Consider the following 60,948-nt stretch of genomic DNA (forward strand, 5'->3'; position numbering starts at 1 on the left):
GAAAAAATATATATAACATTTTTGGACACATACTTAGCTCGTTTTTTTGTTGTTAGCACAAAACTACTTCCATTCATTTTTTAAAACCGGTACGGGGTTACCTTCAGACTAGTCCAGTGACACTTGTGGGGGTCGTAGAGCAAAACGGAGAACACCAATGTATAACGCCATAACAAAACCACAATAACAGTGCCATTACAGTTGTGATCACTAATATTGGCACACTTGCATGATTCAATATTTGTTTTAATTGAGTTGAAATTGAAAAAACGTTGTGTTCACATGTATTTGTTTGACTTACAACTGTACAGGACCAAGAAAAAAATATTCTGAATTAATTAGTTTACAACTTAAACATGCAGAACTAGTTCATCATCGTTCCATTGGATAACAATGGACATGTGGAAACATGCGGAACTAGTTCATCATCGTTCCATTGGATAATAATGGACATGTGGAAACATGCGGAACTAGTTCATCATCGTTCCATTGGATAATAATGGACATGTGTGTCACGTTCCTGACCTGTTTTCTGTTGTTTTTGTATGTGTTTAGTCGGTCAGGGCGTGAGTTGGGGTGGCATTCTATGTTATGTGTATCTATGTTGGTTTATGGGTTACCTGATATGGTTCTCAATTAGAGGCAGGAGGTTTTCATTTCCTCTGATTGAGAACCATATTAAGGTAGGATGTTCTCACTGTTTGTTTGTGGGTGATTGTCTCCTGTGTTTGTATGTTGGTACCACATGGGACTGTATCGTTCGTTCGTTTTGTAGTCTGTACCTGTTCGTGCGTTCTTCGTTGTATGTAAGTTCTAAAGTCCAGGTCTGTCTACGTCGTTTGTTGTTTTGTAGTTTATTTAAGAGTTTTTTCGTCTTCGTCTGTTTTTTGTAATAAATTCATTATGTCAATTTACCACGCTGCATTTTGGTCATCTGATCCTTCTCGCCTCTCCTCGTCTGAGGAGGAGGACGAAGTAGACGTTCGTTACAATGTGGTAACATGCAGAACTAGTTCATCATCGTTCCATTGGATAATAATGGACATGTGGTAACATGCAGAACTAGTTCATCATCGTTCCATTGGATAATAATGGACATGTGGTAACATGCAGAACTAGTTCATCATCGTTCCATTGGATAATAATGGACATGTGGTAACATGCAGAACTAGTTCATCATCGTTCCATTGCATAATAATGGACATGTGGTAACATACAGAACTAGTTCATCATCGTTCTATTGGATAATAATGGACATGTGGTAACATGCAGAACAAGTTCATCATTGTTCCATTGGATAATAATGGACATGTGGTGACATGCAGAACTAGTTCATCATCGTTCCATTGGATAATAATGGACATGAGGTAACATGCAGAACTAGTTCATCATCGTTCCATTGGATAATAATGGACATGTGGTAACATGCAGAACTAGTTCATCATCGTTCCATTGGATAATAATGGACATGTGGTAACATGCAGAACTAGTTCATCATCGTTCCATTGGATAATAATGGACATGTGGAAACATGCAGAACTAGTTCATCATTGTTCCATTGGATAATAATGGTCATGTGGTAAAAGATAAGACAGGTATCTAAAGAGACATCGGCACATGTAGGAGGCGTCACAAATGGCACCATGTTCCCTTAATAGTGAACTACTTTAACCAGGACCCTAGTACACTACTTTAACCAGGACCCTAGTGCACAACTTTTCTTCACGCAAATGTTGGGGATTTGGGCCTGTTCTCGAGAAGGCAGTATATCCTTTACGTCGGACTCGTTAAATAAAAAACCTTCATCCAGTTTGAGGTGAGTAATCGCTGTTCTATTATCCAAAACCTCTTTTCGGTCATAAGAGACGGTAGCAGCAACATTATTAACAAAACAAGTAAAACATTTTTGAAACAACGCTAAAAAAGTAACAAAATTTCACAGTTGGTTAGGAGCCCGTAAAACAGCAGCCATCCCAGTTGGTTAGGAGCCCGTAAAACAGCAGCCATCCCAGTTGGTTAGGAGCCCATAAAACAGCAGCCATCCCAGTTGGTTAGGAGCCCGTAAAACAGCAGCCATCCCAGTTGGTTAGGAGCCCGTAAAACAGCAGTCATCCCAGTTGGTTAGGAGCCCGTAAAACAGCAGCCATCCCAGTTGGTTAGGAGCCCGTAAAACAGCAGCCATCCCAGTTGGTTAGGAGCCCATAAAACAGCAGCCATCCCAGTTGGTTAGGAGCCCGTAAAACAGCAGCCATCCCAGTTGGTTAGGAGTCCGTAAAACAGCAGCCATCCCAGTTGGTTAGGAGCCCGTAAAACAGCAGCCATCCCAGTTGGTTAGGAGCCCGTAAAACAGCAGCCATCCCAGTTGGTTAGGAGCCCATAAAACAGCAGCCATCCCAGTTGGTTAGGAGCCCGTAAAACAGCAGCCATCCCAGTTGGTTAGGAGCCCATAAAACGGCAGCCATCCCAGTTGGTTAGGAGTCCGTAAAACAGCAGCCATCCCAGTTGGTTAGGAGCCCGTAAAACAGCAGCCATCCCAGTTGGTTAGGAGCCCATAAAACAGCAGCCATCCCAGTTGGTTAGGAGCCCGTAAAACAGCAGCCATCCCAGTTGGTTAGGAGTCCGTAAAACAGCAGCCATCCCAGTTGGTTAGGAGCCCGTAAAACAGCAGCCATCCCAGTTGGTTAGGAGCCCGTAAAACAGCAGCCATCCCAGTTGGTTAGGAGCCCGTAAAACAGCAGCCATCCCAGTTGGTTAGGAGCCCGTAAAACAGCAGCCATCCCAGTTGGTTAGGAGCCCGTAAAACAGCAGCCATCCCAGTTGGTTAGGAGCCCGTAAAACAGCAGCCATCCCAGTTGGTTAGGAGCCCGTAAAGCAGCAGCCATCACAGTTGGTTAGGAGCCCGTAAAACAGCAGCCATACCAGTTGGTTAGGAGCCCGTAAAACAGCAGCCATCCCAGTTGGTTAGGTGCCCGTAAACGGCAGCCATCCCAGTTGGTTAGGAGCCCGTAAAACAGCAGCCATCCCAGTTGGTTAGGAGCCCGTAAAGCAGCAGCCATCACAGTTGGTTAGGAGCCCGTAAAACAGCAGCCATACCAGTTGGTTAGGAGCCCGTAAAACAGCAGCCATCCCAGTTGGTTAGGTGCCCGTAAACGGCAGCCATCCCAGTTGGTTAGGAGCCCGTAAAACAGCTGCCATCCCAGTTGGTTAGGAGCCCGTAAAACAGCAGCCATCCCAGTTGGTTAGGAGCCCGTAAAACAGCAGCCATCCCAGTTGGTTAAGAGCCCGTAAAATAGCAGCCATCCCAGTTGGTTAGGAGCCCGTAAAACAGCCGCCATCCCAGTTGGTTAGGAGCCCGTAAAACAGCAGCCATCCCAGTTGGTTAGGAGCCCGTAAAACAGCAGCCATCCCAGTTGGTTAGGAGCCCGTAAAACAGCAGCCATCCCAGTTGGTTAGGAGCCCGTAAAACAGCAGCCATCCCCTCCAGCACCAGAAGTAAACTAACTCACTCTGGATCAGACTGTCTGCTAAATGACATAAAATGTAAAAACATTTTTTAAATATTTGAGGTTCTAGACAGCACTTTTTTTTCTTTTAACTGAGCAGGACAGTTATTACTAAAACAATTACATTAGAAGACCTAGGCAACTATGAGCCTAAGTGCCAGTCTGTTTGTGGTATCATTAAATCTCCTTCTCACTCATCGTCATGGCTTGATAGTGATCAATGGAGTTGGAAAGAGAGCAAACTGATCTGGGACCAGGCTAGACAACTACATAATTACATTTTAACTTGTCTTTGTCCAACACATTTCATTTTACCCAGAGATGTGGCTAATCCAAGGTTGAGTTGTCAGAGGAGGTTGATAATAGTGACACCCAATCAGAATTCAGCCTCTGCCTGTCCTGAGGTGAATTCTTTCTCTCATTGGCTAGAAATGACTAGTTACAGGTGAAACGAAACTTAACTCGGACTATAAGGTGCAGCACATAGCTTCAGCTCTCACAGTTACAACAATTAACAGATACGTGCAACTACACTAAAAGTGAGTATACAACTACCTTACTAATTAAATGTACAACAATGTATTGTAATAACTGTAGCACAATATTGAGTAAACATTTTATTTATACCAGGTTTGTTGACATTGATGCATACATAATGAAACGATGACATCACTAGACATGTCAAGACAATAATTAATTATTAATTAATATTGTATAACAATGAAAGGAGAATTATGTTTTTCACTTTTACCTGAAACATTTATCTTGTTTTATTGAATAGAAACCAGAGGGTCTAGGACAAGGTAGTGCAGCACAGGTCCAGGTCTATGATATTTACCTAAGAGAGTTCAAGGGTTAAGTAGCCTATATGGCAGGGATCATCAGCTAGATTCAGCCACGGTCTGATAGTTTTTTTCTGGAGGGGATGGTCGGGGGGCCGGAACATAATTACAAATCATTTGTAGGCTGCAAATTGACTGCAAGAAGCCCAAACAGATGTTTGACTAAAACATAATAATTTCAAAACTTGCTTACATTTGTGTACGATCACGTCTCTCTATTATGCGTGGGAATATTTAGGAAAAGATTTCTTAAATAAAAATGTATTGGAGCCGATTTCCTTGTGTTGTTTCAGTCTTAATGTTTTGCTCATAAAAATTGGTGGGCCAAATTAAACCACCTGCGGGCCAAATTCAGCCTGTGGGCCGCGAGTTGGGTAACCCTGCTATATATCTTATTGAAGTGGGCAAACCTTGAGTCAACACACCTTATAGCAGGTTGTTGCTGTGAGGGACTGAGCTGCAGGTTTCTTGGTACTGAGGGACTGACCTGCAGGTTTCTTGGTACTAAGCATCTCCATTCATCTGGGGTCTGTTTGATTACTTTGAGTGCATTCCTGACTGACTACATTGATGATGTATGACAGATATTACAACACCTGGATAGGTATTTTACATACCAGCCAGAGGAGGCTGGTGGGAGGAGCCATAGGAGGGATGGCTTATTGTAATGGCTGGAATGGAATATATTTAATGGTACCTACAAATCAAACACATGGAAACAACGTGTTTGACACCGTTACAGCCATTAAAATGAGACTCTCCTCCTATATATTATCCCACCAGCCTCCACTGATATCAGATATCCACATCATATGCTGTAGCAATCTGGTGCCCGACAGCACAGTTGATGATGTGGCATGCAACCCTTGGTTGATGCAATGACACTCCTGAGCAGGGAACCACGATCATACTTTAGCCCCAGCTAACACACCTGACTCAAATAATCAACTAATGATGGTCTTCAGGTTAGAATGTAATTAGTTGAATCAGGTGTTTTAGCTGTAGGGCTGGGGGAAAAGTGTGACACCAATCAGGCCCCAGAGAATTGGAGTTGCCCATCCCTGGTGTACAGGAACTGGTCCATCTGGTCCCAACACACTGCAGAATGTCAACTGTAGAATGATAACCATGTTTAGAATGTAATTTGACACCCCCTATATGAGTACATTATGTTCACCTGATGCTGGTTACGTTGTTAGGGAATGTACTTTGTTTTACAACAGTTACACCACATAGCATCACTCTTCTTATAGTTCACATTGTTTTAAAGTGAAATAGCTGAGAAGAAATTCCAATTAATTTTATGTGGACTTAGTTTTTCTAATGAGGTCATTGTCTGTTTCTGATTGTTTTCGATTGGCCGACTGTAGAAGCGATGGAACGAGGAAGAGGAGGGACTCTGAAGATTCTGTTCCTGTTGACACTCTGTCTGCTAACCTTCACTTGTCACTGTGAAGGTACAGAACACACACCCACGTACACACATGCGTGCACGTACACACACCAGGGCCATGCACAGACCTTTCAGGGGCAGGTGCTCAAAATAAAAAATAAAACCAAATGCCTCTGTAGTGTACATTTTAATCATAGGCCTATTTATTTCTGCAACAACACACTCAGTTCAGTGCCTCCTAAAGACATGATTGACATGGGGAAAAGAGGGCGGGCTATCAGCTGATCATTGATGTTGATGATTGATGTTCATCTGCTGGTTAGCTTTATTTATTTTACTGATTGTAATTTACCTCTGTCTTTTCTTCCTCTCTCTCTCTGCTCCTATCAGCCAATGAGACAGGTCTTTTCTTCCTCTCTCTCTGCTCCTATCAGCCAATCAGACTGAAGTATTGTCTTCCTCTCTCTCTCTCTCTCTGCTCCTTTCAGCCAATCAAACTGAAAAAGGATGATGATGTAGTCTAAATCAAATGTTAAATATATGTTATGCTGCTGTAGCAGTACTGTTGATATTTAAACTAGGTAGCTAGCTACACACACTCCATCGGTGACCACATCTCTCAAGCCATTCATGTTTGGATACTGGCCGTGTGCCAACTCCTTACAGGGCAGACTGGGAAACAAGCGTAACCAACAAACAGGGTGGGGAGTGGTGAACTTGACGACAACTTGCGAGCAGTGGGTTCTGAACAAGTACAAAAAATATATTTTTGGGTAAATTATACCACCACCCAAAAGGGTGATTTAGAGACTGGAAGGACAAAGGGGCATGTGCTCTGCACGGTTAGAATCTGACACACACACACATTTCATTAGGTTTTCATCAAGACAATCACTATCAACTCAAGCACTTCTTGTCTGTTTTCACAGATTCAGGGCAGCCCTCTGATCTGAGGATAGTTTTAGTAGGGAAGACTGGAGCAGGGAAGAGTGCAACAGGAAACACCATCCTGGGGAGAAAGGTGTTTAGAGATGCCTTCTCCCCTGAGTCTGTGACTGTTCATTGTAAGAAACAGAGTGGAATGGTGGATGGGAGGAAGATTGATGTCATCGACACCCCGGGGCTCTATGACACAACACTGTCTGAAGAAGAGATGAAAAGTGAAATAGAAAATGCCATCTACATGTCAGTTCCAGGACCCCACGCCTTCCTGCTGGTGATCAGACTGGGGAGGTTCACAGAGGAGGAGAGGAACACTGTGAAGTGGATCCAGGAGAACTTTGGAGAAGAAGCCTCAAAGTACACCATCATTCTGTTCACTCATGGAGACCAGCTGGAGGACATATCATTGGTGGACTTTCTAATGGATAGTGAGGAGCTTATGAAACTCGTCAAGGTCTTTAAGGGCAGACATCATGTCTTCAATAATAAAAATAAGAATGACAACAATCAGGTCCCAAAGCTGCTGAAGAAGATAGATGAGATGGTGATGAAGAATGGAGGACAACACTACACCAACAAGATGTACCAGGAGGTTCAGAGGAAGATCGAAAAGGAGGAGGAGAGGAAGAAACAGGAGAAGAAGGAGAGAGAACAGGAGGAGAGGGAGAAACAGGAAGAGAAGGGGAGAGAGGAGGAGAGGAAGAAACGGGAGGAGATGAGGAAGAATAAATCAAAGGACCTACCGGGAAAAGTTGTGGGATTGGTAGCAACTGTTGTCACAGCAATGGTAGCAGGACCAGCAGCAATTCCAGTCGGAATTGCTGTACTTGCAAAAGAGGTGGTTGAAGATGTAGTTGAACATTATCAAGATTCTCAGTAAGTAAAGATGAGGAAGAGGAGGCAGTGTGAAGTACCACTCTCTTCCTCATCTTAATGTCAAGTAGTAGCAGTAGATTAATACTGTACAATGACAACCATCAGGGATTGTTCAACACTTTCTAATATGGTCAGTTAATTACCATGTTTACCATTCAAAGGCTCAGGGATAGTAACATACGAGGCTGTTCAGAAAAAATGTGTTCTCCCTCTACCCTCCCTCCCTGGTCTGTGTTCTCCCTCCCTGGTGTGTGTACTCCCTCCCTGGTCTGTGTTCTCCCTCTACCCTCCCTCCCTGGTCTGTGTTCTCCCTTCCTGGTCTGTGTTCTCCCTCTCTGGTCTGTGTTCTCCCTCCCTGGTCTGTGTTCTCCCTCCCTGGTCGGTGTTCTCCCTCTATACTCCCTCCCTGGTCTGTGTTCTCCCTCCCTGGTCTGTGTACTCCCTCTATCCTCCCTCCCTGGTCTGTGTTCTCCCTCTATCCTCCCTCCCTGGTCTGTGTACTCCCTCTATCCTCCCTCCCTGGTCTGTGTTCTCCCTCTACTCTCCCTCCCTGGTCTGTGTTCTCCCTCTATCCTCCCTCCCTGGTCTGTGTTCTCCCTCTACCCTCCCTCCCTGGTCTGTGTTCTCCCTCTATCCTCCCTCTCTGGTCTGTGTTCTCCCTCTAGCCTCTCTACCCTCCCTCTACCCTCCCTCCCTGGTCCGTGTTCTCCCTCTAGCCTCCCTCTACCCTCCCTCCCTGGTCTGTGTTCTCCCTCTACCCTTCCTCCCTGGTCTGTGTTCTCTCTCTATCCTCCCTCCCTGGTCTGTGTTCTCCCTATACCCTCCCTCCCTGGTCTGTGTTCTCCCTCTACCTTCCCTCCCTGGTCTGTGTTCTCCCTCTACCCTCCCTCTACCCTCCCTCCCTGGTCTGTGTTCTCCCTCTACCCTCCCTCCCTGGTCTATGTGCTCCCTCTGTTCTTCCTCCCTGGTCTGTGTTCTCCCTCTAGTGTCAGACTTAGGGTAAAACACCATATGATTAACACAGTGAGTAATGTTGTAATATACTGTACTGTACCTCATTACTGTATTTCTACTGTACGCCATTACTGTATTTCTATTGTACTTCATTCCTGTAATTCTACTGTACCTCATTACTGTATTTCCACTGTACCTCATTACTGTATTTCTACTGTACTTCCTAATCCAGGGGAAGGGACTTTCAGACAATTTTTACTGAAACACTTACAATAGAGGAGCTAACAGAGGGATTTTATTGTATAATTACATTTATGTATGTTTATTCCACTCATGGGTATTTGAAAATTTGTCTCAGCAGTTTGTGCATTAAATTGAAAGATAATCGATAATAGTAAAAGATAATAGTCTGCTGCCTCAGTTTGTATGATGGCTATTTGTGTAACGGCATTCGTCTTCCTCCTCGTCTGAGGAGGAGAAGTTTGAAGGATCGGAGGACCAATGCGCAGCGTGGTAATTGTTCATCTTATTTAATGGAAGTGAGATATTTGTACAAATACAAAATAACAAAGTGAAAACCGAAACAGTTCTATCTGGTGCAGACACACAAAGACAGAAAACAACCACCCACCCAAAACACAATAGAACACAGGCTACCTAAATATGGTTCCCAATCAGAGACTAACACCTGCCTCTGATTGAGAACCATATCAGGCCAAACGAGAAACCCCACATAGAAACAGAAAACATAGATCATACCCACCCAGCTCACGCCCTGACCACACTAAAACAAAGAAAATACAAAAGAACTATGGTCAGAACGTGACAATTTGCATATACTCCAGAATGTTATGAAGAGGGATCAGATGAATTGCAATTAATTGCAAAGTCCTTCTTTCCATGCAAATGAACTGAATCCCCAAAAAACATTTCCACTGCATTTCAGCCCTGCCACAAAAGGACCAGCTGACATCATGTCAGTGATTCTCTCGTTAACACAGGTGTGAGTGTTGACGAGGACAAGGCTGGAGATCACTCTGTCATGCTGATTGAATTCGAATAACAGACTGGAAGCTTCAAAAGGAGGGTGGTGCTTGGAATCATTGTTCTTCCTCTGTCACCCATGGTTACCTGCAAGGAAACACGTGCCGTCATCATTGCGTTGCACAAGAAGGGCCTCACAGGCAAGTATATTGCTGCCAGTAAGATTGCACCTAAATCAACCATTTATTGGATCATCAAGAACTTCAAGGAGAGCGGTTCAATTGTTGTGAAGAAGGCTTCAGGGCGCCCAAGAAAGTCCAGCAAGCGCCAGGATCGTCTCCTAAAGTTGATTCAGCTGCGGGATCGGGGCACCACCAGTACAGAGCTTGCTCAGGAATGGCAGCAGGCAGGTGTGAGTTCATCTGCACACAGTGAGGCGAAGACTTTTGGAGGATGGCCTGGTGTCAAGAAGGGCAGCAAAGAAGCCACTTCTCCTCAGGAAAAACATCAGGGACAGACTGATATTCTGACAAAGGTACAGGGATTGGACTGCTGAGGACTGGGGTAAAGTCATTTTCTCTGATGAATCCCCTTTCCGATTGTTTGGGGCATTTGGAAAAAAGCTTGTCCGGAGAAGACAAGGTGAGCGCTACCATCAGTCCTGTGTCATGCCAACAGTAAAGCATCCTGAGACCATTGCTTCTCAGCCAAGGGAGTGGGCTCACAATTTTGCCTAAGAACACAGCCATGAATAAAGAATGGTACCAACACATCCTCCAAGAGCAACTTCTCCCAACCATCCAGGAACAGTTTGGTGACGAACAATGTCTTTTCCAGCATGATGGAGCACCTTGCCATAAGGCAAAATAACTAAGTGGCTCGGTGAACAAAACATCAATATTTTGGGTCCATGGCCAGGAAACTCCCCAGACCTTAATCCCATTGTGAACTTGTGGTCAATCCTCAAGAGGCGGTTGGACAAACAAAAACCCAAATTCTGACAAACTACAAGCATTGATTATGCAAGAATGGGCTGCCATCAGTCAGGATGTGGCCCAGAAGTTAATTGACAGCATGCCAGGGCGGATTACAGAGGTCTTGAAAAGAAGGGTCAACACTGCAAATATTGATTCTTTGCATCAACTTCATGTAAATGTAAATAAAAGCCTTTAACACTTATGAAATGCTTGTAATTATACTTCAGTATTCCGTAGTAACATCTGACAAAAATATCTAAAGACACTGAAGCAGCAGACTTTGTGAAAATTTATATTTGTGTCAATCTCAAAATTTTTGGCCACGACTGTACAGTGCCTTGCAAAAGTATTCATACCCCCTTGGATTTCTTTAAATTTTATTGTGTTACAAATAATACATATATATATACATATCAATATATATATGTCAACAATCTACAAAATAATACTCTAATGTCAAAGTGGTAGATTTTTTTTTAACCTTTTTTAACCTGTTTTGGCTGCAGGGGCAGTATTGAGTAGCTCTGATAAAAGGTGCCCATTTCAAACGGCCTCGTACTCAATTCTTGCTCGTACAATATGCATATTATTATTACTATTGGATAGAAAACACTCTCTAGTTTCTAAAACCGTTTGAATTATATCTGTAAGTAAAACAGAACTCATTTGGCACAAACTTCCTGACCAGGAAGTGGAAAGTCTGAAATCGAGGCTCTCTTCTAAGTCCTGCCTATAAATGGGCATGATACCTATTAGTATACATGCATGTCATACACCTTTCCCTGGTTGTCAAGAGGCAGTGAGAGAAGAAATGGGGTGTTTATCATGGTCTGAGATGGAATACGTCTTCTTGGAATGACGTGTCACCGATTTCCTGTTTTCAGGAAGGCGCGAGGAGGACAGTGGGATTGCCTTTTGAAAAGCTGTCGTTATAGACGACTACTATCTCCGGCTTTGATTTTATTTGATACATGTGACAATATCATCGTAAAGTATGTTTTTTCAATATAGTTTAATCAGATTATTGAAATTTTTTCGGGAGTTTTGCCGTGTTCCGTTCTCTGAGTTTGTTGACATGGAGAGATTTGTGCCACTTGGCTAGTGTGCTTGCTAAATCGAGAGGGAAAGTGGCCGTTCTAAATCCAAACAACGATTGTTCCCAACAAAGGACCCCTTGTACAACATTCTGATGGAAGATCAGCAAAAGTAGGAAACATTTTATGATGCTATTTCATATATCTGTCGTACATGTGAACTAGTCGTCGGCGCCCAGCTTTTGGGTACTCTAGCTATACCGAAGCTGTATGTCGAAATGAAGTTATTTTTAGAATTCTAACACGGCGATTGCATTAAGAACTAGTGGATCTATCATTTCCTATACAACATGTATTTTTTAGTTATGTTTATGAATAGCTATTTGGTCAGAATATGTGTGTCAGAAAAAGTGTCAGAAAAAAATCAGGACGTTGTGGGAAAAAGTAGCTAAGTTAGCACAATGTATAACCATTGATTTCAGCTCTAAATATGCACAATTTCGAACAAAACATAAGTGTATGTATAACCTGATGTTATAGGACTGTCATCTGATGAAGAATATCAAGGTTAGTCAAAAATTATATATCTTTTACTGGTTTGTTACGATCGCTAACTTTTACTGCTGGGAAATGGCTTGTGTTTCTGGCTATTGTGGTAAGCTAATATAACGCTATATTGTGTTTTCGCTGTAAAACACTTAATAAATCGGAAATATTGTCTGGAATCACAAGATGCCTGTCTTTCATTTGCTGTACACTATGTATTTTTCAGAAATGTTTTATGATGAGTATTTAGTTATTTGGCGTTGGTGTCTGTAATTATTCTGTCTGCTTTCGGTGCAATTTCTGATTGTAGCTGCAATGTAAACTATGATTTATACCTGAAATATGCATATTTTTCAAACAAAACATAGATTTATTGAATAACATGTTATAAGACTGTCATCTGATGAAGTTGTTTGTTGGTTAGTTTGGTTGGTTGGTTCTTGGTTAGTTAGGTTGGCTTTGTGCATGCTACCTGTGCTGTGAAAAATGTCTGTCCTTTTTTGTATTTGGTGGTGAGCTAACATAAATATACGTGCTGTTTTCGCTGTAAAACATTTTAAAAATCGGACATGTTGGCTGGATTCACAAGATGTGTACCTTTCATTTGCTGTATTGGACTTGTTAACCTTTTGTCAATAGGGGGAGCAGTTAGCATTTATTTTTTCTGGGTGTTGCCAAATTAAACTGCCTCGTACTCAATTCTTGCTCGTACAATATGCATATTATTAATTCTATTGGATAGAAAACACTCTCTAGTTTCATATACCGTTGGAATTATGTCTGTGGGTGACCCAGAACTCTTTCTACAGCGAAATCCATGACAGGTACTGCGAAGGTCTGAGAGCGAAGCTCTGGTCTCAGATCAGTTTTAAAGGTCTGTGTGTATCCTATGGAACGACATGAACTGCACCCGCCTTCCCCTGGATGTCAGTAACCAATGAGAAGTGGAATGGGCCTTCTACGTAGCTCTCAGAGTTTATAAAAGGCCAAGGAGTGAGGTGCGCCTTCCTTTCGACGCTGACTATTGCGCAGAGAAGGACCTCAGGATGCCATTTTCAAACGCTCAGTTATCAACCTTAGATGTATCCGTCTGTAATTTAATTCGATATAGGTGTTAGAAACATCATAACGAAGCTATTTTAAACCGAGTTATATCAGATTATGCGAGTATATTGCTATTTTTCGGAATTTCCTCAGTATTGCGTCTTGAGGATTTGGACACGTTGGGGCAAAATAGCTATTGTTAGCTATTGCTGCTATATCAGAAGTTGAATGCAACGTTTTACAACCAAGCAACGATTCTTTTGGACAAAGGACCACTTGGCCAAGATTCTGATGGAAGCTCGTCGAAAAGTAAGAGCTATTTATGATGTTATTCCGTTTTTATGTGGAAAAATGTAAACTCAATAATGGCGATTAGTGACGCCATTATTGCGGCACTAGTCTGGCTGTAACGCACACTGTATGTCTAGTAACGTTAATTTTAAAAATCTAACTCAGCGGTTGCATTAATAACTAATGCATCTTTCATTTCATGTCCAACCTGTATTTTTTTAGTCAAGTTTATGTATAGTTTTCGATAAAAATAGTTGTATTTTAAAGATGGCGCCGGGCAGATTGCTTGAGTAGTTTGACACTATTTCCATTGTGTAAGCACGATTTGTGCCGCTAAATATGCACATTTTCGATCAAACTCTATATGGATTGTGTAATATGATGTTACAGGAGTGTCATCGGAAGAATTCTGAGAAGGTTAGTGAAAAAATTAATGTATTTTGGTGATGATAACGCTATAGCTCATTTTGCCTTGAATCGATGCTCGGGTAACGTTTGCAAATGTGGTATGCTAATATAACGATTTATTGTGTTTTCGCTGTAAGACACTTTGAAAATCTGAAATATTGTCTGAATTCACAAGATCTGTGTCTTTCCATTGCTGTGAGCTGTGTATTTTTAAGAAATGTTTTATGATGAGTAAATTGGTAATACACGTTGCTCTCTGTAGTAATTCTAGTCGCTTTGGGGAGATTTGTGATGGTGGCTGCAATTGCAAACTATGATTTCTACCTGAAATATGCACATTTTTCTAACAAAACCTATGCTATACAATAAATATGCTATCAGACTGTCATCTGATGAGGTAGTAAAAAAAATGGTGTCTTTTGCTAACGTGGTTAGCTACTAGATTTACAGATTGTGTCTTCCCTGTAAAACATTTTAAAAATCAGAAATGGTGGCTAGATTCACAAGAAGTGTATCTTTCATCTGGTGTCTTGGACTTGTGATTTAATGATATTTAGAAGCTACAATTTACTTGTGACGCTATGCTGGCTATGCTAGTCAGTGGGGGGGTGGTGGGGGGTGCTCCCGGATCCGGGTTTCAGAGGCAGTAAAAGGTAATGTGTGAAAGTTAAATATTTCTAAAAAATATATTTTGAATTTCGCGCCCTGCACTTGAAGTGGCTGTTGTCATATTGTGGGCGGCCTCGGGCTTGCAGCCAGAAGAAGTTTTAAAGATGAATACAAATTAAATAACACAAATATAAATTAATAATAATATTATATATATTTCTCACAAATATAGTCATGACATGTCACACCCTGGCCATAGAGAGGCATTGATTCTCTATGTTGGTTAGGTGTGACTAGGGTGGGCATTCTAGTTTCTTTATTTCTATGTTTTCTGTTTCTATGTTTTGGCCGGGTATGGTTCTCAATCAGGAACAGCTGTCTATCGTTGTCTCTGATTGGGAATCATACTTAGGCAGCCTGTTTTTTCACCTTAGTTGTGTGTAGTTGTCTGTGTTAGTGGCCTGTATAGCCCTAGTCAGCTTCACGGTCGTTTTTGTTGTTTCTTGGTTTTGTTGGCGACATTCATAATAATAAGAAATGCACGCTCACCACTCTGCACCTTGGTCCGGTCATTTCCCTGACGACGTTCGTGACATTACATAAGTAATCAGCTCCAATAAAGAAATCAGAAATAAAGAACATCTCAATAAAGAAAGAGTTAATAAAGAAAAACCCTTGAAAGGAAAGGGGGATACCTAGTCAGTTGTACAACTGAATGCATTCAACTGAAATGTGTCTTCCGCATTTAACCCAACCCCTCTGAAATAACCCGAAAGGTTGCTGGATCGAATCTCAGAGCTGACAAGGTAAAAACCTTTCGTTCTGCCTCTGAACAAAACACTGTTTCCCCGAATGAGTATGTGTGAGTACACAGAGAGTGTTTATCTGGTCAATATGGCAGAGTATTATGTCTGTTGTCTGGAAACAGTGTGTTATATGTGAAAATGTGACCGTATTATAAAATGTATTTTAATGTTTAAGGACTCTTGGAAGATTAGTCTGAATGAGGACTAAAAGAGATCCTAATAAAATCTAATCAAATATGTGTGTGGTAGAGCCCAGAGGTCTGTGATGGTGTGTTCATTCCTCTGTCATACACACAGACTGACCAGACTGTCTCACTGGAGCACAGCTCAGCACAGAGGAGTGGGAGGAGAGCAGCACTCAGCTGGGCTGGGTACTATGTCTCTCTCTCACACACACACACACACACACACACACACACACACACACACACACACACACACACACACACACACACACACACACACACACACACACACTTCTGTCACCTATGAATTCCCGAAAACATCAGTAGCGATATCATTAGGTTTGGCAGCAGGATCCATTTCACTGGACACTGACTTCTGATAGGGAGGGGAAAGCAACTAATGATTCGGATGAAGAATCTACGTTTTCTGAAAATGTCTACAAATGAACAGTAGTGTAAACTTCTCTGTCACTTCAGATTCAGATCAACTTTATTATCCCACCAGGGGGAAATTCATGTGGTCACGTGCTTAAAAAGACAGTACATAAAACATGAAAACACAGAAACTACACAAAATAATTAATTCAAAGTGCTATAGCTAAAGTCTCTTTCCCCTTGTCCGGGGGATGAGTATGTCCTGTAAAAACTTTTCAAGTTTTAGGAGGGTGAGTTTTCTGCACAGGTTGGTGTCTGATTCTTGATCTATATACCAATTATCCTTCTTGCAGTCTTAATCAAGCACGGAAACTTGACTTGGTCTTGCACTCGCATGTTTCCGAACACGCAGATCAGACTAAAGGACAGCACACTCTGCAGGACAGATTTATAGAACATATCAGACTAAAGGACAGCACACTCTGCAGGACAGATTTATAGAACATATCAGACTAAAGGACAGTACTCTCTGCAGGACAGATTTATAGAACATATCAGACTAAAGGACAGTACTCTCTGCAGGACAGATTTATAGAACATATCAGACTAAAGGACAGTACTCTCTGCAGGACAGATTTATAGAACATATCAGACTAAAGGACAGCACCCTCTGCAGGACAGATTTATAGAACATATCAGACCAAAGGACAGCACACTCTGCAGGACAGATTTATAGAACATATCAGACTAAAGGACAGCACCATCTGCAGGACAGATTTATAGAACAGATCAGACTAAAGGACAGCACACTCTGCAGGACAGATTTATAGACAATATCAGACTAAAGGACAGTACACTCTGTAGGACAGATTTATAGAACATATCAGACTAAAGGACAGCACCCTCTGCAGGACAGATTTATAGAACATATCAGACTAAAGGACAGTACACTCTGTAGGACAGATTTATAGAACATATCAGACTAAAGGACAGCACCCTCTGCAGGACAGATTTATAAAACGTTTGGAAGATATGGCGGTTGACATTAAAATGGTTCTGTTTGCGTAAAAAAAACATTCTCTGTTGCAATTACTTTATCTTTGCAAAGGCATAGTCATTTCGATTCCCAGGTACTTATATCTGGTCACTCTATCCACTGATTCCCCATTGATCTTCGAAGGGGGTAGTAGAGTTTTGTTCCTTCTGAAATCATTTTCCATCTCTTTTGTTTTCTTAACGTTTATTTCAAGAAAGTTATTTACACATCACTGGATGAATTTTGCCGCTTCTCTGTCAAAACCTTGAAGTGAGGCTTGGTCTGGGTGGAGGAAACCCACAACAGCAGTGTCATCTGAATATTTAAAACACTTATGGGCTGAGTCAGAGGCTTGTCAACAGTGTGTACAGTATCGGTGAAAGTACCCAACCTTGAGGGGCTCCCGTATTCACAGTTCTAGGTGTAAAGATGGCGGAGTTAAACTTCACTTGTTGAGTACGGTTCACAAGGAAACTATTAATTAATCCACTTGATCAGTAGAGAGTTGACATCCAAATTCACCAGTTTATCCACCAGTAGGTGGGGTTGGATGGTGTTAAACGCGTTTTAAGTCAATGAATAACATTTTCACTAGGCTACTTGCCTTTTCTAAATGTTGGTAGATATTGTTCAGCATGACCAGTAACGCATCATCAACACTCATGGAGGCACAGTAGGCCAATTGGTTTGAGTCTAATTGGGATGAGAGACCAGAGAGAATATGTTTTTGAAATATAATTTTTTCAAAACATTTCATAGGTACAGATGACAAGTGTACAGGTTGGTGGATTTACAGGGCGTAAATCGTTATTTTCTTTTGGCCTGTTGTTTTTAGGTATTGGGACAATCAGCGACTTCTTCCATAAGTCTGGAATTATCCCACGGTTCAGTGACAGCTGGAACAGCTTCTGGAATGGTAATGCGAGCTGGTCTGTTACATGCCTGAAGTGCCTTGCTGCTGACGCCGTCTGGACCATATGATTTTCGTGGGTTGACACGTTGAAAGTATTTCTTGACGTCATTCACAGAGATCTGTATATCAACAGCTGGTAAGCTGTCTATACTTTCCACGCCACCTACCGCAGCGATGTAAAATCACACGTCAAACCTACAATAGAAACTGTTCAAATCATTTGCAAAAGCAAGGTCATTTTTGACGGTCATGCAATGTCTCTTTGGTTTGTAGCCTGTGATGGTTTGTAGCCCTTGCCAGGCTTTCCTACCGTCCTTGAAGAGGTTTTCTAATTTGTCTTTGTATGCTGCCTTAATTTTGCTTTTAATTTGCCTCTGAATATTTTTCGTTTCCTCTTTACTGCCACCAGATTTAATCACAATTTTTTTCTGGTTGAGGAGCTCTTTTAATTCCTGAGTTACCCACGGTTTATTATTGGGGAAGATCTTAACTTTCTTTTTTGGAATAATGAGATCTTCACAGAAACTAACGTACTCAGAGACGATATCTGCTGCCTCTTCCAGGTCATCGGCTCTGTCCATCAGGGCCGCCTAGTCAGTGGACTCAAAACAGACCTGGAGGGCTTCAGGAGTCCAGCTTTTAATCTCCACCTTTTTAGCCTTCTCTTGTGGCAGACGTGCTTTGTAGACTGGGATGAGCTGAACCATGTTATGATCCGAACCCCCAAGATTGGGTAGTGTCTTAGAAAATATTACACCTGGGGTGTAACCCTAACAGAGGTCCAGACACTTGTTTAGGTCACTGTCTTTTGTTTTAACACACAATTATTTCTGAAGGAAAAATATACAAATATATGCAAGCTATTGTGAGGAGTTTGTAATAAATACTTTTTAACAACTGAACTCATCATTATACTTTGACTGTTTTCCCCTATTTGGTCTGATGGGTCCTTCGATTGGTGACCTTGAACACAACACTAGATGAGAAGGCCAGTGTTTCTCAACCTTTTTCAGTTACTGTACCACCAAGTACATTCTGCTCAGCCCGGATTACCTCTGAAGTAAACCATCATTAAATTTTACCGGTAAATAATGAGTCTTCTCGCGTACCCCCTTTAGAAAGGCCAAGTACCCCCTTTAGAAAGGCCAAGTACCCTTAGGGGTCCATCAGCCCTGGTTGAGAACCACTGGTGTAGGTCTACTGTAGGGACAGAGTCCTGGTTGATATCCACTGGTGTAGGTCTACTGTAGGGACAGAGTCCTGGTTGATATCCACTGGTGTAGGTCTACTGTAGGGACAGAGTCCTGGTTGATATCCACTGGTGGAGGTCTACTGCAAGGGGCAAGGGTAGAGACAGGTAGAGTCTGATTTAACCTAACACAGCTAAAATAGAGTAAAATAGATGACTGTGCGGGGTCCCAAAAAGTTTCTTTCAGACCCTGCTGAGGGTGTCTTCTTGTGGAAGAATGGTGTCACATCTCTCTAATAGACAGACACTTGTAGAATCTATGCCAAGGCACATTGAAGCAGTTTTGGCGTCTTGTGGTGGCCCAACGTCCTATTAAGACTCATTATGTTGGTGTTTCCTTTATTTTGTCAGTTACCTGTAAGGTCCAGCTAATAGCTTCACCTCTCAGCAGGCGACAACAATTAACAGATTTGTGCAACTACACTAACAGTGACTATTCAACTTAACAACCTTACTAACTAAATTATGTACAACAATTACATTAGAAAAACTAGGCAACTAATAACCTGAGTGCCAGTCTGTTTGTGCTATCTTTACAGCTACTTGTCACTCATTGGCATGGCTTGATAGTGATCAATGGAGTTGGAAAGGGCACAAACAGATCTGGGACCAGGGTAGACAACTACATCGTTACATTTTAAAATGCTGTAAAAAAAAAACACAAAAAAAAATCAATCATATACCTTTTCCCCTAAAGGTGTCAGACACATTTAATTTTACTCAGAGATTTGGTATACCTTCTGACTCTGGGCAGACAGCCAAAGTTAATTTGTAAGGAGGAGGTTGATATGCAGCGACACCCAATCAGAATTCATCCGCTGCCTGTCCTGAATTGAATTATCTATGCCTAGCAACACTCGCCCATTGGCTACAAATGACTAGTTACGAGGAAAACGAAACCTAACTGAATATAGGCTCTCACAGTCACAACAGGGGACAACAATCAACAGATCAGTACAACGACACTAAAAGTGAGTATTCAACTTAACTACCTCACTAATTAAATGTACAACAATCAACAGTTTTTTAACAACTATAGTTCGGCATTAAGTAAACATTTATTTGATACCAGGTCTGTTGACCTTCATGCATAAATAACCATGTTTAGAATGTAATTTGATCTTGATACATGTTATGGGAACATTATGTTGACCTGGGAAGGGAATGTACTGTGTTTAACGACAGTTATACCACATAGCATTACAATTTTTTTGCGTTTAGATTTTTAGAAAGAAAAATTGATGAGACAAATTATAATTAAGTGATAATGACGGACAAGGCAGTGTTAATGGCACGGGTGTTGTTAGGTGTTGCAAATCATGTCACAATGCCAATATATCCTCCAAACACCGGCTTCCAGGGCATTAAAACTTTTATACAATGTGTTACCAACATATTAAAATAATGATTGGCATATTTTAATTAAAAAGGTTAATTTGATGAATTGATTCATACTATTTCATCCTTCCATGAGATATAGTCCCCACACATCTAGGACAGATATACCACATATCATTACTCTCTTTATAGTCTCCACACATCTAGACAGTTATACCACATATCATTACTCTCTTTATAGTCTCCACACATCTATGATTACTACCTCTACAGTTATACCACATATCATTACTCTCTTTATAGTCTCCACACATCTAGGACAGTTATACCACATATCATTACTCTCTTTATAGTCTCCACACATCTAGGACAGTTATACCACATATCATTACTCTCTTTATAGTCTCCACACATCTAGGACAGGTATACCACATATCATTACTCTCTTTATAGTCTCCACACATCTAGGACAGGTATACCACATATCATTACTCTCTTTATAGTCTCCACACATCTAGGACAGTTACATATCATTACTCTCTTTATAGTCTCCACACATCTAGGATTGTTACCTCTACAGTTGTACCACATATCATTACTCTCTTTATAGTCTCCACACATCTAGGACAGTTACACCACATATCATTACTCTCTTTATAGTCTCCACACATCTAGGACAGTTACACGACATATCATTACTCTCTTTATAGTCTCCACACATCTAGGATTGTTATACCACATATCATTACTCTCTTTATAGTCTCCACACATCTATTACAGGTATACCACATATCATTACTCTCTTTATAGTCTCCACACATCTAGGATTGTTACCTCTACAGTTATACCACATATCATTACTCTCTTTATAGTCTCCACACATCTAGGATTGTTACCTCTACAGTTACACAACATATCATTACTCTCTTTATAGTCTCCACACATCTAGGATTGTTACCTCTACAGTTATACCACATATCATTACTCTCTTTATAGTCTCCACACATCTAGGATTGTTACCTCTACAGTTATACCACATATCATTACTCTCTTTATAGTCCCCACACATCTAGGACAGTTATACCACATATCATTACTCTCTTTATAGTCCCCACACATCTAGGACAGTTATACCACATATCATTACTCTCTTTATAGTCCCCACACATCTAGGACAGTTATACCACATATCATTACTCTCTTTATAGTCCCCACACATCTAGGACAGTTATACCACATATCATTACTCTCTTTATAGTCTCCACACATCTAGGACAGTTACCTCTACAGTTATACCACATATCATGTAACGGTTGTCGTCGTATTCTTCCTCCTCCTCGGACGAGGAGGAGCATGGATCGGACCAACACGCAGAGTGGGTAGTGCTCATGATAATTTATTAAAACGAAACTGAACTCTTACAAATACAAAAAAACAACAAACGTGACAAAACCGAAAACAGTCCCGTGTGGCACGAACACTGACACGAGATACATACACCCACAAAACACACGTGAAACCCAGGCTGCCTAAGTATGATTCTCAATCAGGGACAACGATTGACAGCTGCCTCTGATTGAGAATCATACCCGGCCGAACACAAACATCCCAACATAGAAATTCACACATAGACAAACCCACCCAACTCACGCCCTGACCAACTAAATAAATACAAGAAAAAGGAAAACAGGTCAGGAACGTGACATATCATTACTCTCTTTATAGTCCCCACACATCTAGGACAGTTACCTCTACAGTTATATCACATATCATTACTCTCTTTATAGTCCCCACACATCTAGACAGTTACACGACATATCATTACTCTCTTTATAGTCCCCACACATCTAGGATTGTTACACCACATATCATTACTCTCTTTATAGTCTCCACACATCTAGACAGTTACACCACATATCATTACTCTCTTTATAGTCTCCACACATCTAGGATTGTTACACCACATATCATTACTCTCTTTATAGTCTCCACACATCTAGGATTGTTACACCACATATCATTACTCTCTTTATAGTCTCCACACATCTAGGATTGTTACACCACATATCATTACTCTCTTTATAGTCTCCACACATCTAGGATTGTTACACCACATATCATTACTCTCTTTATAGTCTCCACACATCTAGGATTGTTACACCACATATCATTACTCTCTTTATAGTCTCCACACATCTAAGACAGTTACACCACATATCATTACTCTCTTTATACTTTAGATTGTTTGAAAGTTAAATAGCCGAGAAGAAATTCTAATTTATCCTCATTTGCAAAAAATGGACCTCGGACAAAAAAGATGAGGTCATTGTAATGAGGTCTTCGTCTTTTACCATGTTTTTGATTGGCCATTGTAACAGAGATGGAACGAGGAAAAGGAGGGACTCAGAGGACTCTGTTCCTGTTGACACTCTGTCAGCAAGCCTTCACTGGTCAATGCCAAGGTATACACACGCACGCACGCACGCACGCACGCACGCACGCACGCACGGACGCACGCACGCACGCACGCACGCACGCACGCACGCACGCACGCACGCACGCACGCACGCACGCACGCACACACACACACACACACACACACACACACACACACACACACACACACACACACACACACACACACACACACACACACACACACACACACAGTTTTCAGTAGCCTTTAATCAAGACACTATCAACTCAAGCACTTCTTGTCTGTTTCCAGTTTCAGGGCAGCTCTCTGACCTGAGGATAGTTCTGGTGGGGAAGACTGGATCAGGGAAGAGTGCAACAGGAAACACCATCCTGGGAAAAAGGGTGTTTAAAGTGGAGGCTTCTCCAGTGTCTGTGACTGCACAGAGTGAGAAACAGAGTGGAGTGGTGAATGGGAGGAAGATTGATGTCATCGACACCCCGGGGCTCTATGACACAACACTGTCTAAAGAAGAGATGAAAAGTGAAATAGAAAAGGCCATCTACATGTCAGTCCCAGGACCCCACGCCTTCCTGCTGGTGATCAGACTGGGGAGGTTCACAGAGGAGGAGAGGAACACTGTGAAGTGGATCCAGGACAACTTTGGAGAAGAAGCCTCAATGTACACCATCATTCTGTTCACCGGTGGAGACCAGCTGGAGGGCAAAACAGTGGAGGAGTTTCTGGCTGAGAGCAAAGAGTTACGGAAACTCATCAATATCTGTGGGGGCAGATATCACTCCCTAATCAATGACAAGAGAAAACACAACACTCAGGTCCCAGAGCTGCTGAAGAAGATAGAGGAGATGGTGAAGAAGAATGACGGACAACCCTACACCAATGAGATGTACCAGGAGGCCCAGAGGAAGATCGAAGAAGAGAAGGAGAGGAAGAGACAGGAAAACGAGAAGCGAGAGAGAGAGAGGAGAAAGGAAGAGGAAGAAAGAAGAAGAAGAGAAGAGAAATTGAATGACTGCAAGTGGTCAGCGCTTGCCAGTACAGCTGCATTGGGGTTGGGAGCCATGTTCAGCTCTCCATGGTCGTTAGCAGCAGGGGCTGCATTAGCCGCTGTTAAAGGTTATCAGTGCATGGACACCTATTTCACCTCAGAAGACCAGAAGAAATAAGATTTCCACATCCACCATCTCAGATTGTTTTGAAATGAAGATTAATTATTGTGTTATATAACATAAATATAATTTGATCTCTGAGAAATTAAGTACATTTATTGCGCCCAAATTTGACATTTTAATTGATAGGATTCATATACTATTCAATATAGTACGCAACATCTGATCTGGATCCAATTGTTCCCCAACAATGATTAAGAACAAAGAATGGCCAAAAGCCTCAGATCAGATGTTGGGTATTATTTCACACTAATGCCTTGTTATCTGGAGGGCGGCCATTTGCATCTCCCCAATGGTCCAAATGTGGAATCCGTAACCATGCCGATATCATGGACAGTAATGGTTTGAGAACATTCCAAGATTTGGAAGATACATACACATTACCAGATACATACACATTACCAGATACATACACATTACCAGATACATACACATTACCAGATACATACACATTACCAGATACATACACATTACCAGATACATACACATTACCAGATACATACACATTACCAGATACATACACATTACCAGATACATACACATTACCAGATACATACACATTACCAGGTACATACACATTACCAGGTACATACACATTACCAGATACATATACATTACCAGATACATACACATTACCAGATACATACACATTACCAGGTACATATACATTACCAGATACATACACATTACCAGATACATACACATTACCAGGTACATACACATTACCAGGTACATACACATTACCAGATACATATACATTACCAGATACATACACATTACCAGATACATACACATTACCAGGTACATATACATTACCAGATACATACACATTACCAGGTACATATACATTACCAGGTACATACACATTACCAGATACATACACATTACCAGATACATACACATTACCAGGTACATACACATTACCAGATACATATACATTACCAGATACATACACATTACCAGGTACATACACATTACCAGATACATATACATTACCAGATACATACACATTACCAGATACATACACATTACCAGATACATATACATTACCAGATACATACACATTACCAGATACATACACATTACCAGATACATACACATTACCAGATACATACACATTATCAGATACATACACATTACCAGATACATACACATTACCAGATACATACACATTACCAGATACATACACATTACCAGATACATACACATTACCAGATACATACACATTACCAGATACATACACATTACCAGATACATACACATTACCAGGCAACTCTTGTTGTTTATATTTACAACTTAGGTCAGCTATGTTGGCCTATAGAGTCCCTTGGGAAACCCAACTACCAAACCATCCAATGATGGGATTTATAAATAAATGATCTGGGCTCCTGAAAGGACTGATCTCTATAACATACATGCTATACATTTACGTCATTTAGCAGACGCTCTTATCCAGAGCGACTTACAAATTGGAAAGTTCATACATATTCATCCTGGTCCTGGTCCACCCGTGGGCAATGAACCCACAACCCTGGCGTTGCAAGCGCCATGCTCTACCAACTGAGCCACACGGGACCTATATATGCTAACTTCTGTAAAGTGGTAAAACATTTTAAACAACTCCTCCCCCTTGTTGCCCCAGCAGGGTTTCACAGCCTCTGGTCCCATACTAGAATACATTTACATGTGTGGTACTTTAATAACCATTTATCTTCAGCTGGACAATTATTAGAAAGGATAAACTCTGAAACTGCATATCACTACTAGAGTCCCCTAGTCACATGACCTTGTAGAGAACGATGCACTAACAGACTCACAGACTGTATCTTCATTTCCCCATTTGATGTCTATGATGTACTATGTGCTATGATAAAGAGTGTAAATATATATATATATCCATAGCTGATTCATATAATCCCTTCTTGCTCTCTGCACCACTGATCACAGAACCACTGACCTATATATTATAACTTGACAGTTGTTTCTGGTGTTGTCCCTAAGATCTGTAAAGCAGGACATGTCCTCCCCCTACATAAAGGAGGAGATCCTTCTGACTTAGATAACTACCGTACAATTTGCCAATTATCTTGCCTTTCCAAAGTTCTAGAATCCCATCTATTCTTAATGTGAACCAATCAGGTTTTAGAATCCCATCTATTCTTAATGTGAACCAATCAGGTGTTAGACCTGGACAGAGCAGGTTCAGCTGCTACACTTGTTTTAGATGTTCAATTACTTTGATCAGAAACATGATAAAGACTTGGACACTGTTGACCATCACACTCATTTAAAGGTTGACTGAAATAAGCCTGGATCAGGCTTGTTGAAAGTGGTTTGAGAATGATCTGTCAGACAGGACTCAATGTGTGATTTCTGATGGTATCAAGTCCAGTTTCCTGCTACTGGAACCTGTTCTCTTTACTACTAATATAAATAATATTGGTTTATCTGTTAAAACTTTTAATATTCATCTGTATGCAAAGTGGGATTCTGTTTTAAGACTAGATCTTGCCTCTCCCTAATAGCAGATTATACAGTCAACTTTCCTGACAGTTCTTGACTATGGTGACACCATTTATCAGATTGCAGCAGCCACTACTCTTAAACCTTTGGCTGCAGTCTACCATAGTGCCCTTTGCTTTATCACAGGTGACAGGTTTAATACTCACCACTGCATCCTGTATTAAAAGGTTGGCTGGTCCACATTAAAGTCCCGTAGATCTCTTCATTCCTCCCTTTTTGTTTACAAAGCTCTACTACAGCAGCTTCCAACGTACCTACTGTGTTAATAATGTATGAAGGAAGGAGCCACCAAAGCCACTCGTCAGATTAATTAACTCTTGAGGTCCCTCTGGTCTCCACCAATTTAGGTAAATCCTCCTTTAGTTTTATTGCCCCATTGTTGGAATAACCTACAACATTCCTTGCATCTTGTTTCCCTGGAGCCTCTAGTGCAGGTTAGGACTCTGGTGTTGAATTATTTCAATGAAGATTGTATTTTACCCCTTTTTTCTCCACAACTTCGATCTTGTCTCATCGCTGCACCTCCCCAATGGGCTCGGGAGGCGAAGGTCGAGTCATGCGCCCTCTGAAACATGACGCACCAAACCGCGCTTCTTAACACCCACCCGCTTAACCCGGAAGCCAGCCGCACCAACGTGTCGGAGGAAACATTATTCAACTGACGACTGGGGTCAGCCTGTAGGCGCCCGACCACCACAAGGACTCGCTAGAGCGCGATGAGCCAAGTAAAGCCCCCCGGCCAAACCCTCCCCTCACCCGAACGATGCCGGCCTATTGTGTGCCACCCTATGGGGACTCCCGATCACAGCCAGTTGTGATACAGCCTGGGATCGAACCCGGGTCTGTAGCAACACCCCTAGCACTGCGATAAGGGCTTTAGACCGCTTTGCCACTCGGGAGGCGGATTGCAGTTCTTTCGATTGATTGTGGTGGTTTATATGTTGAAATTGTGGTGTTGAGTTGGTTATTTGTGCTTATTTTTATTCTCCTTGTTCTATTTGTCATGGTAATTTTTCTTCCTATTTGGGAGAAAATGTTTGTATTCAGTGCACCATTGGGAATGAGACCCTGGTCTCATTTGGGCTACCCTCAATAAGTAAAAAAAAGTAAAAAACGTATTAATAACTATTGGAAGGTCTTATTCTGAGCTAACCATTAAAAAAGTATTGTCCACAGGTGGTATGCCTGATGGCATGGCCGGTGGTATGCCTGATGGCATGACCACCAGGCATGGCTGGTGGTCCCCGGTGCTGGAGGTATGCCCGAAGGCATGACTGGTGGATTCCCCGGTGCTGGTGGTATGAACGAAGGCATGACTGGTGGATTCCCTGGTGCTGGTGTTCGCCGCTCCTGTAGGCGGTGGATCATCTGGACCAACTATTGAGGAAGCCGACTAAACCATTCCAACGTTTCTGCAACTACCCCCCTAACAAGCAACGTTTGGAATGCTGCTTTGAGTCAATGACTATTATCATTGTGACTCCAGTTCACAGTGACAGTAGTAGTAGTCCATCACAACTTTCCCCCAATGATCTTTGTCTATAGCGTCTGCTGAATTCAAGGCAGCAATGTTGTTGAGAGCAGTCCATTGCTAACGTTATAATTTTTTTTTAAAGATGATTGAAAGCCATGATTGGCTGAGATAATGGATGGGCTGCCAAGAGATAAGTTCGGATTGGTATGCCATGTAGCTATATACATATGTAGCCATGTATGCTATGTGAAAATACTGAGCAACTCACGTTATAGACAGAAGTATGCTACATGGCAGACCAATCCAAACTCATCGCTTGGCATATCCAGCCCATCCATTATCTCAGCCAATCATGGCTAGCGGGAAGGTTCCTGACTTTTTCCGTGGCTAAACCGACTAGGCTCGTATTTGCAGATGGCATTCAAGTTAGTTTTTAACCTTTCACGAGCCTCTACCCCGGGTCCGGGATCACCCCCCACCCCCCCCACACACTGATTAGCATAGCTAGCATAGCTTCACAAGTAGATAGTAGCATCTAAATATCATTAAATCACAAGTCCAAGACACCAGATGAAAGATACAGATCTTGTGAATAAACCCATCATTTCTGTTTTTTAAAATGTTTTACAGGGAAGACACAATATGTAAATCTATTAGCTAACCACGTTAGCAAAATACACCATTTTTCTTTGTCCACCATTTTCTCTCTCCACCACTAGCTATCACCAATTCGGCCAAATAAAGATATTGATAGCCACTAACCAAGAAAAAACCTCATCAGATGACAGTCTGATAACATATTTATGGTATAGGATAGGTTTTGTTAGAAAAATGTGCATATTTCAGGTAGAAATCACAGTTTACAATTGCACCGACCATCACAACTCGACTAGAATTACTACAGAGAGCAACGTGTATGACCAATTTACTCATCATAAAACATTTCATAAAAATAGACAAAGCATAGCAATGGAAAGACACAGATCTTGTGATTTCAGACAATATTTCAGATTTTCTAAGCGTTTTACAGCGAAAACACAATAAATCGATAAGTTAGCATACCACATGTGCAAACGTTACCAGAGCATCGATTCAAGCCAAAGAGAGCGATAACGTAATCATCGCCAAAATATATTAATTTTTTCACTAACCTTCTCAGAATTCTTCCGATGACACTCCTGTAACATCATTTTACAACATACATATAGAGTTTGTTCGAAAATGTGCATATTTAGCCATAAAAAAACGTGGTTATACAATGAAAATAGTAGCAAATCAAGCCTCAAAATGTCGGACGTCATCTTTCAGAGTGATCTAGTTTAATCGAAAGCTAATCATATACTTGACTAAAAAATACAGGGTTGACAGGAATCGAAAGACAAATTAGTTCTTAACTTCTACTGCCTCAGAAACCCGGATCCGGGAGCACCCCCCACCCCCCCCACACTGATTAGCATAGCTAGCATAGCTTCACAAGTAAATAGTAGCATCTAAATATCATTAAATCACAAGTCCAAGACACCAGATGAAAGATACAGATCTTGTGAATAAACCCATCATTTCTGTTTTTTAAAATGTTTTACAGGGAAGACACAATATGTAAATCTATTAGCTAACCACGTTAGCAAAATACACCACTTTTCTTTGTCCACCATTTTTTCTCAACACCACTAGCTATCACCAATTCGGCTAAACTAAGATATTGATAGCCACTAACCAAGAAAAAACCTCATCAGATGACAGTCTGATAACATATTTATGGTATAGGATAGGTTTTGTTAGAACAATTTGCATATTTCAGGTATAAATCATAGTTTGCCATTGCAGCCACCATCACAAATCTCACCAAAGCGACTAGAATTACTACAGAGAGCAACGTGTATTACCAATTTACTCATCATAAAACATTTCTTAAAAATAGACAAAGCATAGCATTGGAAAGACACAGATCTTGTGAATTCAGACAATATTTCAGATTATCTAAGTGTTTTACGGCGAAAACACAATAAATCGTTATATTAGCATACCACATATGCAAACGTTACCCCAGCATGAATTCAAGCTAAAGAGAGCGATATCGTTATCATCGCCAAAATATATTAATTTTTTCACTAACCTTCTCAGAATTCTTCCGATGACACTCCAGTAACATCATTTTACAACATACATATAGAGTTTGTTCGAAAATGTGCATATTTAGCCATAAAAAAACGTGGTTATACAATGAAAATAGTAGCAAAACAAGCCTGGAAATGTCGGTCGCCATCTTTTAGTGATCTAGTTTAATCAAAAGCTAATCATATACTTGACTAAAAAATACAGGGTTGACAGGAATCGAAAGACAAATTAGTTCTTAACACATAGCTATAATACTGATATAATGCCTTCTTTATTAAAGCAGACTTTGTTGTGACACTTTGCTACACCCCACAGTTAATCACGTTCTGCCTTTAACAGATACTAACCTCACTCCCACACACAGAGATAGATGGCTGACTCAGACCTTTTATGAGCACTGATAAGGCAGGGGGCGCTCTGACCTCGGGGGGGCGCTCTGACCTCGGGCGCCAGCTGCTGGTGTCTGCAACAACATCTTGTCATTGCAGAAACAACCCAGACAGGCATGCCACTAAACGAGCACGCGCATGCACACACACACACACACACACCCCCCCCTGTTTCAGGCGGGAGTTCCACGAACAAAGAACAGTGCCAAGAACCAATGGGACATTGACAACAGCCTGGAGGGGACGATCCTCCACTTCCAACGACCAGTCAGAAGCACGAGCTACCAGAATCTACCTACGTCATTTACTGTATAAAATGCACTGCACACTATGTATATGGACCCTTCCGATAGTTCCCTAAGAACTAGACGAACGAGTCCGTGCAGCACGCTTTGCCAGATATCTTTGCCTCTGAATAAACTGTCTTTACTATACCTTATCCACCGCGTCCAGCGTCTCAACTTGGTCTCATTTCTCAAGTAACGATTCATCAACAACGTATCTGTTAATTGTTGTCCCCTGTTGTGACTGTGAGAGCTGAAGCTATGTGCTGCACCTTATAGTCCGAGTTAAGTTTCGTTTCACCTGTAAGTAGTCATTTCTAGCCAATGAGAGAAGTAATTCACCTCAGGACAGGCAGAGGCTGAATTCTGATTGGGTGTCACTATTATCAAGCTCCTCTGACAACTCAACCTTGGATAAGCCACATCTCTGGGTAAAATGAAACGTGTTGGACACAGACCTCTTCTTCTGGGAAAATCTTTACAATAGAAGACCTAGGCAACTGATACCTTGAGTGCCAGTCTGTTTGTGCCATCATTCCATCTCCTTGTCACTCATTGTCATGGCTTGATAGTGATCAATGGAGTTGGAAAGAGAACAAACTGATCTGGGACCAGGCTAAACAACGACAGTATGTAGTGATCAATGGAGTTGGAAAGAGAACAAACTGATCTGGGACCAGGCTAGACAACTACAGTATGTAGTGATCAATGGAGTTGGAAAGAGAACAAACTGATCTGGGACCAGGCTAGGCAACTACACAGTTACATTTTAAAATGCTGTAAAAAATAAAATAAAAATCATATACCTTTTCCCCTAATAGTGTCAGACACATTTCATTTCATCAGAGATGTGGTCTACCTTCTGATTCTGGGCAGACAGACAGGGTTAAGTTGTCAGGAGGAGGCTGATTACAGCGACACCCAATCAGAATTCACCCTCTGCCTGTCCTGAATTGAATTATTTTTGCCTAGCAACACTCTTCCATTGGCTAGAAGTAACTAGTTACATGGAAAACAAAACCTAACTCTGAAAATAGGCTCTCACTGTCACAACAGGAGACAACGGCACTAAAAGTGAGAATTCAACTTAACTACTTCACCAATTATATGTACAACAATCTACAGTTTTTTTACGGGAATATTATGTTGTCAAATTGCTGAGAAAAAATATATAATTAAGTGATGATGCCCGACAAGCCGGTGTTATTGGCACGGGTGTTGTTAGGTGTTGCAAACTATGCCACAGTGTCAATATTTCCTCCAAACACCAGCTTCCAGGGCATTATCACTTTAATACAATGTGTTACCCAACATATTAAAATAATGATTAACATATTTTCATTTATAAATTATTTTTATGAATTTATTCATACTGTTTCATTCTTCAACGATATATAGTCTCCACACATCTAGGACAGTTACACGACATATCATTATTCTCTTTATAGTCCCCACACATCTAGGACAGTTACACCACACAACATTATTCTCTTTATAGTCCCCACACATCTAGGACAGTTACACCACATATCATTACTCTCTTTATAGTCCCCACACATCTAGGACAGTTACACCACATATCATTACTCTCTTTATAGTCCCCACACATCTAGGACAGATATACCACACATCATTACTCTCTTTATAGTCCCCACACATCTAGGACAGTTACACCACATATCATTACTCTCTTTATAGTCCCCACACATCTAGGATTGTTACCTCTACAGTTATACCACATAGCATTACTCTCTTTATAGTCCCCACACATCTAGAATTGTTACCTCTACAGTTACACCACATATCATTACTCTCTTTATAGTCCCCACACATCTACGACAGTTACACCACATATCATTACTCTCTTTATAGTCTCCACACATCTAGGACAGATATACCACATATCATTACTCTCTTTATAGTCCCCACACATCTAGGAGAGTTACATATCATTACTTTCTTTATAGTCCCCACACATCTAGGATTGTTACCTCTACAGTTACACCACATATCATTACTCTCTTTATAGTCCCCACACATCTAGGATTGTTACCTCTACAGTTACACAACATATCATTACTCTCTTTATAGTCCCCACACATCTAGGAGAGTTACATATCATTACTTTCTTTATAGTCCCCACACATCTAGGACAGTTACACCACATATCATTACTCTCTTTATAGTCCCCACACATCTAGGACAGTTATACCACATATCATTACTCTCTTTATAGTCTCCACACATCTAGGACAGTTACAAGACATATCTTTACTCTCTTTATAGTGTCCACACATCTAGGACAGTTACATATCATTACTCTCTTTATAGACCCCACACATCTAGGACAGTTACACCACATATCGTTACTCTCTTTATAGTCTCCACACATCTAGGACAGTTATACCACATATCATTACTCTCTTTATAGTCCCCACACATCTAGGAGAGTTACATATCATTACTCTCTTTATAGTCCCCACACATCTAGGAGAGTTACATATCATTACTCTCTTTATAGTCTCCACACATCTAGGACAGTTACACCAGATATCATTAGTCTCTTAATAGTTTAGATTGTTTGAAAGTCAAATATTTGAGAAGAAATTCTCATTTAGTTTATCCTCATCTGTAAACTTTGGAACCAGAAGACTTGTGGACTTTGTTTATTTGTAATGAGGTTATCGTCTGTTACCATGTTTGTGATTGGCTGTTGTAACAGAGATGGAAGAGGAGGGACTCAGAGCACTCTGTTCCTGTTGACACTCTGTTATCACAACTTCTACCGAAGTCGATGCCTCTCCTTGTTCGGGCGGTGTTCGGCGGTTGAAGTCGTCGTTCTTCTAGCCATCACCGATCCATTTTTCCTTTTCCATTTGTTTTGTCTCGTTTTTCCACACACCTGGTTTTAATTTTCCTCATTATGTGTTGTGTATTTAACCCTCTGTTTTTCCCCATGTCTTTGTGTGGTATTGTTTATCTGTTCATGTATGCGCACGTTAGGCTGGTTAAACTGGGATATGTTAACCCTTATTTGTATTTCGTGTTAGTTTGTGCCATGTGCTTTTGGGTCGCCAAATAAAAGGCTCCGTTTTGTTAACAATTATCTGCTCTCCTGCGCCTGACTTCCTACAGCCCTTCACCCATACCCTGACAATATGATTCTTTATAATTTTATTTGTAGGAACAAGCCTCACTATCTACGAAAATATATTCTCACTATTTCCCAAGAACAAGGAGGTCTTCAGGTTTTAGATTTCAATACTCTAAATAATACTTTTAAAATAAATTGGATTCTGAAGTAGAACAGTATTTGGAATGTCTTCCCTAAATATTTATTTGGCTCTGTTGGTGGTTTAGAATTTTTGCTTCAAATTAATTTATATGTTGATTAAATTCCAGTAAAGTCTTCCTTATTCCATAAGCAGGCAATTGTAGCTTGGATGTTAGCGCATAAACACAAATTTTCCCCTCACAGATACGTTATATGGAACAACAAAGATATACGATTTAAAAAGAAGTCTCTTTTTTCGTAACTGGTTTGAGAATAAAATCATTTTGGTTGGTCAGTTACTGAAGGAGGATGGATATCTACTCTCATATGGGACATTTCTTGATAAGTTTATCATTCCAGTAACCCCGAAAGTGTAACAGTTCCAATGGTGGACATGAAAGAGTCAGGTGCAGAGAGCAGGGTAATCTCAAACGAGTGGATTTATTATTTCACCCAGAAATAATCACATAAACGGCGACGCCACACAAACAACGGGCGCGTCAAAATATAGTCCAATAAAAGTAGGACTGAAATCCACTATAACAACACCACCAACACAAACAGAAAAACAAGCCTGCACCAAAAGTCGGCGGGCCAACTGGGTTTAAATAACCCCCTACCCTAAACACAAAACAGGTGATACAAATTAGACAAACTCAAAAGAAAACAGAAAAGGGGATCGGTGGCAGCTAGTAGACCGGAGACGACGACCGCCGAGCGCCGCCCGAACGGGAAGAGGCACCATCCTCGGCGGGATTCGTAACAGAAAGAATATGCAAATGTTTTTGATGCGATTCCAATGGGGGTTGTATCTTTTTTAAATTCCTCTGTGGTTGATGTAAGTAACATAGATTTACATTAAAATATATTTATTGGCAATATTAACATCAAAGATAAATGTAGTAATAAACAGATTAGGAATATTGTTTGTGATACTACAATTCCCTCATCAAGACTCTTTTGGTTGAATATCTATGGTGATATACAATGGGGGAAAGCATGGAAATGGATAACAAATATTGTATCAGTAACGAGGTAAAGGAAGTTTCATTTAAAATGTTACATAGAATTTATCCTGTGAAACATGTTTTGGAAAGATTCAAGCTGAATATTGACTATAATTGTGATTTCTGTGGAATGGAGAAGGAGACCATTTTGCATTTGTTTTTTGCCTGTATTTATAGTCGATTTTTTGGGATTGACATACAGAATTTAGTTACAAAACAAATTGGACCGGTAGTACTATTTAATGGTTTTGATATAATTATTTCAGAAATTCTGACATAGATAAAGATGTAGTATATTTAATTAAACTGCTAATAATACTAGGTCAGTTTAATATTCACAAATGCAAATGGTCTAATTCAAAACCTAACTTTTTTCACTTTATAAATTCATTTAAACACTATGGCACTACTTTAACTAAAATGAAAAACAAAAAGGCAATTAAAACATGTTGTATTATCAAAGAATGTGATTTGTTTGTTTAGGATTCCTGGCAATGTAAATAGTTTGTATGTATGCTTGTTTGCATGTGACTATGCCTCTTTTGTTTGTTGATATTTGTTAATATATATTTTTTTTTTATAAGAAAAAAATAGAAAAAAAGGAAAGAGAACAAACAGATCTGGGACCAGACTAGGCAACTATAGAGTTACATTTAAAAAATCAGTTTTATTTGCTAATTAAATGTTTTACCTTTTTTTGTGTCCAATGTGTCCAACACATTTCATCTTACCCAAAGATGTGGCCTATCTTCTGATTCTGGCATGCAGCCAAGGTTAAAAAGCTACACCCAATCAGAATTCACACTGCCTATCCTGAGTAGAATCATGTTTACCTAGCAGCACTCTCTCATTGGCTAGAAATGATTCGTTGCTGGGAAAATGAAACTTAACAGAATGTAAGGTGCAGCACATTGGGCGCTTTAGTTTTGCATGAGTTTTAGACCATTCCATTGGTCCTTAAGGTAAATCTCCACCCACCTGGGGCACCTGGCTATGCAAAACCAGCAGGCCCACTGCTTCAGGTCTCTCAGTGACAACAGGGAACAACAATTAACAGATCTATGAAACCACACTAAAAGTGAGTATTCAACTTAACTACCTTACTAATTAAATGTTGTACAACAATCTACTCTACAGTATTTGAATAACTGTAGCACAATATTAGGTAGACATTTTATTGATACCAGGTCTGTTAACATTTATGCATAAATAATCATATGATTACATCACTTATCATCAAAATGTCAAAACAGTATAATCATGTAGCTGTTAACAATCACATTCTGCTATACAGTAGGTTTGTATTTATACACGTTTTAATATTGTAGAACAGTGAAAGGAGAAACATGGTTAGACTTTTACCTGAAACATTTACCTTGTTTAGTGCAGAGATAGTGCAGTATACTGTACCTTGTTTAGTGCAGAGATAGTGCAGTATACTGTACCTTGGTTAGTGCAGAGATAGTGCAGTATACTGTATCTTGGTTAGTGCAGAGATAGTGCAGTATACTGTATCTTGTTTAGTGCAGAGATAGTGCAGTATACTGTACCTTGTTTAGTGCAGAGATAGTGCAGTATACTGTACCTTGGTTAGTGCAGAGATAGTGCAGTATACTGTATCTTGGTTAGTGCAGAGATAGTGCAGTATACTGGACCTTGTTTAGTGCAGAGATAGTGCAGTATACTGTACCTTGTTTAGTGCAGAGATAGTGCAGTATACTGTACCTTGTTTAGTGCAGAGATAGTGCAGTATACTGTACCTTGTTTAGTGCAGAGATAGTGCAGTATACTGTACCTTGTTTAGTGCAGAGATAGTGCAGTATACTGTACCTTGTTTAGTGCAGAGATAGTGCAGTATAATGTACCTTGTTTAGTGCAGAGATAGTGCAGTATACTGTACCTTGTTTAGTGCAGAGATAGTGCAGTATACTGTACCTTGTTTAGTGCAGAGATAGTGCAGTATACTGTACCTTGTTTAGTGCAGAGATAGTGCAGTATACTGTACCTTGGGTCAACACCCATCATATAGCAGGTTGTTGCTGTGAGGGACACACCTGCAGGTTTTTGTCAGTACTGACTAAGGTCACACTGCTTAGACGTTGCATGCATCAACCAATGGTTGACTGACAGATTGCTGAAACACATGATGTGGTTAGCTGATATGTAAAATACCTATCCAGGCGTTGTAAGATCTGGTGTCAGCAACGTCTGAGCAGAGGAACAGAGGAACACATGCTTTGTGTTCAGACACCTCCTGATTTACACATTAAGTACTGGTTTCAGTTATACTGATTCCACTTAATTATTGTCTGAACTCTTCCTGTCTGTCTACACAGTAGATGTGATGTAATGTAATGTAATTATTGTCTGAACTCTTCCTGTCTGTCTACACAGTAGATGTGATGTAATGTAATGTAATTATTGTCTGAACTCTTCCTGTCTGTCTACACAGTAGATGTGATGTAATGTAATGTAATTATTGTCTGAACTCTTCCTGTCTGTCTACACAGTAGATGTGATGTAATGTAATGTAATTATTGTCTGAACTCTTCCTGTCTGTCTACACAGTAGATGTGATGTAATGTAATGTAATTATTGTCTGAACTCTTCCTGTCTGTCTACACAGTAGATGTGATGTTTGATGGTAATGGAACAGGACCTCTAACTGGTCTATCTGGTCTTAACAGCAGCAGCCAGGAAACGGTAGAATAATAACCATGTTTGGAATGTCATTTGATACGCCCCATATGAGTACATTATGTTCACCTGATGTAGGCTACGTTGTTAAGGAATGTACTGTGTTTATCCACAGTTATACCACATATCATCACTCTTTTTTTAGTTTATAGTTTAATAGTTTCTATTGTTTGGAAGTCAAATAGCTGAGAAAAAATTATTATCTGTAAAAGTAGGAACTTTGCAGAACACTGCATGAGTCACTGAAGAAATGTGGACTTTATATTTTGTAATGAGGTCATCGTCTGTTTCCATGTTTTTGATTGGCTGCAGTTGTAGTAATGGAACGAGGAAGAGGAAGGACTCTGAGGATTATGTTCCTGTTGACACTCTGTCTGCAAGACTTCACTGGTCAATGCCAAGGTACAGACACACACACACACACACACGCACACGCACACGCACACGCACACGCACACGCACACGCACACGCACACGCACACGCACACACACACACACACACACACACACACACACACACACACACACACACACACACACACACACACACACACACACATATATATACAGTATATACATGGACTTACATAGGGTTTTCAGTAGCCTTTTATCAAGACACCCACTATCAGTGTTAGCAGTTACTCTTCAATAACACAGACCCCAAAGCAAATCAGGGGGAGACAAATAGGTTTATTCAAAGAGGACAAATCATAGATGTTATGCTGAGAGGTAGATGTTCATTCTCCCCTGTCCTCAGTTATTCTCTCCTTTCAGTGATTCTTTCCACAGAACAAAGGGACGGGATGTAGTTTTATAACGCAAGCCTAGCGTGTGGTTGACCAATCATAATTCCTTGCAATAAAACTGGGCCAATGGCCTATTTCAGGATCAATGTCTAGACAAATTCCTCCAATGTCTCTGACCCATTGATCAATAATTTGCTATTAAAGAAAAAACACTATTTCCATTGATCGTTAGTTCTCTATCGACTTTTAGTCCTCTTGACCTTTAGTCCTCTGACTTGTGCATTTATCTTAAAATATTATTACAAAATCAATCATTTCTTGTCTGTTTCCACAGTTTCAGGGCAGCCCTCTAACCTGAGGATAGTTCTGCTGGGGAAGACTGGAGCAGGGAAGAGTACAACAGGAAACACCATCCTGGGGAGAGAGGTGTTTCAAGCAGAGGATTCTCCAGTGTCTGTGACTGCACAGAGTGAGAAACAGAGTGGAGTGGTGGATGGGAGGAAGATTGATGTCATCGACACCCCGGGGCTCTATGACACAACAATGTCTCAAGAAGAGATGAAAAGTGAAATAGAAAAGGCCATCTACATGTCAGTCCCAGGACCCCACGCCTTCCTGCTGGTGATCAGACTGGGGAGGTTCACAGAGGAGGAGCAGAACACTGTGAAGTGGATCCAGGAGAACTTTGGAGAAGATGCCTCAATGTACACCATCTTGCTGTTTACACATGGAGATCTACTGAAGGGTAAATCAGTAGAGGAGTTTCTTGCTAAGAGCAAAGAGTTACGTAAACTCATCAATATCTGTGGGGGCAGATATCACTCCCTAAATAATGACAAGAGAAAACACAACACTCAGGTCACAGAGCTGCTGAAGAAAATAGAGGAGATGGTGGAGAAGAATGGAGGAAAACACTACACCAATGAGATGTACCAGGAGGCCCAGAGGAAGATCGAAGAGGAGGAGGAGAGGAAGAGACAGGAAGAGGCGAAGAGAGAGAGAGAGAGGAGACAGGAAGAGGAAGAAATACGAAGAAGAGAAGAAAAATTGAATGACTGCAAGTGGTCAGCACTTGCCAGTACGACTGCATTGGGGTTGGGAGCCATGTACAGCTCTCCATTGTCTTTAGTAGCAGGGGCTACATTAGCCGCTGTTAAAGGTTATCAGTGCATGGGCACCTATTTCAACTCAGGTAGTTCCAACTCAGAAGACCAGAAGGAATAAGATTTCCACATCCACCATCTCAGATTAAGATGAATTATTATGTTATATAATATAAAATTAAGATGAATTATTGTGTTATATAATATAATTGTAATTTGATCTCTGAGAAATTAAGCTAATTTATTGTGGCCAAATTTGACATTTTAATTAACAGGATTCATATACTATTCAATAAATATAGTACCCAACATCTGATCTGGATCCAATTGTTCCCCAACAATGATTAAGAACATGGAATGGTCAAAAGCCTCAGATCAGATGTTGGGTTTTATTTCACACTAATGCCTTGTTATCTGGAGGGCGGCCATTTGCATCTCCCCAATGGTCCAAATGTGGAATCTGTAACCATGCCGATATCATATACATTGCCAGATACATACACATTACCAGATACATACACATTACCAGATACATACACATTACCAGATAAATACACATTACCAGATACATACACATTACCAAATACATACACATTACCAGATACATACACATTACCAGATACATACACATTACCAGGTACATACACATTACCAGATACATATACATTACCAGATACATACACATTACCAGATACATACACATTACCAGATACATACACATTACCAGATACATACACATTACCAGATACATATACATTACCAGATACATACACATTACCAGATACATACACATTACCAGATACATACACATTACCAGGTACATACACATTACCAGATACATATACATTACCAGATACATACACATTACCAGGCAACTGTTTTTGTTTATATTTACAACTCAGGTCAGGTATGTTGGCCTATAGTGTCCCTTGGGAAACCCAACTACCAAACCATCCAATGATGGGATTTATAAATAAATGATCTGGGCTCCTGAAAGGACTGATCTCTATAACACATGTGCTATATATGCTAACTTCTGTAAAGTGGTAAAACATTTTAAACAACTCCTCCCCCTTGGGGTTGGCAGAGCGCCAAGTTGTTTAAGCATTGGGCCAGTAACTGGAAGCTTACTGGATCAAATCCCTGAGCTGACAAGGTATACATCTGTTGTTCTGCTCGTGAACAAGGCAGTTAACCCACTGTTCCCCAGGTGCTGAAGATGTGGCTGTTGATTAAGGCAGCCCTCTGCACTTCTCTGATTCTGAAGGGTTAAATGTGGAAGACACATTTCATTTGTACAACTGACTAGTATCCCCCTTTCCCTTGTTGTCCCAGCAGGGTTTGACAGCCTCTGGTCCCATACTAGAATACATTTACATGTGTGGTACTTTAATAACCATTTATCTTCAGCTGGACAATTATTAGAAAGGATAAACTCTGAAAATGCATATCATTCTACTAGAGTCCCTTAGTCACATGACCTTGTAGAGAACGATGCACTAACAGACTCACAGACTGTATCTTCATTTCCCCATTTGATGTCTATGATGTACTAAGTGCTATGCTAAAGAGTGTAAATATATATATATATATATATCCAGAGCTGATTCACATAATCCCTTCTTACTCTGCACCACTGATCACAGAACCATTGACCTATATATTATAACTTGACAGTTGTTTCTGGTGATGTCCTTCAGATCTGTAAAGCAGGACATGTCCTCCCCCTATATAAAGGAGGAGATCCTTCTGACTTAGATAACTACCGTACAATTTGCTATTTATCTTGCCTTTCCAAAGTTCTAGAATCCCTGGCCAACTGTCAACTACGAACCTTTTAAACTTCTCACTCTATTCTTAATGTGAACCAATCAGGTGTTAGAATCCCACTCTATTCTTAATGTGAACCAATCAGGTGTTAGAATCCCACTCTATTCTTAATGTGAACCAGTCAGGTGTTAGAATCCCACTCTATTCTTAATGTGAACCAATCAGGTGTTAGAATCCCACTCTATTCTTAATGTGAACCAATCAGGTGTTAGAATCCCACTCTATTCTTAATGTGAACCAGTCAGGTGTTAGAATCCCACTCTATTCTTAATGTGAACCAATCAGGTGTTAGAATCCCACTCTATTCTTAATGTGAACCAATCAGGTGTTAGAATCCCACTCTATTCTTAATGTGAACCAAGCAGGTGTTAGAATCCCACTCTATTCTTAATGTGAACCAATCAGGTGTTAGAATCCCACTCTATTCTTAATGTGAACCAATCAGGTGTTAGAATCCCACTCTATTCTTAATGTGAACCAAGCAGGTGTTAGAATCCCACTCTATTCTTAATGTGAACCAATCAGGTGTTAGAATCCCACTCTATTCTTAATGTGAACCAATCAGGTGTTAGAATCCCACTCTATTCTTAATGTGAACCAGTCAGGTGTTAGAATCCCACTCTATTCTTAATGTGAACCAGTCAGGTGTTAGAATCCCACTCTATTCTTAATGTGAACCAATCAGGTGTTAGAATCCCACTCTATTCTTAATGTGAACCAGTCAGGTGTTAGAATCCCACTCTATTCTTAATGTGAACCAATCAGGTGTTAGAATCCCACTCTATTCTTAATGTGAACCAGTCAGGTGTTAGAATCCCACTCTATTCTTAATGTGAACCAATCAGGTGTTAGAATCCCACTCTATTCTTAATGTGAACCAATCAGGTGTTAGAATCCCACTCTATTCTTAATGTGAACCAATCAGGTGTTAGAATCCCACTCTATTCTTAATGTGAACCAATCAGGTGTTAGAATCCCACTCTATTCTTAATGTGAACCAATCAGGTGTTAGAATCCCACTCTATTCTTAATGTGAACCAATCAGGTGTTAGAATCCCACTCTATTCTTAATGTGAACCAGTCAGGTGTTAGAATCCCACTATATTCTTAATGTGAACCAATCAGGTGTTAGAATCCCACTCTATTCTTAATGTGAACCAATCAGGTGTTAGAATCCCACTCTATTCTTAATGTGAACCAAGCAGGTGTTAGAATCCCACTCTATTCTTAATGTGAACCAATCAGGTGTTAGAATCCCACTCTATTCTTAATGTGAACCAATCAGGTGTTAGAATCCCACTCTATTCTTAATGTGAACCAGTCAGGTGTTAGAATCCCACTCTATTCTTAATGTGAACCAGTCAGGTGTTAGAATCCCACTCTATTCTTAATGTGAACCAATCAGGTGTTAGAATCCCACTCTATTCTTAATGTGAACCAGTCAGGTGTTAGAATCCCACTCTATTCTTAATGTGAACCAATCAGGTGTTAGAATCCCACTCTATTCTTAATGTGAACCAATCAGGTGTTAGAATCCCACTCTATTCTTAATGTGAACCAATCAGGTTTTAGAATCCCACTCTATTCTTAATGTGAACCAATCAGGTGTTAGAATCCCACTCTATTCTTAATGTGAACCAATCAGGTGTTAGAATCCCACTCTATTCTTAATGTGAACCAATCAGGTGTTAGAATCCCATCTATTCTTAATGTGAACCAATCAGGTGTTAGAATCCCATCTATTCTTAATGTGAACCAATCAGGTGTTAGAATCCCATCTATTCTTAATGTGAACCAATCAGGTTTTAGAATCCCATCTATTCTTAATGTGAACCAATCAGGTGTCAGACCTGGACAGAACAGGTTCAGCTGCTACACCTGTTTTAGATGTGTTCAATTACTTTGATCAGAAACATGATAAAGACTTGGACACTGTTGACCATCACACTCATTTAAAGGTTGACTGAAATAATACTGGATCAGGCTTGTTGAAAGTGGTTTGAGAATGATCTGTCAGACAGGACTCAATGTGTGATTTCTGATGGTGTCATGTCCAGTTTCCTGCTACTGGAACCTGTTCTCTTTACTACTAATATAAATAATATTGGTTAATCTGTTATAACTTGTAATATTCATCTGTATGCAAAGTGGACTTCTGTTTCAGGACTAGATCTTGCCTCTCCCTAAATAGCAGGAAGCTATTTTTCCTGACAGTTCTTGACTATGGTGACACCATTTATCAGATTGCAGCAGACACTACTCTTAAACCTTTGGCTGCAGTCTACCATAGTGCCCTTCACAGGTGACAGGTTTAATACTCACCACTACATCCTGTATTAAAGGCTGGCTGGTCCACATTAAAGTCCCGTAGATCACTTCATTCCTCCCTTTTTGTTTACAAAGCTCTACTACAGCAGCTTCCAACATACCTAACTTTGTTACTAATGTATGAAGGAATGAGCTACCAAAGCCGCTCGTAAGATTAATTAACTCTTGAGGTCCCTCTGGTCTCCACCATTTAGGTAAATCCTCCTTTAGTTTTATTGCCCCTATTGTTGGAATAACCTACAACATTCCTTGCATCTTGTTTCTCTGGAAACTCAAAGCCCCAACAGCTAAAGCCCCAACATCCAAACCCCCTGACCCGGATGACGCTGGGCCAATTGTGCACCGCCCTATGGGACTCCTGATCACGGCCAGTTGTGATACAGCCTGGTATCAAACCCGGGTCTGTAGTGATGCCTCTACCACTGCAGTAAAATACTTTAGACCGCTGCGCAACTTGGGAGGAGGATTTCAGTTGTTTCGATTGATTGCGGTGGTTTATTTGTTGAAATTGTGGCATTGAGGTTGTGGTGTTGAGGTTGTGGTGTTGAGGGAATGGTGTTGAGGTTGTGGTGTTGAGGTTGTGGTGTTGAGGGAATGGTGTTGAGGTTGTGGTGTTGAGGGAATGGTGTTGAGGGAATGGTGTTGAGGTTGTGGTGTTGAGGGAATGGTGTTGAGGTTGTGGTGTTGAGGTTGTGGTGTTGAGGGAATGGTGTTGAGGTTGTGGTGTTGAGGGAATGGTGTTGAGGGAATGGTGTTGAGGTTGTGGTGTTGAGGGAATGGTGTTGAGGGAATGGTGTTGAGGTTGTGGTGTTGAGGGAATGGTGTTGAGGGAATGGTGTTGAGGTTGTGGTGTTGAGGGAATGGTGTTGAGGGAATGGTGTTGAGGTTGTGGTGTTGAGGGAATGGTGTTGAGGTTGTGGTGTTGAGGGAATGGTGTTGAGGGAATGGTGTTGAGGGAATGGTGTTGAGGGAATGGTGTTGAGGTTGTGCCTTGTGCTTATTTATATTGTTGCTGTTCTATTTGCAATGTTAGTTTTTCTTCCTGTTTGGGAGAAAATGTTTGTATTCAGAGCACCATTTGGAATGAGACCCTGGTCTCAATTGGGCTACACTCAATAAATAAAAGTTAATAAATAAAAAATATATAAACAACTATTGGAAAGCTCATATTCTGAGCTAAACATTCAAAGAGTATGGTCCACAGATCTAATTGAATCTGAACAACCCTTTAACTGGAAGAGAATATGGAAAAATATGGCATCCTGTAATCTGAACTATCAATTTATACATTGTGTGCAACCCAATCATCACCAAGTTGTACCAGGGTGCTGGTGGTATGCCTGAAGGCATGACTGGTGGTCCCCGGTGCTGGTGGTATGCCTGAAGGCATGACTGGTGGTCCCCGGTGCTGGTGGTATGCCTGAAGGCATGGCTGGTGGTCCCCGGTGCTGGTGGTATGCCTGTGGGTTCTGACTCTTATGTAGGTGTCATAACCAGCCATAAAATAACTACAGTGGTAGGTTCTGTGGGTTTTGTCTCTTATGTAGGTGTCATAACCAACCATAAAATAACTACAGTGGTCGGTTCTGTGGGTTTTGTCTCTTATGTAGGTGTCATAACCAGCCATAAAATAACAACAGTGGTAGGTTCTGTGGGTTTTGACTCTTATGTAGGTGTCATAACCAGCCATAAAATAACAACAGTGGTAGGTTCTGTGGGTTTTGACTCTTATGTAGGTGTCATAACCAGCCATAAAATAACTACAGTGGTAGGTTCTGTGGGTTTTGACTCTTATGTAGGTGTCATAACCAGCCATAAAATAACAACAGTGGTAGGTTCTGTGGGTTTTGACTCTTATGTAGGTGTCATAACCAGCCATAAAATAACTACAGTGGTAGGTTCTGTGGGTTTTGACTCTTATGTAGGTGTCATAACCAGCCATAAAATAACTACAGTGGTAGGTTCTGTGGGTTTTGACTCTTATGTAGGTGTCATAACCAGCCATAAAATAACTACAGTGGTAGGTTCTGTGGGTTTTGTCTCTTATGTAGGTGTCATAACCAGCCATAAAATAACTACAGTGGTAGGTTCTGTGGGTTGGACTCTTATGTAGGTGTCATAACCAGCCATAAAATAATGTAAGATATGTCACAACAGGTCTACATATATGTATCATGACAGTGTTGTGACCATCTTATGACAAGTTATGACACATTATGTCAGCTGTTATGACATATGACATGGTTATGACTGTCATAACATGTTATGATGCTGGGTGTCAAGTAAAGTGTTACCATTTTAAGTGTTTCTAAAATCCTCTCTGGGAAAAATGAATGGTGGAAAAACGATTGGAACCATTTCCCTGTTTGACAGCTAGGTTTTATGGGTAATATGACTCATGCTGTGGTACTCTATGGAGTTGGAAAGAGCAGAAACAGATCTGGGACCAGGTTAGGCAACTATAAAGTTACAACTACAGTATAAAGTTACATTTCAAATGCAGTTTTATATGTTATTACATTTGTAACCTTTTTTTGTGTCCCATGTGTCCAACACATTTCATCTAACCTAAAGATGTGGCCTATCTTCTGATTCTGGCAAGTAGCCAAGGTTAGAGTTAAAAAGCAACTACCAATCAGAATTCAGACCCTACCTGTCCTGAGTAGAATAATATTTGCCTAGCAGCACTCTCTCATTGGCTAGAAATGATTCGTTGCTGGGAAAATGAAACTTAACAGAATGTAAGGTGCAGCACATTGGGCGCTTTAGTTTTAGACCATTCCATTGGTCCTTAAGGTAAATCTCCACCCACCTGGGGCACCTGGCTCTGCAAAACCAGCAGGACCACTGCTTCAGCTCTCTGTGACAACAGCAGACAACAATATACAGATCTGTGCAACCACACTAAAAGTGAGTACTCAACTTAACTATCTTACTAATTAAATGTTGTACAACAATCTACTCTACAGTATTTGAATAACTGTAGCACAATATCAAGTAGACCTTTTATTGATACCAGATCTGTTAACATTTATGCATAAAAAATCATGTGATTACATTACTTATCATCAAAATGTCAAAACAGTAAAATCATGTAGCTGTTAACAATCACATTCTGCTATGTGTGTATTCATACACGTTTTAAAATTATAGAACAGTGAAAGGGGAAACATGGTTAGACTTTTACCTGAAACATTTACCTTGTTTAGTGCAGAGATAGTGCAGTATACTGTATCTTGTTTAGTGCAGAGATAGTGCAGTATACTGTACCTTGTTTAGTGCAGAGATAGTGCAGTATACTGTACCTTGTTTAGTGCAGAGATAGTGCAGTATACTGTACCTTGTTTAGTGCAGAGATAGTGCAGTATACTGTACCTTGTTTAGTGCAGAGATAGTGCAGTATACTGTACCTTGTTTAGTACAGAGATAGTGCAGTATACTGTACCTTGTTTAGTGCAGAGATAGTGCAGTATACTGTACCTTGTTTAGTGCAGAGATAGTGCAGTATACTGTACCTTGTTTAGTGCAGAGATAGTGCAGTATACTGTATCTTGTTCAAGGGGGTCGATCTTGGGTCAACACCCATCTTATTGTTGCTGTGAGGGACACACCTGCAGGTTTTTGTCGCTACTGACTAAGGTCGCATTCCACTGCTTAGACGTTGCATGCATCAACCAATGGTTGACTGACAGATTGCTGAAACACATGATGTGGTTAGCTGATATGTAAAATACCTATCCAGGCGTTGTAAGATCTGGTGTCAGCAACGTCAGAGCAGAGGAACAGAGGAACACGTACTTTGTGTTCAGACACCTCCTGATTTACACATTAAGTACTGGTTTCAGTTATACTGATTACACTTAATTATTGTTTGAACTCTTCCTGTCTGTCTACACAGTAGATGTAATGTAATGTAATTATTGTCTGAACTCTTCCTGTCTGTCTACACAGTAGATGTGATGTAATGTAATGTAATTATTGTCTGAACTCTTCCTGTCTGTCTACACAGTAGATGTGATGTAATGTAATGTAATTATTGTCTGAACTCTTCCTGTCTGTCTACACAGTAGATGTGATGTAATGTAATGTAATTATTGTCTGAACTCTTCCTGTCTGTCTACACAGTAGATGTGATGTAATGTAATGTAATTATTGTCTGAACTCTTCCTGTCTGTCTACACAGTAGATGTGATGTAATGTAATGTAATTATTGTCTGAACTCTTCCTGTCTGTCTACACAGTAGATGTGCTGTAATGTAATGTAATTATTGTCTGAACTCTTCCTGTCTGTCTACACAGTAGATGTGATGTAATGTAATGTAATTATTGTCTGAACTCTTCCTGTCTGTCTACACAGTAGATGTGATGTAATGTAATGTAATTATTGTCTGAACTCTTCCTGTCTGTCTACACAGTAGATGTGCTGTAATGTAATGTAATTATTGTCTGAACTCTTCCTGTCTGTCTACACAGTAGATGTGATGTTTGATGGTAATGGGAACACAACCTCTAACTGGTTTATCTGGTCTTAACAGCAGCAGCCAGGAAACGGTAGAATAATAACCATGTTTAGAATGTCATTTGACATGCCCCATATGAGTACATTATGTACGCCCTATCTTAGGGAATGTACTGTGTTTCACAACAGTTGTATAGCATATCGTTACTCTTTTTATAGTTTATAGTTTTATTGTTTTTATTATTTAAAAGTCAAATAGCTGAAAAAATAAATAATTTAGTCTTTCCTCATCTGTGAATGTTAGAACTTGGCCAAACACTTTGGATGAGTCACTGAAGAAATGTGGACTTTGTATTTTGTAATGAGGTCATCGTCTGTTTCCATGTGTTTGATTGGCTGCAGTAGTAGAGATGGAACAAGGGACAGGAGGGACTCTGAAGATTCTGTTCCTGTTGACACTCTGTCTGCAAGACTTCACTGGTCAATGCCAAGGTACACAAACACACATACTGTGCATGAACACACATAGTGTCTTGATAAATGGCTACTGAAAACGATCAACTTCTTGTCTGTTTCCAGTTTCAGGGCATCCTTCTAACCTGAGGATAGTTCTGGTGGGGAAGACTGGATCAGGGAAGAGTACAACAGGAAACACAATCCTGGGTAAAAATGTCTTTAAAACGGAGGCTTCTCCAGAGTCTGTAACTGCACAGTGTGAGAAACAGAGAGGAGTGGTGGGTGGGAAGAAGATTGATGTCATCGACACCCCGGGACTATTTGACACAACAATGTCTCAAGAAGAGATGAAAAGTGAAATAGAAAAGGCCATCTACATGTCAGTCCCAGGACCCCACGCCTTCCTGCTGGTGATCAGACTGGGGAGGTTCACAGAGGAGGAGAGGAACACTGTGAAGTGGATCCAGGAGAACTTTGGAGAAGATGCCTCAATGTACACCATCTTGCTGTTCACACATGGTGATCAACTGAAGGGCAAAACAGTCAAAGGGTTTCTGGCTCAGAGCAAAGCGCTACGGAGACTCATCAATATGTGTGGGGGCAGATATCACTCTCTAATCAATGACAAGAGAAGAGACAACACTCAGGTTACAGAGCTGCTGAAGAAGATAGAGGAGATGGTGGAGTACAATGGGGGAGAACACTACACCAGTGCTGCCTATGAAGAGGCTCAGAGAAAGATCATAGAGGAGAATATGTATAACTGTAAACTGGCAGCGTATGGCGGTCTAGCCACAGCAGGACTAGGGATGTTGTTTGCTTCACCAGTATTGGTGGCAGCAGGTGTAGCTGTAGGTGTCAGCCAAGGGTTTGAATGCACTAAGGAGATGCTAGGCTTTTAAAACACCAGGGGTACGTTCAGTTGGTCTTAACGTTTTGCTACGTATGGCAACGGTACTTACTGAATCATATAACAGTTCTTTCAAAACTATTTGCAATGTTATAGATATGCTAGCCGTGTGGCAGGATGGCCCTAGCAGGGTGTGAACGTGGAAAATGTTAACAAAACACTCCTGCTGCACTGTACACAATCACCCTCTCATCACCTATAGTTACAACGTTTCTCAACTCAAATCATGACCGTTTATTTTAGTGGAGGTGTATGTATCTAGTGGGGATACATAGTATATATTAAATGGTAGTGTATGTATTTAGTGGGGATATATAGTATATATTAAATGGTAGTGTATGTATTTAGTGGGGATACATAGCATGTATTAAATGGTAGTGTATGTATTTAGTGGGGATACATAGTATAAATTAAATAGTAGTGTATGTATTTAGTGGGGATATATTTAGTATATATTAAATGGTAGTGTATGTATTTAGTGGGGATACATAGTGTATATTAAATGGTAGTGTATGTATTTAGTGGGGATACATAGCATATATTAAATGGTAGTGTATGTATTTAGTGGGGATACATAGTATATATTAAATGGTAGTGTATGTATTTAGTGGGGATACATAGTGTATATTAAATGGTAGTGTATGTATTTAGTGGGGATACATAGTATATATTAAATGGTAGTGTATGTATTTAGTGGGGATATATTTAGTATATATTAAATGGTAGTGTATGTATTTAGTGGGGATATATTTAGTATATATTAAATGGTAGTGTATGTATTTAGTGGGGATACATAGTATATATTAAATAGTAGTGTATGTATTTAGTGGGGATATATTTAGTATATATTAAATGGTAGTGTATGTATTTAGTGGGGATATATTTAGTATATATTAAATGGTAGTGTATGTATTTAGTGGGGATACATAGCATATATTAAATAGTAGTGTATGTATTTAGTGGGGATATATTTAGTATATATTAAATGGTAGTGTATGTATTTAGTGGGGATATATTTAGTATATATTAAATGGTAGTGTATGTATTTAGTGGGGATATATAGTATATATTAAATGGTAGTGTATGTATTTAGTGGGGATACATAGTGTATATTAAATGGTAGTGTATGTATTTAGTGGGGATACATAGCATAAATGAAATGGCAGTGTATGTATTTAGTGGGGATATATAGTATATATTAAATAGTAGTGTATGTATTTAGTGGGGATATATTTAGTATATATTAAATAGTAGTGTATGTATTTAGTGGGGATATATTTAGTATATATTAAATGGTAGTGAATGTATTTAGTGGGTATACATAGCATATATTAAATGGTAGACCGTTTTTGAAAGCAGCCCAGGTGTTGACCATGTTTATCTTAGTGGATATATAGTATTGTCTTGTCTTTACTATGGATTAAATAGTGCATGTATTTACTGTGGATATATAGTATTGTCATGTCTTTACTATGGATTAAATGATATGACATGCTATTTTATCAAATCAATTCTCTGTAATTAATTTTACCTGATTAAACTAATCATGTTATTGGTAATTAACTAGGAAGTCAGGGCACCACGGAAGAATGTTTATAGAGCTGTTGTCTTCCTAATAAACTCTTAAAGACCTGGTAATCTTTTATATCAATAGCAGTCAATTATTAATCGTCACCTTATTCAGTCTCATCTGAATGTCGTAAACTTATTGGTTATCTTCCCGAACCCTGGCTAACAAGTTGAATCTGCAATACAACATGTGGTTTAATTATTTATTTACTAAATACCTAAATAGTCACACAGAACGACATATACACAGGATGGATCATACATTGATTACTAATTATGTCATAAAAGAAAACGTCCCAAGCGGATGAAAGCGATATGACGGCTAGTTACACAAAGAAAGGGGATTGGGTTTGAATGAAAGTGCGGGAAGACTGAGGAACAAAAGTATTGGGTCTCTATCGGACCTTATGAAGTTATGCTATCGTAAATACAGAATCTTATGCATTCTAAATAACCGCCCATTCGGAAAAGGAAAATGAAAGAAATATATTTTCTCTGAGCTGTGCTTCGATAGTTTGGTCGAAGATGGAAGGCTGGGTTGCCCAGCAGAGATCTCCCTTGTCCTTTGAAGAGTATTTCTGGGTGGATACGTTGTAGTCGTTCGTCTGGTGGTAGAACGGATACGATGTAGTACCCTGTCATTCCTTAGAGATTCTCCGTCCCTTCCCAGGCCATGCAAGTCCACAGCTGCTGCTGATAACTCGACGGCCAGGATGTATCACTTCTTTAGTGAACATAAGTCCCCCCTTGTTGGGTTCGATCTTGCTATTTACCTGCACGTTGCAAACCAAAATAAAAATGACCGTGGGTTGTCCTGGTTGTGGACCATTGTTGTGGCCCCCCTCTGAAGGTTGACCCGGATAGGATTTATGCGACTGAAGCAGGCCGCTCCAAGGCTGGGCAGCGGATGTCCAGTTGGTGATCACTGTTGCGGTCCCCCCTCTGGTGGTCTACCTTGGTAGGTCTTCTGGCAGCTGCAAAGCATCATAGGAATGGCCAGGAGATGTCCGGATTGTGGATCGACATTGCAGTCCCCCTCTGGTGGTTGACCCGGGCTGGACTTCTGCAAATGAAGAATTCCGCTCCAAGGCTGGGCAGCGGATGTCCGGATTGGGATCGTCGTTCCGGACCCGTCGTCTGGTCGTCCAGACTGGAAGATCTGGGCAGGTTGGCAGATGTTAACAACGCACACAAACTCATGAAATATATAATTAAATTTCTTCCCAAATGAGCGGCATTGTTGAACTAACTGATGGTTGTATGGGGAAGTTGGTTATGGCTCTATCACTTTCTAAGTGTCAAAAGAAAATGAAAGAAAATGAATGAAAGCATAAACAAAACAAAATAGAGTTATCCCACCTTAATCACCTAATTGGACTGTATTCTATATAAGTCCATGGTCTTGGCAAAATGACCCTATCGTGGCATTGTCTAATGTCATATCTAGGGCTTTCCTAATTTGCGGTGTGGTACTTAGGGCACTATCCTAAGTTGATAACTATATGATAAGTCTACAGTTGTAAGGCACTAGTTTTGGGCAGTCTAAAGGGATGACCTATGGACTTCTGGGAAGAAAACTGGTGAGTACTGTAGCTGTAGAGTCAAAGGCCTCAAAGTAAATGTTCAACTTTACTAAGGCTGGTATTTTGCTCGGACCCTTAAGTGATCCTAGCATAAATCCTAACTGGATGTTCCGTTGTACATGTGCGTTTATGCGTACGCAAGCACACATGTCAAGGGAAGAAAACAAAGTATCCTGGTAGACTACGACTTGTTCAGAATGAGTCTGATGTAATCAGGTAATTTTCAGGTCAATGCCTTGAGGTCAGTCAGAATTGGTGTCGAGGGAGTCTGTAGTGGTTTTACTGTCTTCCACTATTGCAGTGGCGGTAGGTATGAAGAAGTCTATTTCATAGCTATGTTATCCACGGAGGAGCTAACCTCACGGCGGAAGTACTCTCTAAGCACTGAACCAGTCGTATGCGGTGTGATCCTGGTTCATGACTTCTAATAACTTTTCTCCTGAATGGAGGGTTCTATTTATTAGTGGCATGTGTGTTGACCATCAGCAGAGTGTTTTGGTAATTCCCTTCCACGTGTTGCAATCTGAGTGACTACTAACTCCTCTGTCGCTATTATCAATAACAATTTGACTTGCGAGGACTCTAATCCTCTTACTGATTGTTGCTGGACTGACTGAGGTATTGGTACTGGTACTCAAGGGGACCAGTTGTCCTACCGATTTATTCTGAAATGTTATCCTACAGGAACACATGATTAGAGCATTTTACTAGCTGTCTTGTAGTGGCTACTACACATGGCAAGGAATGATTATTGTTGCCATTTGTTTTGGAGGTGGAAAAGTCCACTGGACTTCCTTTACGACCAGTGTGGTACACTGGTACACCTCAGTAATATCTTAGATGTGTTCCTCACTGTCAGGGGAGCTCACAGGGGACGTTTACAACAAGATTTGTTTCCTGCTTTGGTGGCCTTGTACAGTGTTGCACTTAGTCTCGTCCCTCACACCGGCCTCGATGAGGCTCATCATGGGTTTGGGCTACTATTCCCCCCTTACTATTCCCCCCTTTTGTGTCTCGGGACCCCCCCACCAGCGGGTGGTTTTGGTATCCGAGGCGCAAACAAAAAGGTTGGACCCTATGTACGAGTTGTCAGTGGTCGCACTGTTATGAGAATGGCTGTACCCTTTCAACCAAATCTCCTGGTGTTTGTGCACAACGCTCAGTGGCTGTCGAGGCCTGTCAGTCACCACACCATCGCATGTGGCAACCTCTTCAGTACCTGCGAACTGAGACGAGGATATCTGTCTGTGATATTTCAAGGTGTTTCACCAGTGGGAGTCATCGGGTCAGTTGCTGGACTAACACCGTTAGTGTCATTGTAAGGGTGACAGTCCCCCACAAAGCAGAAGATGTATCATCGGAAGCAGAGTACACTCTGCGCATCAACGTTTTTCTTGCTGAGGTGCTTGCGGAAGTGTCCGAAGGGCAAGATAAGTTAACTACTGTATTGCATGACTGCAAGGAGGAGGGAAGTTGCTCATTCCCAGATGCAGCTGGCTCAAAATCATGAAAATAATGGTCAATCAGGTTTGCTGATGGGATGTTTTGAGATATCGTAATATCTCCTTGGATCCGATTCTGTCCCAAGAGGTTTCGAAACGTCTTTTTCCCAAGGGGTGATTTCGACAGATACCCCTCACAGGTCACAGGCACTGTGACCTGTGACCATACATGGTTGGTTTTCCAATCCATTAGTGGGAGTAACCGATCCATCAAGTCTGCTCCAAGTAGCAGAGGTTCAAATTCGAGGCTGGTAACATACACAGGGTGAACGAGCGATACGTCCTGGAAGTGTAGTTTCAGCATGACTCTCAATGTGAAAGGCGATGTAGTCTGAGTGAAACCTCGAAGTGTAGTGTCGCATCATTGCACTTTTAACCAACTTTTAGTTGGCTTCAACGCCATTTTGAGATCATTGAACAATGTTTGAGAGATGACAGATATTGTCACACCAGAATCAATTAGCGCATGACAAGTTAAGCAGTCCTCCAGGACTGTTTCCAGGTATGGCCGTTTAGAGTCGTGTCTAGTGGACATATTCCCCACAAAGTGGAGTGGTCGTTCGCAACGACGTGATGTGCTATTTCTGTTCAAGGTGAAAGCAGATTTACTTTTCGGATTTTGAGTGAGCTTGGCTTTAACGACGCTTTTGCCCTTTTTCTTTGCAACCTATGTATCAGAGTCTATAGACAAAGCCTGTGGGCTTGTTTCTTGATCAAGCGGCCGTGGATAGGGTCTCGAGTGACAGTGGTAGAAATTAGATTTTTAACGTCCTTGCTAAGGGTGTTAATTCCTGCGGACCTGGTGTCCGGCAGTTCCCCGTCTAGTCCTTGTGACTTATCTTTTACCTATTTCTCAAAATCTTTCTCCCTTTAGTTCTTCATGCAGTGGAACATTTAGAGAACATTGATCTATGTTTTGATCATCCTTTAACCCTTTGTTACCCTTGTGCTCTGACACTTTGTGTTGGTTGGGTGCAGGAACGTAATGAACAGGTCGATTGTAGCGGTTGTCGTTTCGATGGCGAAGTACTTTACAGTTATTTCGACCACGGTGGTTATTGGATTCGTGGTTTCGTGGTAGAAACCGTTGTTGTCTCTCAATGCTCCAATACCTGTTAATGCACCCTTTAACTGGAGTGACTGCTCCTGGTCAAACTTCACAACCGAGTGGTCAGGGCTCTTAGAGTTGCCAGTTTTTGATGCCTCAAAAGCTGTGCTTGCAAGCTCTCTGAGTTGTAAGATAGGCAAGCCAACGTGGGCTGCAGGGCCCAAGTAGGTAATGAAGGTGGGATACATGTTCGATAGAAACATTTGTTTAAATGGTAACAGCTCTTCCATTCCTGTTTCAGTAAGTAGACCAAAGTAAGCTGAACGAAGCCTATGATAGTATGCTTTTGGGTGTTCGTTCCGAGCTTGTTTGACAGTGTTAGCCAGTAAGCTATCGTGTTTGCGAGTCGCAGAACCACTGAATTCTAATTTGAAAGCTGTGGCAAGTTTAGCGTAGTCATTTAGCACATGTTGCTATTGTAGACGAATGAACCTCGTCAAGTGTCTATTCAGCGTTTGCTTCAACAGGTAAACCCTTTCAGAACCCGTAGCGTTCGTGTAGCCATCCAATGCATCCTCTATGTCAGCTAGGAACATCTCAGTATCGTTTGGCTTACCTAAAACGGGGTCAAAGGTGGGAAATTCTTGACGTGTTTGTCAAGGTATTCCGCGTCAAGCGGGCTTCATCCTGTGGGGAAGTTGGTGCCGAAGGGCCAAGAGGAGAAGGCAAGCTTTGGCTTTGTTGGCGAAGAGGCGGCATATTACTCATTGCCAAATTGCCAAGAGAAGACTGAGGGACACCAGAGGGAGGCAAACTCTAAAACCTATCGTCTTCGCTCCTTTGAGTACCGGACTTTGGTTGCTTGGTTAGGTAGTCACGCTGTAGCTCGTGAACGTTCTGGAATTCCACCAGGTTGTACCTAAGGGTGGTATTCTGCTGCATAGCAGAGTCCACTTGAGTGCTTAAATGACTGAATTTGGACACGTGAGTGTCGCACTTGCTCCTTTCGGTCTCAGACTTGTCTGTCATGGTTTGCAGATCGAGGTCTTGAGTACGGAGCGAGAGAGTCAGTGATGAGATTTCCGCCGCTTTCTTAGACAAATCCATCTTCATCACCTGAGTTCTCTCATCATTCATTTGGTCAGTGACTTCAATGAGTTGGATTTGTCATCCAACTTTGTCATTGTGTTCATTAACTGATCGTCTTTGGTCTGTGGAATTTGGAGCAGAACATTGTTACTTTTGGGTAAAAGTTCAAAGTTCATACCAAGTTGCCATACCATAAGCTCATGCTATATTCTGGCTGGTATAGTCAAAATTCATCCCTTCAGCGTGTCGATCGTCACCTCCACGTTGAAATTTGTCCTTTTTAACGTATGGACAGCAGTCCTCACGTCATCAGGAACATAAGAGGTTGACTTTCGTCAATGCGCATTTGTAGTGGGGGATAGAAGGGTGTATATCATAGTTCACAACCAATGCCTGTTCACTTGGGCGTGGCCACTGTGAGAGCATAGTTCACTTATGAAAACAATTCTCTCATTTAGAAGCTAAAATTACATTTAATCTTTTCACAAATAGTTTAATATTTAAACATTTAAATTGCACAACAATTCCCTGTGAATCTCATAACTAGAATGTCTAGACTTTCCAAGGTACAGTTTATGTCATCCTATCATGAGTAATAATGTCTCAGACGACAACTGATCTGACATCACATTTTCTAAGTACCAACGGATACTTTCAACTGGTTGGATTACCGAAATATTGTTCCATTCCCCAACCTTTTGATGTTACCATACTCTCTCTATGTTAACAAAGGGCTTTCCAAGAGTCCATTCTGTAGAGTGGAGAGAAAAAGGGAGAAAGGTATTTATGGGGGGGTCATAAACCTCCGCCAACAGGGCAACGTCATGACAGTATGTATTAAATGGTAGTGTATGTATTTAGTGGGGATATATTAAATGGTAGGGTATGTATTTAGTGGGGATATACAGTGGGGCAAAAAAGTATTTAGTCAGCCACCAATTGTGCAAGTTCTCCCACTTAAAAAGATGAGAGAGGCCTGTAATTTTCATCATAGGTACACTACAACTATGACAGACAAAATGAGAGAAAAAAATCCAGAAAATCACATTGTAGGATTTTTTATGAATTTATTTGCAAATGATGGTGGAAAATAAGTATTTGGTCAATAACAAAAGTTTCTCAATACTTTGTTATATACCCTTTGTTGGCAATGACAGAGGTCAAACGTTTTCTGTAAGTCTTCACAAGGTTTTCACACAATGTTGCTGGTATTTTGGCCCATTCCTCCATGCAGATCTCCTCTAGAGCAGTGATGTTTTGGGGCTGTTGCTGGGCAACACGGACTTTCAACTCCCTCCAAAGATTTTCTATGGGGTTGAGATCTGGAGACTGGCTAGGCCACTCCAGGACCTTAAAATGCTTCTTACAAAGCCACTCCGTTGCCCGGGCGGTGTGTTTGGGATCATTGTCATGCTGAAAGACCCAGCCACATTTCATCTTCAATGCCCTTGCTGATGGAAGGAGGTTTTCACTCAAAATCTCATGATACATGGCCCCATTCATTCTTTTCTTTACACGGATCAGTCGTCCTGGTCCCTTTGCAGAAAAACAGCCGCAAAGCATGATGTTTCCACCCCCATGCTTCACAGTAGGTATGGTGTTCTTTGGATGCAACTCAGCATTCTTTGTCCTCCAAACACGACGAGTTGAGTTTTTACCAAAAAGTTATATTTTGGTTTCATCTGACCATATGACATTCTCCCAATCGTCTTCTGGGTCATCCAAATGCTCTCTAGCAAACTTCAGACGGGCCTGGACATGTACTGGCTTAAGCAGGGGGACATGTCTGGCACTGCAGGATTTGAGTCCGTGGCGGCGTAGTGTGTTACTGATGGTAGGCTTTGTTACTTTGGTCCCAGCTCTCTGCAGGTCATTCACTACGTCCCCCCGTGTGGTTCTGGGATTTTTGCTCACCGTTCTTGTGATCATTTTGACCCCACGGGGTGAGATCTTGCATGGAGCCCCAGATCGAGGGAGATTATCAGTGGTATGTCTTCCATTTCCTAATAATTGCTCCCACAGTTGATTTCTTCAAACCAAGCTGCTTACCTATTGCAGATTCAGTCTTCCCAGCCTGGTGCAGGTCTACAACTTTGTTTCTGGTGTCCTTTGACAGCTCTTTGGTCTTGGCCATAGTGGAGTTTGGAGTGTGACTGTTTGAGGTTGTGGACAGGTGTCTTTTATACTAATTTTGTCTGTCATAGTTGAAGTGTACCTATGATGAAAATTACAGGCCTCTCTCATCTTTTTAAGTGGGAGAACTTGCACAATTGGTGGCTGACTAAATACTTTTTTGCCCCACTGTATAGTGTATATTAAATAGTAGTGTATGTATTTAGTGGGGTGTATGTATTAAATAGTAGTGTATGTATTTAGTGGGGATATAGTTAGTATATATTAAATGGTAGTGTATGTATTTAGTGGGGATACATAGTATATATTAAATGGTAGTGTATGTATTTAGTGGGGATATATTTAGTATAAATTAAATGGTAGTGTATGTATTTAGTGGGGATGTATTTAGTATATATTAAATGGTAGTGTATGTATTTAGTGGGGATACATAGACTAAATGAAATGGTAGTGTGTGTATTTAGTGGGGATATATTTAGTATAAATTAAATGGTAGTGTATGTATTTAGTGGGGATACATAGAATAAATTAAATGGTAGTGTATGTATTTAGTGGGGATACATAGAATAAATTAAATGGTAGTGTATGTATTTAGTGGGGATACATAGAATAAATTAAATGGTAGTGTATGTATTTAGTGGGGATACATAGAATAAATTAAATGGTAGTGTATGTATTTAGTGGGGATACATAGAATAAATTAAATGGTAGTGTATGTATTTAGTGGGGATACATAGAATAAATTAAATGGTAGTGTATGTATTTAGTGGGGATACATAGAATAAATTAAATGGTAGTGTATGTATTTAGTGGGGATACATAGAATAAATTAAATGGTAGTGTATGTATTTAGTGGGGATACATAGAATAAATTAAATGGTAGTGTATGTATTTAGTGGGGATACATAGAATAAATTAAATGGTAGTGTATGTATTTAGTGGGGATACATAGAATAAATTAAATGGTAGTGTATGTATTTAGTGGGGATACATAGAATAAATTAAATGGTAGTGTATGTATTTAGTGGGGATACATAGAATAAATTAAATGGTAGTGTATGTATTTAGTGGGGATACATAGAATAAATTAAATGGTAGTGTATGTATTTAGTGGGGATACATAGAATAAATTAAATGGTAGTGTATGTATTTAGTGGGGATACATAGAATAAATTAAATGGTAGTGTATGTATTTAGTGGGGATACATAGAATAAATTAAATGGTAGTGTATGTATTTAGTGGGGATACATAGAATAAATTAAATGGTAGTGTATGTATTTAGTGGGGATACATAGAATAAATTAAATGGTAGTGTATGTATTTAGTGGGGATACATAGAATAAATTAAATGGTAGTGTATGTATTTAGTGGGGATACATAGAATAAATTAAATGGTAGTGTATGTATTTAGTGGGGATACATAGAATAAATTAAATGGTAGTGTATGTATTTAGTGGGAATACATAGAATAAATTAAATGGTAGTGTATGTATTTAGTGGGGATACATAGAATAAATTAAATGGTAGTGTATGTATTTAGTGGGGATACATAGAATAAATTAAATGGTAGTGTATGTATTTAGTGGGGATACATAGAATAAATTAAATGGTAGTGTATGTATTTAGTGGGGATACATAGAATAAATTAAATGGTAGTGTATGTATTTAGTGGGGATACATAGAATAAATTAAATGGTAGTGTATGTATTTAGTGGGGATACATAGAATAAATTAAATGGTAGTGTATGTATTTAGTGGGGATACATAGAATAAATTAAATGGTAGTGTATGTATTTAGTGGGGATACATAGAATAAATTAAATGGTAGTGTATGTATTTAGTGGGGATACATAGAATAAATTAAATGGTAGTGTATGTATTTAGTGGGGATACATAGAATAAATTAAATGGTAGTGTATGTATTTAGTGGGGATACATAGAATAAATTAAATGGTAGTGTATGTATTTAGTGGGGATACATAGAATAAATTAAATGGTAGTGTATGTATTTAGTGGGGATACATAGAATAAATTAAATGGTAGTGTATGTATTTAGTGGGGATACATAGAATAAATTAAATGGTAGTGTATGTATTTAGTGGGGATACATAGAATAAATTAAATGGTAGTGTATGTATTTAGTGGGGATACATAGAATAAATTAAATGGTAGTGTATGTATTTAGTGGGGATACATAGAATAAATTAAATGGTAGTGTATGTATTTAGTGGGGATACATAGAATAAATTAAATGGTAGTGTATGTATTTAGTGGGGATACATAGAATAAATTAAATGGTAGTGTATGTATTTAGTGGGGATACATAGAATAAATTAAATGGTAGTGTATGTATTTAGTGGGGATACATAGAATAAATTAAATGGTAGTGTATGTATTTAGTGGGGATACATAGAATAAATTAAATGGTAGTGTATGTATTTAGTGGGGATACATAGAATAAATTAAATGGTAGTGTATGTATTTAGTGGGGATACATAGAATAAATTAAATGGT

General features: G+C 40.3%; 3 protein-coding genes and 1 pseudogene across 3 annotated transcripts; all 4 read left to right on the forward strand.

The window, feature by feature from the left end:
* The first annotated feature begins 5,720 nt into the window (after positions 1–5,720).
* LOC120037251 lies at positions 5,721–11,688 on the forward strand (annotated as a pseudogene).
* A 10,997-nt stretch (positions 11,689–22,685) lies between these two features.
* On the forward strand, positions 22,686–24,019 carry LOC120037249 (GTPase IMAP family member 7-like). The gene is made up of 2 exons (XM_038983423.1): positions 22,686–22,767; positions 23,034–24,019. The coding sequence occupies exons 1-2, from the start codon at positions 22,686–22,688 to the stop codon at positions 23,906–23,908; spliced, it is 957 nt and encodes a 318-aa protein (XP_038839351.1). The 3' UTR covers positions 23,909–24,019.
* Positions 24,020–37,996: 13,977 nt separating this feature from the next.
* LOC120037247 (GTPase IMAP family member 7-like) lies at positions 37,997–40,013 on the forward strand. The gene is made up of 2 exons (XM_038983420.1): positions 37,997–38,079; positions 38,758–40,013. The coding sequence occupies exons 1-2, from the start codon at positions 37,998–38,000 to the stop codon at positions 39,645–39,647; spliced, it is 972 nt and encodes a 323-aa protein (XP_038839348.1). The 5' UTR covers position 37,997; the 3' UTR covers positions 39,648–40,013.
* A 6,499-nt stretch (positions 40,014–46,512) lies between these two features.
* LOC120037246 (GTPase IMAP family member 7-like) lies at positions 46,513–50,356 on the forward strand. The gene is made up of 3 exons (XM_038983419.1): positions 46,513–46,594; positions 48,546–48,635; positions 48,723–50,356. The coding sequence occupies exons 2-3, from the start codon at positions 48,554–48,556 to the stop codon at positions 49,499–49,501; spliced, it is 861 nt and encodes a 286-aa protein (XP_038839347.1). The 5' UTR covers positions 46,513–46,594; positions 48,546–48,553; the 3' UTR covers positions 49,502–50,356.
* Positions 50,357–60,948: the final 10,592 nt, after the last annotated feature.

Source organism: Salvelinus namaycush, unplaced genomic scaffold (genome assembly GCF_016432855.1).
Source record: "Salvelinus namaycush isolate Seneca unplaced genomic scaffold, SaNama_1.0 Scaffold165, whole genome shotgun sequence".
Taxonomy (NCBI): domain Eukaryota; kingdom Metazoa; phylum Chordata; class Actinopteri; order Salmoniformes; family Salmonidae; genus Salvelinus; species Salvelinus namaycush.

Bases quoted from the DNA above. Each gene is read 5' to 3' on its own strand.
- LOC120037249 (XM_038983423.1), top strand. From the start codon at position 22,686: ATGGAACGAGGAAAAGGAGGGACTCAGAGGACTCTGTTCCTGTTGACA. The intron at 22,768-23,033 runs GTATACACACGC...GTCTGTTTCCAG, and splicing joins CTTCACTGGTCAATGCCAAG to TTTCAGGGCAGCTCTCTGAC.
- LOC120037247 (XM_038983420.1), top strand. From the start codon at position 37,998: ATGGAACGAGGAAGAGGAAGGACTCTGAGGATTATGTTCCTGTTGACA. The intron at 38,080-38,757 runs GTACAGACACAC...CTGTTTCCACAG, and splicing joins CTTCACTGGTCAATGCCAAG to TTTCAGGGCAGCCCTCTAAC.
- LOC120037246 (XM_038983419.1), top strand. From the start codon at position 48,554: ATGGAACAAGGGACAGGAGGGACTCTGAAGATTCTGTTCCTGTTGACA. The intron at 48,636-48,722 runs GTACACAAACAC...GTCTGTTTCCAG, and splicing joins CTTCACTGGTCAATGCCAAG to TTTCAGGGCATCCTTCTAAC.